Raw genomic sequence first — 72,089 nt, 5'->3', positions numbered from 1 at the left:
TATTATTAAAACTTATAAATACTCAAGTTCTTCGGTACTATTGTTACTGTAAATAATTGGTTATGGCGGGTATACAGAACTATACATGATTTATAAAGTTATAAGAAAAGTTAGACCTTGGAAATAAAATCAACATGAATCAGATATACTCATATAAGATAAAACATAGTGCTTTAGAGAAAGACTAGTTCTATATGGGTAGGTCTGGAAAGTTTACCTGAATGAGACATCCTTTGAGCAAAAATGTGTAAGTACATATGGATGTCCCTAGTAGCTATAGATTAGCCATCTTTTAGTTACCCTGTACCTATAAATGCAAACTTACGTTTAAAAAATATACAGTAAAACATCTGAAGATGGATTAGAATACAAAGGTTTTCAAAGCAGAAAACTATGTTTTTTAGTTCCAGTGTTCCTAGCCATGCCTGGTGGAATAACCAAATAGTTTTTCACACCTTTATTATTTTTTCTTTTGTGAAATAAAAAGGCAAATAATGGCATCCTGACTTACATTGCTTGTGCTATACAGACATTACTTTGTACTATGGTGTTGCTCGTAAGACACAAAGTGCAAGACATCCAAATGGTAATCTATAGACTATCACTGAAATTAAGATTATTACAATATATTGTTTAGAACAACACAAACATTTCTGCAGCTTTTAAATAAAAAATAAATAGAGCATGGTGAAACCCTGTCTCTACTAAAAATACAAAAAAAAATTAGCTGGGCGCAGTGGCAGGCACCTGTAGTCCCAGCTACTCGGGGGGCTGAGGCAGGAGAATGGCGTGAACCTGGGAGGCGGAGCTTGCAGTGAGCCGAGATTGCGCCACTGCACTCCAGCCTGGGGGACAGAGCGAGACTCCGTCTCAAAAAAAAAAGAAAAATAATAATAATAATAAAATAAATAAATAGAGCAAGACCATCAGAGTCAAAAAGATTAATATAAAATTTGGGTATCTTCAGGCTTTATGAATAACCAAGAAAAATGTTCTCATTCATATGTGAATATATTATGTTACATTACAAATGGGAATTGAAGTTGCAGATGCAATTAAAGTTTCTAATCACTAATCACACAATTCTAATTCTAATCTAATTGACCTTAAAATAGGAAAATTATTCTATACCACATGGGTGGCCCCAATGTAATCACAAACATAGTTTTCTTTTTGTTTTAGATAGAGTCTCACGGTGCCACACAGGCTGGAGCACAGTAATGCAATCATAGCTCACTGCAGCTTTGAACTCCTGGGATTACAGGAGCATGCTACCCAGCTAGGGTCCTTAAATGTAAATTGAAGAGGTCAAGGAGGAGTCAGTGTCAGAGTGATTGAATGTGAGAAAGACTCAACTAGCCATCCCAGACTTTCAAGATTAAAGAGGGGCATGAACCAAGGAACGTGGGTGGCCTCTAGAAAGCAGAAAAGGCAAAAAAAAAAAAATGTGATTGCTGCTTACAGCCTTCAGAAATGAACATAATCTTGCCCTCTGCTGACACCTTGACTTTAACCCAGTAAGACCTATTTCAGACTTCTGACCTTCAGAATTGTAAAACAATAAATCTGTGTTGTTTTTCATCACTAAGTTATGGAAATTGTTATAATGACTATGAAGATGAAACTAATCAAAATATTATGTCCATCTTTTCCACCACTGCATTCCCAGTGTATAGCAAATTATAAGTTCCATTAACACCAAGGATGCTTAGCGAACCATCCTAACATCAAATTCACATTATTTCCAAACTCATTCCTTTTCTTGCCAATTAATGCCTTAGACATTACAATTTATGGGTCTAAAAGGTAATCCCACAGCTGCCACTAATCTTTTTACCACAAATCTTTAAATGTCAAAGCAGACGCCAGTGACAGATCGCCTTCAGCTCCAAACTTTAATAATGATTTAAACAGTGAAGGTAGGCACCAGTGTCACAGTGTCCTTAGGGTGTCACTTTTCAGCCAGAAGCCTCTGTGGCCAGTGGCACCTTTGCCCAAGTTTTGCTTGGGCCCACTGGGCTCGTTCCACCCACTCAGCCTGGCAAGCTGCACGTGGCTTGTGCTACCGGCCCAGATCCCATGCCTGCTGAGGGCGAGCAAGGCATGGAGTGGTGAAGCTTGTGTGACCAAGTAAGTGTGGGATCCAGCCATTGTGCACACCCAGGCACACTGGCTCCTGTGGTGGGGCAGGAAGCTCCAGGCACCAGCACAGGTGCTGGCTCCATGCAAGCCTGTGGCTGGATCAGATGCACCACAAGTGGCTCCTGCTGTGGGCACTCATGTCTGGACGAGGGGAACGCAGTGGCACCCAGAAGCTTGGAGATGTCAGAAACCATGGAGCCCCACAGAAGATGTCACAGCCCTGGGCCAGGGAGCCCCTAGGTCTGGGATTCCAGAAAGGCCACCACAACTCTTCTCTCCTTGCCACCTGAAACATGGAGAGCAGGGAAGAGGGGGCATGTTTCAGCCCTGTTTGTGTTACAGCTCTTCCAACCTTGCCATTCTGCAAGTCCCAGGTTCTTGTTCTATGTCCAGGAAGAATGAGGTGTCACAGACAACTGGAGGGTGAGCAAGGTGAAAAGGTGCTTTATTGAGTGACAGTACAGTCCTCAGGGGACCTGAAGTAGGTAGCTCCTTTCCACAGGCAGGTTGTCCCAAGGAGTGCAGCACTCGGCAGAGAGGAGACCTGGAGTGGGTAGCTTCTATCCAGAGGCGAGTCTTCCTGACATCTGTACAGCCCTCAGCAGAGGAGACACAGAGTGGGCAGCTCTTATCTGCAGGCAGGTTGTCCCATTGAGTCCGCAGCCTTCAGCGGAGAGGAGACCTGGAGTGAGCAGTTCCTATCCACAGGAAGGTCATCCCAACATCTCTGTGAGTCTGTCTGAGTCTGGGGTTTTTCTGGGGTTTAGAAGAGAGGAAGTACCTGCTGATTCATCCATGGACAGCCATGGCAGGGCCAGGATAAAGCATAAGTTCTCATTCTAGGCCACGAGACTCTACCTGGAACTGACATCCCAGCCCTCATGCTTCAGCCCATCCCTGGCACGAAGGTGGGGCATCACCAGGAACTAACCCTTTTCCACCCAGGAGCCTGTCTGCCCCCTGCCACCATCTACATATCATCTACGGCATCCAGGCTGTTTGTGCTGAGGGGCTCCTGCAGGCCCGTAACCAGCTGCCCTCAGCAGCCTCCATCAGCCTCCCTCCCGTGCTCATAGACACCCAAAGTCCAGAGGCCGCTGAGGCAGCAGGGGGCTGGCGTGTCAGTGCTGCCCCAAGTGCATGCACACCCAGCCGGTTCACAACAGTGCCCTGGCTCGGTTTCAACTTTGCTCTGAAATTAGAGCAGGTGCCGGGGGCCAGGAGAGGCCAGGTAGCAAGAGCAGGCATTCCCAAGCCTGCAGGGGCAGGGGGACTTCCTGGGCCCCCATGAGGGCAGGGATGCCCAAGTCCACAGCTGCGCCAACTCAGAAGGAGGCAGGGTTCCTGCCTGTTCCCGGCTCCTGCTAGTTCCACGGAGCGCTCAGCCCCAGCCATGTCTCCTCTGCTGCAGCCAGCGTCTTCACAGCAGCTGCTCCAGACAGGCTGCTTTTACCATCACCAGAAACAAACTAAACAATCCATTCCTGAAGAAGCTTGAAACTATCAGATGTACCTTCCAAGATTCTCTTTTCTTCTTCCTCATTAGTCAATGCTTTGGTTTCAGATTAAAGGACAAGTTTCAAGCAATACATGTAAAAATACTGTTCATAAGCAAAGCCATTTTTGTTTCGTAGCTCTTTTATAATCTGCTAATTACATAGGTAGGAAAATGATTATGTGACACTCCCTCACCCATTTTCCAGCCAGCCATGTTCCATAAATGCATACATTCCTCTTTGAAATGCACTAAGCAATCTAGAAAGACTGCATACATCTGGCTAAAACTATTTTAAAGTTAGAGATTTCCTGGTACACTTCTAATTAACACTATTAACTTTTACAGGGAGATCTGGTCATAAGTACCTACTTACAAAGTGATGTCCTCTAGTGATTCATTCCTCTGGGTACCTGGTGTGATCAGAGTGAGTTATTGCCCAGCTGTTCATTTTTTTTAGCCCAACAGGGCACATCCTGGTTGACCATCATAGCAAAGAAAGGGAATGGACAAGACAATTCACCAATCAAATGATTAAATCATTTTTCAAGATTCACCCATACCTGTTTCTAGAGCATTATTTTTTTATATTATGATTAAATTATTTTTCAAGATTCACCCATACCTGTTTCTAGAGCATTATTTTTTTTTAAAGTATAACTGAAAAGTAATCAGTTATTCTCTATGGGGAGTATTTAATGGAGATATGACTTACAAAATGGACAGAAATCGACATTATGTAATCAAGAAAACAATAATTTACGCCTATTTCTTTTTGGAACAATACAAATCAGAATTTTAGGCAAAACTGTTTGTTTGCATATTTGAAAAAATGCTACAAAAATGTAAGACATTTAGAAATGTTCCTTAGTGATTTGTGATGTGTTAATTAGTGTAGATAGCCAACTATTCTGAATATTAAGAATAAGTGCTTAAAAAATCAGTTGTTCAAACTCGCTTGAGTATTTAAGTATTTATTTATTAAGGTCTAAGTAAATAGTGAAAATCCTTACGCTTGTTCATGGCTCTCTAATCTCTGGAGAGCCAGATGATACAAACTGATCTCATACCTTCTTATTTAAGATAATTGAATGTCCCAATCTAACATCTAAAAAATACATCGAAAAAATACATTATTTGATGATGTTTTTAGAAAATTATTGAACACTGATGACTCAATGTGTTATATTAACTATTTATTAAATAATAGTTAAAAGGACCAAGAGACATTAAAAATAATTTCTGATACTAATCTCTAAAAGGAAAATAAAGTACATTTCAAATGCTGATCATTCCGATAAGATTTTCCATTTCAATCATTTAATTAGCATATGCATCTTTTTGTTTGCTTTGCCATGAGTTAAAAAAAATCAGAACTTTTCAACAAATTACTGTTATTACACTGCAATTAGGACAGCCCTTAAAGGATAACTTAGAAAATAATGAGAACTCCCCAAATATAATGCTTTATCTTCATTAATATTACAAACATTTAACTTTCATAGTTTGTACCACATTTTGTTTATCCAGTCTACCAATGATGGGCACCTATGTTGATTCCATTTCTTTGCTATTGTAAACAGTGCTGAAATGAACATATGTGTGCACGTGTTTTTATGATAGAATGATTTCTATTCCTTTGCATATATACCGAGTAATGAGACAGCTAGGTCAAATGGTAGTTCTGTTTTTAGGTCTTTGAGGTATCGCCATGCTGTTTTCCACAAAGATTGAACTAATTTACACTACTACCAACAGTGGATGTGTTCCTTTTTCTCCACAACCTTGCCAACATCTGTTATTTTCTAATCATAGCCATTCTGACTGGTGTGACATAGTATCTCATCATGGTTTTGATTTGCATTCCCTAACAATTAGTGACATTGAGCTTTTTTTCATATGCTTGTTGGCTGCATGTGTATCTTCTTTTGGAAAGTGTCTATTTATGTCATTTGCCCACTTTTTAAAGGGGCTGTTTGTTTTTTTCTCATGAACTTAAGTTCCTTACAGATGCTGGATATTAGACCTTTATCAGATGCATAGTTTGCAAAACATTTCTCCCATTCTGTAGGTTGTCTGTTTACTTGGCTGATACTTTCTTTTTCTGTGCAGAAGCTCTTTAGTTTAATTAGATACCATTTGTCAACTTTTGCTTTTGTTGCAATTGCTTTTGGTGACTTTGTCATTGTGATAATGAATACTGAGTGTCTACTTGATTGGATTGAAGGGTACGAAATATTGATCCTGAGTGTGTCCGTGAGGGTGTTGCCAAAAGAGATTAACATTTGAGTCACTGGGCTGGGGAAGGCAGATCTACCCTTAATCTGGTGGGCACAATCTAATCAGTTGCCATCGAATATAAAGCAGGCAGAAAAACATGAAAAGGAGAGACTGGCCTCACCTCCCAGCCTACAACTTTGTCCCGTGCTAGATGCTTCCTGTCCTTGAACATCGGACTCCAAGTTCTTCAGTTTTGGGACTGTGATTGGCACCCCTTGCCCCTCACCTTGCAGACAGCCTACCGTGGGACCTTGTGATCATGTAAGTTAATACTTAATAAACTATATATATATATATATATATATATATATAAAAAATAGGGGACACACACACACACACATATATATCTCCTATTAGTTCTGTCCCTCTAGAGAACCCTGACAAATACAGTCATGAAATCTTTGCCTGTGCCTATGTTCTGAATGGTATTGCCAAGTTGTCTTTCAGAGTTTGTATACTTTGGGGTTTTAGATTTAAGCCTTTCATCCATCGTGAGTTAATTTTTGTGTGTAGTATAAAGAACGGGTACAGTTTCAATCTTATGCATATGGCTAGCCAATTCCCAGCACCATTATTAAATAGGTAGTCCTTTCCCCATTGCTCATTTTTGTCAGCTTTGTTGAAGATCAGATAGTTGTAGGTATGTGACCTTATTTCTGGCCTCTCTGTGGAGTATAGTTTGAAGTCAGGTAGCACAATGCCTCCAGCTATGTTCTTCTTTCTTAGAATTGGCTTGGCTTTTTGGGCTTTTTTTGGGGGGTTCTATATGAATTTTTCAATTTTTTTTCTAGTTTTGTGAAGAACGTCATTGGTAGTTTGATAGGAATACCACTGAATCTATAAATTGCTTTGGGTAGTATGGCCATTTTAATGATACTGATTCTTCTTACCCACGAGCATGGAATATTTTTCCAGTTTTTTATGTCATCTCTGATTTCTTTGAGCAGTGTTTTGTAGTTCTCCTTATATAGATTTTTGTACCTATATTCCTAGGTATATTCCTAGGTATTTTATATTCCTATATTCCTAGGTATTTTATTCTTTCTGTGGCAATTATGAATAGGATTAAGTTCCTGATTTGGCTTTTGGGTTGGCTGTTATTGTGGCTGGAGCAAAGCTGTTATTATCTAAATATTTTCTGCTTTGTTTAGATGTCCTTTCCCTGATCTTTTGGTTAGAAGGAGTAGGTTTTTGTTGGAGCCTTTGTTGTTTGCACCAGTTGGCTTTATATTTTTGTCGCCAGCTTCTCCAGTAGCTAATCTTGGCTATATGAGGCAAAAATGACAGCAAGTTAACTAACATTCCTTCCATTCCTCAGTTTCTGAGGTCCCTAGATCTATTCTTTATATTTCAAATACTTTTTATGCTTGTTTTTAATATGCAGGATTTTAATTGTGGTTTTAGTATGATTTTAAAGTAATTAATATTTTATATCTGTTCCACCCATATTTAATAAGGAACATTCATCTTGGGCATACAGGAACCTGAAAATTAAAATATGATCTTTGCCCTGTAAGTACATAAAGTTGATAGAAGTTAAATATGTGCATAATAAAGTGAAATAACCATATGGTCTAGTTTATTCCAAGGACAGTATATGCATGCTGCATTATTCTTCACTTTACATGTCATATCATTAATCATTTATGACTCTATCCTACCCTAAGTGGATTATGACTCATCACAAAGTCCTAAATATCCACTATCAATTTGACAGAGAAGGCCATGAGTTAAAACTCATTTTTCATTTCGTATTTGTAGCAAATAATATAGGATATTGAAGAAAGCATTCACCTTGGGCTATTAAATCAGATAAGAGCTCATACGATGTCACATTTAAACTGTGTTTTATTGCAGATCCTTCATTTACTGGCTCTGTGACCTGAAGCAAGTTTTATAAAGTATGTGCTTATGTGTTCTTATTTATAAAAGGGAAATGATAAAAGTTTTTTTTTCCAGGTTTATTTCTTCTTGTGTCAGTTTTGGGAAGATGTGTTTCAATAATTTATCTATTTTGTTTTAATTTTCAAGCGTATTTGGATTAAGCTTTTCTTGGTAATTTTTAATTATCGTTTTTTAATTCCTGAAACATAGTGATTGTTGTTCTCACTTTTTTGAAGGGTTAAAAAATGAATAGGGAAATTACACAGATCAGTTGCTAACCTTTTGCTCCGGAACTATTTTGCAAAAGACTATTTTTGATTCATCGTTATTTTTTTCAATGACAACCAGGAGTGCATGTAAGAAGGAGGGTTAAGTTTACCCTCTGGGTGAATATATAAAGTAATACTGGGGCTTGACGCAGCTGAGAGAGAAAAATTCACTGACCAGGATTCTCCATAGAAAGCTAAAGTGATGGTGGATGATGAACACTGACTTCCAGCAGAAGCAGAAGATATTCCTCAGTGGAGGAAAGCTCAATCTCACAAAGATACAGTTCTCAAGATTAGTATGGATCAAATGAAAACCCCAAACAGCTTTTTAATAGAATTCACCAAGCTTTTTCTAAAATATATGTGAAAGAAAAAAGGGCCAAATATAGTCAAGATACTTCTGAAGATGTAGAATAAGGGGTGTGTCCTATATGGGCAGGAGAGGAATTTGTACCAAAAAGTATATAGCCTCATTAAAAAACACTTAAAATACATGGACCAGTGGAGCAAAAATATTAGTCCAGAAGCATGTCAATCAATGCAGAAAGAGGGGACAATCCATAAGATAGAAGTGAAAAAAATGTATACTCCACATGGAAAAAAATGAAAATTAATCACTGTATCTCAATTACAAAATTTGATTCCAAAATTAAGTATTTAAATGTGAAAATTAAACTTTGAAGCATTTTAAATTAAATGTAAGAGTATTTTTTTTAACTCTGGTGATTGAAATGATAATTCAATTATACCAGAATTAAGCTCTCACTCTAAATACTTGTTTTTTCTCAATTCTCTTTGAATAATGCTTTTTGAGCAAGGAGCTTAACCAATAGCAATAGTTAAATTTCCTCTTTAATTGATATAACATCAATTAAATTATGAAATCAAGATGCAAGAAATTAAGAGGCTAATCAATTAAGTCAGTTGTTAGATGATAAAGGATAATTTAGAGAAATGGCAGGACATATCTTGGTATTTGCTTTATTTGGAGACTATATATGAGGGAAAGAGACGTACGACTAACATTATTGTATTATGTCTAGATTCGTAAGTGTCACATTTATTCAACATTTAACAGGTAGTTACTGATAATTTCAAAAGTAAAATTTTGTATTTGATGTATACTGTAAGGAGAAGAGAAAATTAAAGCATTTAAAAAAAAATTTTGTCTTGAGCTCAAAATAAAAATAGAAGTTGGCATGTTTGGATATGAGTAAGTCTGGCAGATGAACAGGTTCAAAGAAATTAACCACTACGAGCACAGTTTTGGATATGTCATGTTTGAAACATCTGTAATATTCATGGATATATAGATATTTGAAATCACTGCCCAAAATAGGAATGCCAGAATTGTGAAGTGATTGTTGCAACAATTTTTTTTTTGAAATGTAACATACATATAATAAAATTTACAGATTTCAACTGTCAGGCTCATTGTATCCAAGCAGCAGATACAAGGATGAAACAAATATCAAAATTTCAAAGCTTTTGGTAATAGTATATTAGTGTTCATTTAATCTAAAAATAAAAATGCAATAACTATATGAAGGCGTGGAACAACAACAGCAGGCGTAAATTAAATGGTAACCTGACAGACGTTTGGCCTTGAAATAAAAGAAAAATGTGAACACATCTTTTAGGGGCCACCATTTAACAAGTACAATTTCAGAACTATCAAAAGTAATTATAACAAATTGAAATGCTAGATTTGGAAACTACAATATTGGTAATCAAACTTTAATTGCATGGGATTAATAGCAGATTGAACACTACTCCCCTGACAACCCCACAAAATGAAAAGCATCCATAAACTTGAAGATAGATCCACTGTCTATTTAAGTATTTTCCCCTTCTGTGAAGTACACAGAGGTACCTCCTCAGAGGTACACAGAAGGGGAAAATACTTAAAAATAGAACAGTGCATCAATGGCTTTTGATAGGATGTTTAAAAGCCACATAAGCATTTCACATTCATCTAAACCTAGAAGAAAATGGAAGCTCAGAAAATGCCTAGCAGGGAAATTATAGAAAACCATGTTTAGAAATATCATAATCTAACTGCTGAACATCAAAAATAAAAGCAATCTTAAAAGAAATGGAAGGCGAATGAAACAAAACAAAACAAACAAACAAACAAACAAAAAAGACACCCACATACTGCATTCGGGGAAACAATGATAAGATCGACTGCCAATTTGTTATTAGAAAAAAATAGAGGCCAGGAAATCATGGAACAAGAAAACAAATGGAAAACCAAACAAAAACAAAAACCCACTCTCTCAACTTAGAACTGTATACCCAGTAAAGAGATTTTTTTTAATATACAGCTGTAACAAACACAATTTTAGAATTAAAAACCAAACAAAAAATGTGAAGAAAATTTGTTCACAATAGACAAAAACATAGAAAATGCTAAAGAGACATGATACTAGATTTTACTTGGAGCTAAGGAGAAAACACTTTTGAATAAAAGTCATTATTGGATATACATTTTGCAATTATTTTTCCCAGTCTGTAACTCAATTTTTGTTGCTGTTGTTTTCTTAAAATTTATCTTGCATAGTGAGGTTTTTAATGCTAATGAAGTCCAACTTTAATTTTTGTCTTATAGACTATGCTACTGTTATATCTAAAAGGTCCTCATCAATTCCAATGTCATATAAATGTTATGTATTTTATGTTTTCTTTTAGAAGTTTTACAGTTTCACATTTTATATTTAGATCTATGTTTCATTTTAAGTTAAATTTATGAAGGATATAAGATGTGTGCTCAGGTTTCCCCCTTCTTTTTGTTTACACATAGATGTCCTATCTTTTCAGCACTATTTGTGGATAAGAGTATTATTTCTCAATATAATTGCTTTCATGCCTTTGCTAAAGGTTATTTGAGCATGTGTGGGTCTATTGGTGGGTTCTCTATTTTCTTCCATCAATCTACATGTCTATTTTTTCCCCGATACCACACTTGTATACTACAGCCTTAGAGAAAGTCTTGAAAACAAGTTATATGAGTCCTTCAACTTTTTTTTTTTCTTCATAAATATTGTGTTGGCCATTCCAGGTCTTTGACTTTTTGTATAAACTTTAGAATGAGTTTTTCAATAGCCTGCTGGGTTATTGTTTGCGACTGAACTGAATATATAAATCAAGTTGGGAAGAAGTAACATCATAGCAATATAGAGTTTTCCAATACATAAACATAGAACATATCTTTTTTGAATTCCTTCGTCAGAGATCTGTTCTTTTCTACATATACATTGTGTAAATATTTTGTTACAATTTTACCTAACAATTTCCCTTATTGGTGATATAGTAAATTATATTGTTTTTAAATTTCAAATTCTAATTTTGTCCTTGATGAGGCCAATATAAATTCTACCTAAAAGACTTTAAAGTAGCCTTTTCATTTATCTGATAGATTCTTTCCCTTAACTCTTAAATCTCACAATGCTAAAACCCTCTAGTAGTTTAATCTCAGGTTAAATGTCATCTCCCCGAAGACTACTTGTCTGATCACCCAATCCAAGTAGCTCTTGACCATTTTTTATTTGCACTGCAGTCATATTTGCTTATTGTAATTCTCTGAAAGACACATTTCACTATTTGTTTTGTTGTTGTTGTTTTGGCTTATTTGCTAAAGTTATGTATATGTTTATTGCTCACGTTTCCATGAGAATATAAACCCTGAAAGTTTAGGGACTTTTTTAGTTTTGTTCTCCATTCTACCCCTAGCAGTTTGAACAATTCCTCAATAAATCTTTGTTGGCTGAATAATTAATAACTTAATTATTCAATAATATTTGTTTCAAGTTAGTTTCCTTCATAAGGAGATGCTCAGACTAGAGTTTAAGTGAAATCTTAAAAAACACATTTAGGAAATGGGAGATTCAGAAAAGGAAAGGAAAATAACAGTATAGATCATGGTTAGGTCAATAATCATCCTCCAAAGTGCCCATCCACTAATCCCTGAAACTGTGAATGTGCTACCTTACAAGAAAAGAGGGAATTTGCAGACATGATTAAGTTAAAGATATTGGAATGGAATGATCCTGGACCATCTCAGCAGATCCAGTGTATCAAAAGAGTTCTTACAAGAGAGTGGCAGGAGAATTAGAGTAAGATAGATACTTGAGGATGCTATTCTGCTGGCTTTGAAGTTTGAAGAAAACACAAGTCTAGGCAAACAGGTGGCCTCTAGAAGCAGACAAATCCAAGGAAATCGATTCTCTCCTAGAGCCTTGAGAAGCAGCCCACACCCCTGCTGATACCTTGAGTTTAAGCCATTGAGGAATATTTTGAGCTTCCAACCTCCACAACAAGAGCATAATAAATGTGTATTGTTTTAAGCCACTGTTGTTTTGTAATTGGCCACGGCAACAATAGGAAATGAAAGTAGACACATTAAAGAACATATTATCCTTGTTGGCTGATGAATACGAATCATATAGAGGACTGGAAATAGTATAGAATTTGCTTCAGAATCATACCACTTGAGGGATGAGAAAAATAGTGCACTTGTCCGACTCCAGTTAGTCTTTGGTTGTTCTCCTGGCACTGATAGTCTGAAGCCCCACTTACCTGCCCTGAACATTGACTGAACACGTTATCAAGAATAAAGAGGTCAGCAAGGTGGCTGACTAGAAGTCTCAGCACTCATCCCCCCAACAAATGCAGCCAGAACAATGAAAAAACTACTCTATTTTGATTAAAAAAAATAACTACAGGAGAGTGCCAGATTACATCATAGGAGTAACAGAGACCCTGTAGAACACAGAAACTCAATATGGCCACATAGAGCATGTAAGAAAATACCTTGCCTCTGCCAATTCACCCCTTAGTTGGGATCAGCTTGGAACCAAATGGACCTTTCCTTGCTGAAAAAGGTAAGCGGCTGGGGGCAGTGGCTCACGCCTGTAATCCCAGCACTTTGGGAGGCCAAGGTGGGCGGATCATGAGGTCAGGAGAACCATACCTTGCTGGCTAACACAGTATAACCCCATCTCTACTAAAAATACAAAAAATTAGCCAGGCGTGATGGCGGGCACCTGTAGTCATGGCTACTCGGGAGGCTGAGGCAGGAGAATGGCGTGAACCTAGGAAGCGGAGCCTGTAGTAAGCAGAGATCGTGCCACTGCACTCCAGCCTGGGTGACAGAGCGAGACTCCATCTCAAAAAAAAAAAAAAAAAAAAAGGAGGACCTCAGTAGCTTCCAGCATCATGTTTGTTCTCAGTACTGGGAACTCCTGCAATTCTCACAGGCACTAAGCTCAGCTGAGAGAGCTGCCTGAATTCCACACAGCTGCTCACCTCAGAGAAGGAGCCAACACTGTGCTCCTCCTTCTGTAGCCCTAAGGCTACTGCACTGCACCATCTTGGAATGGGATCAACTGTTGGAGTAGCCATGATAACCTTCTATCTGTGAGGCCTTGTTGTACCTGAACCACCCCTACCCAGTGGCCTGCTAAGCTAAGTGGAGCTAAGATGTTACTACACCCTGCCTGTGAGGCCAAGCCGTTGTTGAGCTATTCCAACTACTCCTTCCAATCACTGCTGTACTCTATCCCTTAGGGACTGAGTTGAAGCAGAGCTTTGCCTCCCAGGAAAAGGTTGCCATGGCCATCAGAGCAGCCACAACCCCAGGGCCTAAGTTTAAGAAGCGCGTTGCCTACTAGGCCTAGCTGAGCAGGTGTGCATCCCAGAGCTGACCTGACATGATAACCCATGTCCTAGGGAAACAGCATTCGCTGAGCTAAGACAATAATGCTCATTTCTATAGGCTGCATAACTGTAGTACCATCTTTCATTGAAACTGGACTATCCCCCCAGAGTCTGAGCTGCTGAGATACTCTCTTTCCCAGGGGATAGAGTTATTTCTCTCTTTCTCTTTGCAAGCCAGAGTCTAAGAACAGCTGTTCTCTGCCATTTTCAGTTCCTTGCTGCTACTGCACCTGACCTTACAGTCTGGGATATTGCCATGTCCCACTATCCATGGGTCCAGAGTCAACACTGTGCAGTACCTTATTTCCTAAGGTCTGAGTTGCGACTGTGCCCTACGATCAATTTAAATAGATTAAATTCTCCAGTCAAAATGTATGAAGTGTCAAAATGAATCTAAAAAAATAAGATCCAACTATATTCTGTCTACAGACACACTTTGGCCTTAAGAATACGTAGACTGAAAGTGAAGGGATGGTGGAAGATATTTCAAGCAAATGTTAACCAAAAGAAAGCAGAGATGGCTATATGTATATTAGATGAAATATGCCTCAATTCGAAAGCTGTCAGAAGAGACAAAAGAGGTAATTATTTAATGATAAAGGGCTTAATTTATCAAGAAGACATAACAAGTATTAATATATATGTACCCAACATTGGAACTCAGATGAAGCTGAGAGTCAAATCAAGAACTCAATCTCTTTTACAGCAGCTACAGAAAAAGTAAAATATCTGGGCCGGGCGCAGTGGCTCATGCCTGTAATCCTAGCACTTTGTGAGACTGAGGCAGGCTGATCACTTGATGCCAGGAGTTCAAGACCAGCCTGGCCAACATGATGAAACCCGTCTCTACTAAAAATACAAAAACTAGCCAGTCGTGGTAGTGCGTGCCTGTAATCCCAGCTACTTGGGAGTCTGAGGCAGGAGAACTGCTTGAACCTGGGAGGTAGAGGTTTCTGTGAGCCAAGATCTTGCCATTCTACTACAACCTGGGTGACAGAGAAAGACTCTGTCTAAAAAAAAAAAAAAAAATCTGGGAATACACCTAACCAAGAATGTGAAAGATCTCTACAAGGAAAATTACAGAACACTGCCGAAAGAAATTATAGTTGACACAAACAAACGGAAACACATCCCATGCTTATGGAAGGTTCGAACCAATACAGTTAGAAAATGACCACACTGACAAAGGCAATCTACAAATTCAATGCAATTCCCATCAAAATACTATCATCAATCTTCACAGAACTAGAAGAAAAAAATTCCTAAAATTAATATGGAACCAAAAAGGAGTCTGCATTGTCAAAGCAAGACTAAGCAAAAAGAACAAATCTGCAGGCATCACATTACCTGACTTCAAACTATGCTACAAGGCTATCATTACCAAAACAGCATAGTACTGGTTAAAAAAAACAGGCACGTAGACCAATGGAATAGATTAGAGAATCCAAAAATAAAGCCAAATACAGCCAACTGATCTTTGACTAAGCAAACAAAAACATAAAATGGGGAAAGGACACCCTATTCAACCAATGGTCCTGGGATAATTGGTAAGTCACATAGAAGAATGAAACTGGATCCTCATCTCTCACCTTGTAAAAAAAAAAAATAAGCCAAGATGAGTCAAATACTTAAATTGAAGACCTGATATCATAACAATTCTAGAAGATAATGCTGGAAAAACTCTTTTATCCTTCAGCATAGGAACAGATCTTAAGCCAATAACAGTAAAAGAGGATGAAGAATGGCATTAAATAATAATAAAGGGTTCAATTCAACAAGATGTCTTAACTATCCTAAATATATACGCACCCAACTGTGGTGCACTGAAAGTAATAAGACAAGTACTTCTAGACCTAAGAAAAGTCTTACACAGCCACAGCATCATAGTGGCTCATGCCTGTAATCCTAGAACATCGGGAGGCTGAAGTGGGAGAATTGCCTGAGCCCACAAGTTTGAGACCAGCCTGAGCAACACAGTGAAACCCTGTCTCTACAAAAACTAAAAAAAATTAGCCAAGTATGATGATGTGTGTCTGTACTCTGAGGTACTCTGGAGGCTGAGGCGGGAAGATTGCTTGAGCTTAAGAGCTCATTGCTGCAGTGAGCTGTGATCATTCCACTGTACTCCAGTCTGGTCAAAGAGTGAGACCCTGCCTCAAAAACAAAGCACAAATGGACGAAGGACTTAAATAGACATTTATCTGAAGATAACATAAAAATGGCCAACAGGTACATGAAAATGTGTTCAATATCACTAATCATCAGAAAAATGCAAATCAAAACTATCATCAGATACTACCTCAAACCTGTTAAGACACTTACTATCAAAAAGACAAGAGACAACTAATGTTAATGATAACTCTCTATACAAGACTATGGAGAAAACAGAACCCTTGTGTGCCATTGGTGGGAATGTAGGTTGATGCAGCCATTATGGATAACAGTATGGTGGTTCCTAAAGAAATTAAAAGTAGAACTACCATATGACACAGGATTCTCTCTTCTTGGTATATACCCAAAGGAAATGAAATCACTACCTCATAAAAATATCTGCACTCTTAAGTTCATTGCAGCATTAGTCACAATAGCCAATATATACAAACAACTTAAGTGTTCACTGATGAATGAATGGATAAAGAAAAGATTTTATGTATTTAGGACTATTATTCAGCCTTAAAAAGGAGGCAAATTTGCCATGTCCACAGATGGACCTACAAAGGACATTTTATTAAGTGAAATAAGCCAGACACAGAAAGAAAAAAAAATAATGAATGATCTCACTTTTATATGGAACCTAAATAAAAAGCCGGGGGCGGTGTGCTCAAATATATGGAAACAGAGAATAAAACAAGGTCTGGGTTGGGGAAGGAAATGGGAAAATATAGATCAAAGGATAAAAAGCAGCAGATATGTGGGCTGAACAAGCCTAGAGCTCTAATGTACAACACAAGGACCATGGTTAATAGTAGTGTATTTTATTAAGGATTTTTGCCAAATGAATAAATTACAGTCATTCTTGCCAAGGGGCAGTTGGAGATGGATAACTATGTGAGATGATAGACTTGTTAATTTGTTCCATTACAGTTACCATATATATATATATATATATATACATATATATATATACACATATATATAAGATATAATATGTATTATACCTTAAGTATGCAAAATAAAATATACAAAAAATACCCATAAAATTATCACACACAGAAAAGAACAAATGGAGAAAGCCTTGAGCACAGTTGTAGGTACAGTACATGCATCACAAGGGTTATTGCAGAGAAGATACCAACAGTATTTGCTAAAATTATCTTGACCACTTTCTATGCACATTTTTTCCTGAATTTCTCTTAACATTTATCATAATAACTTAGATTTAATTACTGACTTTTCTTTACAGGAACTATGCTAGGTGAAGACAATGTAAAGCCTTAATCTCATTCATCATGAAATTTCCTCTTAGTAAGAATCAAAAACAATTTCTGGAATCCAATATGAATGTTAAAAAAGATTTAGACATAAGGTGACTTCACAGCACAGCAGATAGTTATTGGGTCCAGATAATGTTGTAAGGAAGAGGCTATGGGTAGAGATCAAGATGCCAAAGGTGAATGTGGAAACAAAGTAGAAATGGTAGAAGATATATTCTAAGCATAGGGTATCATATTTGTGAATAGATGCCTCAGTAAAGAGCTTTGTAAGTTTGGTTTAGCTGCAGAAAGAAAATTTTGGTGAGGAGTTAGCTTAGGACTTCAATGATGTTGGTAAGTCGAATCAGGTACTATTTTGCTCCCCAATATTTCCAGTGAAATTCAAGTCTGGATATTACTAGCTAATGACCTATCTTCCATTTATAGCTGACATGCCTATTTAGCAAAGGGTTACTTTACATGAAACAAACATCTACTTCAACTACCTGAGTTTCCAAAATAACTAAAATTCATCTGTGGCCAATACTGGCTAAAGTGAGACCAATTTCTGGGAAAAATTCAGGTTTTTCTCCTGATATTTATGTATAATATTTGAAGGACTTATCTTCAACTGTTCTCATTTCTAACATTTCTACATCTAATGCATCATCAACAGTGTTGGCTCTAACTTCAAAATATTTAAGCATCTGAATACTTTCAACACCTCCAATGTTAGCATTGCACCATTAACCAGGCAGCCATTTTCTCTCTCCTTGTGTATTGTAATTGCCTTCTAAGCTGTACTCTTACTTTCCTGATTGTGTCTCCTGACTATTATCAACTAAGTAGACAGAATGATCTTTGAAAAATGTTAAGTCAGGTCATAACGTCCCTCTGTTCAAGACATTGTGAGTGATTGTCATCTCAGTCAGAGTAAAAGTCAAACTTTAAACAATTTCCTGCAAGGCCCTCATTCATCTACACTCCTTTTACTTATCTGTCCTTCTTTCCTACTAATCCCACTCATTCATTCTGCTCTGGCCTCACTTTTCCACTTTTGGGGCTTTTGCATTTGCTGTTTTCTCTACCTGGAATTCTTTCCCCCAACATATGTATGTGGCTCCTTTATTTAAATTTTAATTTTAAGTTATTTCCCAAAGCTAATAAATGACAGAGTCAAAATTTCAACATAAGTAATCTGGCTCCAGAATCTATGTTTAAACAGGGACAAGACCTTTATGTGTAACTTTGATTAAATCTCCTAGTTCCATGATGTCCTAATGTTCAAAACTTTCCCCATAATTTCCTCAAACATTATACCTTTCTTCATTTCTCTGCATCTTGAGTCATTACATATTGACTTTCCCTCTCTTTCTCATTAAATGTTTTATGACCTTATTGGTTTATTGGATATGAGATTAAGGGAAAGTTTCATGTCTCATAATGTTCCTTCTTCTATTTCTCCTCTACTCTACTACGCACTCACTAAAATGTTTCTTCTCCTTAAGACAAATTTCTCTTCTTGTGTCTGGCATGGGATAGTAGAAATGGCCATTGCATTTTGAGCACAAGCTTGAGGTCTTTTCCACTGTCTTTAGTAGTTAATGTAGCTTTAGTAGCTAATGAAAGTGTTTCTTCTTTATTAAAAAGTGTAGCCCCTAACAGAAATTCTGGTGAAGACATTTTTCTATACCTAGTTATATGTGCTCCGAACTCAAGTATGAAGATTCTCATTTGTAGTGTAGGCTTTGCCAAAACACATGTATTTATAAAAAGATTTCTGGTAACACTCTGATCACATATTTTGAGACCTATTGAGTTTGAGACCATTATCAAAAGTCTTTAGGAAAAGATAATGACATAAAAGCAAACTGCTCTGTTCTCTCATTTAGCCTTTCCAAAATTGAATAAAGTGTCAAAGATAATAAACTAAAACAGGAAAATGAAGTTATCACCATGAAGCCTAGAAATAGTGACAAATGTATGCTAAAACTATTGAAAAAATTATTGCTAAATTCATTACAAAGATGAGCAAATAGAACTTCACTAAGTGGAATTGGAGCTTCCCTCCTAATGAATAAACTCTAGTGGTACAGGAAGCAGTAAAGAAAAGCATAGGGACATCCTGCTAACATTGATTTAAGTGGAAAAAGCAATGTTCAGAGGCTAGCAAAGGGAAAAACACAGGTAATAGCTTGTTCTGAAACCCTTTTGTCATTGTGGAAAACAAGAATATAAGAATATCAAAAACAGTATTCGTGACTATGAGCTTTGTAAGGGAACTATTCTGATGAAATTTATTTTTTTCTGAAATAAAGAGGAATTCATTATCTGGAAGCATGATGGACAGAGAAAGCATATATGGAAATAACACATCGAAGCCTCTTTGGACACTGGGAACTAACTGCTGTCAGAGGCTGAACATGCTCTTGAAATAAAACTACCCCAGGTAACACAAGTAAGTTTTAAAGAACATCTGTTGAACACTGTGACAGAAATAAAACATGAGTTATGTGAAATAAAAAAATGAGCTACGATATGATAAGAGAGAATCTGAATATAACAAGGAAATGCACTGGCACATTTTTAAAAATAATAGAAGAAAACAGCACAACAATTCTGTTTAATAAATTTAAAAATTAGATGAGAGGATATACGCTGGAAAGGGTGTCTTTTGAACAAAGAGAAACAAATGAAATTTTTAAAAGCATTAAGTGGAGAGATATAGACACAAGGCTAAAGAGAAAATATATATAATATGGTTAATTGGTACACTGAAGGGAAAAACCATTTAAAGGTATAGTATTTAAAAGTGCTGAATTTTAAAAAGTAAAACAGATTCTGTAGTTTCAAATGATACCCAATAACATTGGAAAGTAATGAGTCATTCAAGTAGAATATAAGACAAAAATATTAATCATTAACATTTATTGAGCACTGTCTTAGCTCGAGCTATAATAAAAATCACCATAGACAAAGTGGCTCAAATGACAAACAATTACTTCTAGTATTTCTGGAGGACAGGGAGTTCAAGATCAAGGTGTTGGTAGATTCAGTATCTGGTGAAGGCTCTCTTCTTGGTTTGCAGATGGCTGCGTTCTTATCGTATTTTAACCTTGTGGAGACAGAGTCTAGTGTCTTCCTTGTCTTACAAGGAAATGAATCTCATCATCGGGGCTCCAATCTCATGACCTCATCTAAATCTAATTACCTCCCAAAGGTTCTACCTACCAATAGCACAACAATGAAAGTCAGAGTTTTAAAATTTGAAATTTGGGAGAACTCAAACATTCAATCCATAACAGGCATTCATGCCATGATTGAACTAAGTTCTTTATGAGGATCACTCATTGAATACACTTAGTAGCCATTTAAAGTAAGCACTATTATAATCGTTCTCTTTTTATTTAGAAGAAAGGGCATAAAGAATAACTTGACAAAGTAAAATATCTAGTATGTGGGGGCTAGGGTTTACATCCAGGCATTCTAGCTGGAATAGAGATAAAATAGAGATTAAAATTTGAAACATTAATAAAAGAGAACAGAAATAGTTGACTTTGAAGATTTGGTTTATTTTTTAAATGCAATGGACTTATAAATCACTAGCTATTTTAGGTGATTTTATTTGTAAGGAGAAAATACAAATACAGATAATTAAGAAAGAAGGCTAGTATAGCTACTAATATAGAAGAAATTCACAGTTTAGAAAAGTATAGCTTATTGAAAGGTTCTTGTTTTTTTTCTTGCTCCTTCCATCCCTCTCTCTCTCTCTCTCCCTCTCCCTGTCTTATTTTTACCTACCTAAGGAAGGAACTATAGTTGCCTAAGTTGGATAATAGTTCCTAATATGAAAATGAGGGTCCAATGTCAAATTTTATAATGTCACACAAAAAAGGCATTTATGTAAACTTTCCCAATTTTTGAATGTTAGCTTAAAAAATTAAAACAATGTGTAACTTAAAACAAACAAAATATCTGTTGGTCAAACTCAACCCACAATCTGAGCTTTTGTCCTTTGATAAAAGGCAAGATCACAACCTATATTTAGATGGCATTTTATAAACATTGAGGTTTATACCTGAATTTCTGTAATCATTGGGCATTAGGGAAATCCTACCTTTTGGCAAGATGTAGGGTACAAATGTTCAATGTTTTATTTAAATGAAAAAAATGTTCTTTAATAATAAGCTGAGTTAGAAGTAGGCTTTATAAAAAAAAACTTCTGCAATTTGAAAGACCCAATAATTACATACCCTTAAATAAAAATGTATTTTTTTCCCACATGGGGTGAGCTGAAACCATACTGATAAGCAGTCTAAAGCTTTTGCTTGTTTTTAAAAATACTAGCAGAAAAGTAGGGAGTAGTTTCTTCACTCACTCAGCAAATAATGTATTCATTACCTATTTTGTGTGCCAAGAGTTGAATGCAAACTGTTATGTAAAACAGACATTGTTCAATACCTTCATGGAGAATTTGGTCATTTCTAATCTCTAATAGTGAATTAAAGAAATAGAGAGAGATGGAGAGAGAGAGGAAAGGTGGGAGGGTGGAAGGGTGGAAGGGTGATGGGGATGGAGAGTAAGAGTGTAAAGGAGGAACGTCCACAAAATTTGAACTATGTGGTAACTTGTCAAGACTTTCAAGATGAAACAGTTATAAAATATATTCTTAGATTCATTAATTAGTAGGTTTGTTTTGTTGTTAAATTAGGTAAAAACTGAATGAAATCTACCCAAAATGATAATTTTTTGGTGGTACTGGTGGAAAGAATTATTAGTCTTAAGCCATTCTGTCTGGCCATGGTTATAGATCTGTGCCAGTTGTTCATCAAAATCTCTTTAGTTTATTGCAATAAAAGTAAGTACATTGTATCATCTATATAATATCTATAGTTTTTATCTTTTTTCTAATTTCTATACAATTTTATATAATTCATGGTTCATGATAAATAAGGGACTTATCTAGTTATACTTTTATCTTACTATACTTTGAATAAGTGGAGGTTGGACTGAATTCTCACCCCCCAAACATTAACAATAAAAAGCCATAGACTTAAAGAATATTAATGCTAGAAGGAATTTAAGGGATTATCATGTGTCCACATTTCATAGGTGTAAGGCTGAGATCTAATGAAATATTTTGTCAAGAGTTTATAGGAACATATAGAGGTGGCCTACATAGAAAGTGGTCGAGCACTTTGAATGAAAATACCAAAATGTCTGTTTATGAGATATGTTTAAAATTCATCTGTATTTTTAAGATGAAGCACATGCTGTGCAATCAGTTTAGTTCATAGGTAAAGAGCATTATTTCTAATCTTGATTGCAGCAATTTCCTGCAAGTTTTGGCTGGTACTATTTTTGACTTTTGAGGCTATGAGCTCTGCTGTGCTTGGCTCACTGTTGGAATTTCATCAGTAGTGTTTATGAGTCATGTGAGCTGATAGCCATAAAGCTTAGCCTGAGTAAGCTATATATAATGTTCCGCCAATGGTGGTAGGGGTCAGAATGTGAGAGAGGCGTAGGGATTTGAAATCAGCTGCTAGAATTGGTGTTATTGCTGGGGAACATGATGATACTAGCAGAAGGAAGTAGCTCAACATAAAGCAAAGAACAGGGATTAAAATTGTTCATTAGCCAGCACACGTAATCATTCTTCTGGTCTTTTCCTAAAGGACTTAGGAGTTTTTTGCCTCTAATATTTTCAAGTGATGATACAGAACAAATGTCTTTAAGTGATTTATTTGGAATTTGTTCCTTGTGAATTGTATGCTTTCTATAATCTCTAAACTGGGTGATTTTGATCTTTAATAAAAAAGGCATAATTGACCAATATGACAGGTATCATTAATATTAGTTGGTTATTTCATGTTGTTGGATGATTCTTATTTTAGTAGTAATACACCATGGTGACAGCAGATAAACAACAGCAAAGCAAAACATTGTCTGGGACTCTTATTCAAGCAACTGATTTTCTATAGGATCTTATTTAAAGCTTTATTTTGGAAACAGGAGAGCAAAATTTTATAAAGCAAATACTGTCATACTCTAAGAAATAAATCTTGCAGAGAATGAAAAAGACACAAGTGAAACATTACTTGATGCAGAGCTATGTTTTGCTATTGTGTTTCTGGTGAGTGGTTTTATATAGTACTTGAGAAAACTCATCACCCCTTGTTGTCCAGTGCAATTCCATGGTGTTGATATATACAAAGAAAGACTTTTGTAAATTTTCTGTAATGCTAGTTTGTTTAAAGCCTACAGGGAAATCACTTTTAAAATGTTTTATTTGTATGTGAGATTTAACAAGAAAATTAAATTCTATAAAAAAGTTCTTATAAATTTTTGTGATCTCTTTCAATTGTTACTTCTAAAGGACAAGCAATTCTATGATATGTGTGTTTCTCCAACATCGCTTTGTGATCTCTCAATTGCATTTACTACGAAATTATTTATAAAACCCCAAGACATTAGAATAGGAAAGAGGAAAAGAGATTGACTTTTTTTTTAGATTATAGATATTATATACTATTATTCTGAAGCCAAAAATAACTAATTGGTAAATATGAATGAAAAATGAATATGCATTATCAAAAAGATAATTTTTATTATATCCAATTGAAAAGATATTTCTTTAAGGCATCAGGGAAGCTTTAGGCAGGCTTAGGAGTTGAAATCTTCAGAAGTATTTTTTTAAATAATCTATTTTTTCTACTTATAAAGAAAAAATGTATCTATTATTATGAATTTATATAAATAAAATTACTTATAACTTTTCAAGCACCACTCATTTAAAGATTTTATCATTATAATTATGTGATAATATAAAATATTGATTGACCTCCATAACTGAATAATATTTAATTTTTTCTAATTATTTTCACTTTTATTATATCAGTAGTTCTGTGTTATAGCTAATAATGTAGGAATACTCATTTTTAGTTAATAAAAGAGGAGATTTTATGGCTAGGTTGAGATTGTTCCTATCCCAGACCAATGATTATTTTAATGTCATTGTGGGCCATGACCAAACATTTCCCTCTCATCCCAAAGTACCAATTCTGCTTACAAATAGTATTAATGTGTATTTGCATTCTGGCAAATGGCCAGATATATCTGCATTACCATTTCCAAATAGAGGCAAAATAAAGGAAATACATTTTGGGGAATAACAGAGTGCAATAGAATATCTGCCTTTAGCCCTTCCACTAAGGATTTTATAAACTATTTAGCAAGCATAGTTGTGATTAATGCTGTTAATAATCCAGCTTTTCTTGCAGTGACAAAGTTGTATTATACTTCCCAACACGTCAGAGCTAGATATGGCTATGTGAGATTTTTCTTAAGAACATATAAGCAGAAATGGCATGTATACCATTCCGGCTGAAGCATTAAATAATGGTTCATCTTTTTTTTCCTGTTTTTTTTGAATCTCTTCCTTCACATGAGAACTGGAAATGTTTAGAGATGGTGACTACTCTTTCTAAATGTACTGACTGAGGAATGTAACAAGCAGAGCATCTTAATGTCCTCATGTATGTAGAACATACATTTTGTATTAGCATACAGTAAAATTATCTTATTTTTGGTGTGTGTTTTTGTGGCTTTCTTTAGATTTATTGATTGGGTTTAATAATACCAACATGGTCAGTATAGGGAATAGTTCCCTCATCTCCAAAAATTCTTTCTTGCTGTAATTTTATAGTCAGTCACTCTCCTCTGAGTTAGTCTTTGGTAACTATCAATATTTTCTCTGTTCTTATAGTTTAATCTTCTTTATAATGTTATTTGAGATGGAACTACATAGAACACAATGTTTTGATACTGGCTTTAGTCACTCAGCATAATGCCTTTCAGATTCATTCATGTGTTTTGTGTTATCCAAAACTTTCATTTTTGAGCATCCATTGCTTTTCATTTTTGAGTAGTCTTCCATTATATGAATGGACCAGTTTGTTTATCCATTCACCTATTAAAGGGCATTTTGATGGTTTCCAGTTTTAAGATGATTAAGAATAAAGATGGTAGATACCTTGTTTACAGGCTATTTTTGGAACATGTATTCAGATTCTCTGGAGGGATGGAACTAATAGGATATATGTATATATGAAAGGGAGTTTACTAAGGAGATTTGACCCATAGGATCACAAGGTAAATTCACACAATAGGCCGTCTACAAGTTGAGGAGCAAGGAAGCAAGTAGTGACTCAGTCTGAGTCGCAACACCTCAAAAACAGGGAAGCCAACAGTGCAGCCTTCAGTCTTTTGCAGAAGACCTCAGAGCCACTGATGCAAGTCCAAGAGTCCAAAAGCCAAAGAACTTGGAGTCTGATGTTTGAGGGCAGGAAGCATCCAGCACAGGAGAAAGACGAAGTCCAGAAGACTCAGCAAATCAGCTTCTCCCCTCTTCTTCTGCCTGCTTTATTCTAGTGGTGCTGGCAGTTGATTGTATGATGCCCACCCACACTCAGGGTGAGTCTGCCTCTCCCAGTCCACTGACTCAAATGTTAATCTCTTTTGACAACACCCTCACAGACACACCCATGAACGATACTTTGCATCTTTCAATGCAATCAAGTTGACACTTAATATTAACCAACACAACTTCTATATTTAGAAGTAGAATTGCTGGGCCATATGGTAAATGTATGTGTAATTTTGCAAGAAATCCTCAAACTTCCAGTGCAGCTATACAATTTTGCTTTCTCACCAGCAATGTATGAGAGTTGCGGTTGCTCTGCATCCTCGAAAGCACTTGATATTGTAAGCTTTTATAAATTTATTTTAACAATTGTGTAGTAGTATCTCATTATAGTTTTAATTTGCATTTTTCAAATGGATGATGTTAAACATATTTTCATGTACTTATTTTCCATCTGCATTTTTCATGTGCTTAACATTTACATATTTTTGGTAAAGTGTCGGCTAAAGACTTGTCCATTTTTTAACTGACTTGTTTATGTTCTTCATAGTGAGTTTTGAGAATGTTTTTGTATATTCTGGATATAAGATATGCAATGGCAAATATTTTCTCCCAGTCTGTAGCTTGTCTGTTTATTCTCTTGCTAGTGTCTTTCACTGAGCAAAAGTTTTAATTGTGATAATGTCCAGTATTTTCCTTTTAGATATCTATTTTTTGTTGCCATGTCTAAGACTTTTTTTTGCCTAATCTAAGATTGTAAAGATTTTCTCTGAGATCTTCTTCTCTAAAATTTTATAGTTTTTCTTTCATATCTATGACTCATTTATGCAAGTTTTATTTAACAGTTTTTATTAGTCTTTTGATTTTTTACATTATGTAATTGAGATATGATTGACATAATTAAAACTGGATGTATTTAATGTATACCACTTGATAAGTTTGGTGCATTTGGTGGTTTGTTGAGAGAATCAGGGTTTTTTTTTTAAATTTGGATTGCCATTTGTTCTGATATTATTTGATTAAAAAAATGCTTTCTCTATTGAATTGCCTTTGCACCACTTACAAAACTCAGTTGACTAAAGCTGGGTGAAGTGACACATGCCTATAGTCCCAGCTCTTCAGGAGACTAAGGCAGGAGGATTGTTGAGCCCAGGAGTTTGAAGCCAGTCTGGAAACATTCCAAGACTCCATGTCTATAATATAAAGTCATGGATTTATGCATTTAAGATTTTTTATGAGAAAATTATTTTGATTACTGTATCTTTATAGTTATTCCTAAAGTTGGTTAGTGTATATCCTCCAACTTTTATCTTTTTTTTCCAGAATTCTTTTTGTTACTCTAGTTTATTTGACTTCCAATATAAATTTTAGAATCAGCTTGTTGATACCTCCAGTAAGGCTTTCTGAAACTTGGTTAGAACTGCAGTGAAGATATAGATAAGTTTTATAAATTAGGAAAATTGATATTATAGCTATGCTTTTGCAATATGTGAACATGACACATTTCCACTTATTTAGGTTTTGCTTGGTATTTTTTCATTAACATTTTATAGTTTTAAAGATATTGTGAATGAGGAAATTGTATTTCTTCTTTTTCAGTTGGCTAGACTTTTATTTACTTTTCTTAATGGAATCATTGACAGTAGACATCCATGCCTTGTTCCCAGTCTTAGAACGCATTCAATCTTTCATCATCAAATACAATGTTTGCTTTAGGGTTTGTTCATCTTTATAGAGACCATTTATTCGTTTTGCCAAATTTTTTGACAAAATTTACATTTTATTTAGATTAAAATAAACTGTACTAAATTTATTTTTAAATACAGAAGTATTTTCTGTATTTATTTCCAGATAAAACATAAAACACCTATTTTTATAGGTTTTCCAGGTTTGGCTTATGAATCAAGATGAGGCATTAGATACAGTTATGACAAAAAATGGAAGAAAACAGACATGTCAGATATCCGTATCCATGGCCTCTGATTCCGCCTTGACCACAAAACCTATAGTTTCAACATATACTGACTAAAAAGTTTATGATATGGGCTCAACAAAAGAATGTAAATAGCAACAACAAGTTTACAATTGGAGTTTGAATGAAAGAGTCTCCTATTTTTGTCCCACATCTTGTTGTTGCTGTTTACATTCCTTCGTTGAGCTTACATCTCCAACAACTGTTTAGCCAGCATATGTTGAAAACTTAGCAATGGTGGACTCTTCCATTCAAACTTTAATTGCAAACTTGTTCCCTTAAGTTCATTTGATAAAGACAAAATCCACACTGAAATCCTGGTTTGGTGAGCTTTGTAAGTGTTTTTCTCCGGTAATTTATTTAACTGTTTATTATAGATTATGAACAACATATTTAAAACTTCTACTAGTCAAAAGCCAATTGTGGGTTTCACTGTAATATTTTATGAAATGTATTTTGTCTTGCCACAACTCCTCAAAATTTATTTCTTAAAAGAATTGATAAGTCAATACCCAATAACTGGATGTGCAGTGGAAATAAATGTTATGTCTAAAATGGATTAACCTAAACAATTCCAGAGTGACGCTAGCAGGGATCACACAAAAGTGAAACACAGCACTTTCCATACTATATTCTGGAAGAACAGATCGTTCTTCAAAGCAGGAGAGTTAAAACAAGGGCCTTTAAAATACATAGATCATTAATGACTGATGTACTCAATGGAAAGCCTATAGGCAAAGATATGCCTTACAGCTTTTCTTCCAAACATCAAATATAAAAGAAGACATATTTTAAAAGTCTCTTAGGCATCTTCACTGCTTTCTGAATTATCCACAGGAAGCTGTTAGCTGTATAGAGTTTGATATATGTACTCCCCATTAAATCTGGTGTGTTTTATATCAAAAGTTTTGTTAAGCAAAGCTGAGTTACTCAACCTTTGTTCCATCAAAGTGTTTAAGTATGCTTTGAGACACTTTCATAGATTTTCATAGCACTTATTCTCAGTCTTCGTCACAGGAAGAATACACAGGTCCTTAAACGATGCATACATATTAGGAAAAAAAGATGTCAGGCAGGTGGAATGCTTCATACATGGGGGACAGAAGTCCTGTATCTTTACCTCTGTGTTTCCGTTTGACTCTTCAACAAGGAAGCTCAGCTGAGAGCATGTCTGGACTGGGTAAGTGACTTCTGTAGTTGTCAGCATGGTGTTCCTCAGATGTATTGAATTTAAGCTGTCCTATGACTGAAGGTACCAGAAATAAGCATATCATAGTTTTGAGGTACTGTTCTGAGAACATATCTTTGAGGTACTGTTCTGAGAATGTATCTTTCAGTTTCTGAAAAATGTGCTCCACAGTTGGAACACTTAGGGTTTCTTTATAAAAACTCTCAGAGGTCAGTTGAGGTGCCATGTTACCTTGCTAAGCTCTATGGAATTTCCCAGGGAGTTTTATTTGACTATCAAGTTTGGTTACCAAATCTGTGGCTTCCTCAAACTAAAAATAATGATTGACTTCAATATCTTCCATCACTTCACTGAACGAATGTAGTACTGCAGTCAAACTACTGCCTACAAAGATGATATCAGAGGTGTGACCCTGGAGATTTCCTCAAAGTGTTCTTGTGAAGGACATTTTTAATAACAACAATGGTAACAACGAAATCAGAATCTGTTGCTGCACTACGGAGGACAAATTCTTGGCTGGGTACTCAGTCATCCCATCTAACATTGCATCATCATTTATGTCATTTAAACATAAAGAAGTGCTAGCATGAGGTCCATTAAAATTTCAGAAACATCATGCCTGCCTATTCAGTGGGAATACCAAATTTCCTTTAGTCATTTACCCTTTTCTCCACTGTTTTGAAAAAGAGCAGAAATGACACTGTCAACTCCTAAAAGCAGTTGTGATTGATGGAAAAAATGAAGAAACTTCTGCAGTTGTTCCTAATGCAACAGATACACCTATAATAGGCACTGATTTTGCCAATCACATACATATTTAAGGCACAGGAAAGGCAGGGCAGGTAGATACCTTGAGGATATTTTTCTAAAAGTCTAGGAGAAACAACTTTCATTTTGGAAGAGAATCCATTGCACACAACGTAAACTTGGCCATGACAATAATATTCCATATTTAGTTCCCATTTCTCAGTTATGGTGGTGTGAAATTTCACAGCCAAAATTTCTGCTTCAGCTTCATAAGGCAGGAAGCCCACAGATTCCTCTCTCAGGTTATGAGATTCATAAACAAACCTCACCAACACAAGTAGGCGCTCTTCCCGTGATATGTCCACTACATTGTCAGTGATGGCTGTGGTTTGGATATTTGACCCTCCAAATGTCATGTTAAAATTTGATGCCCCATGTTAAAGGTGGGGACTAACAAGGGGTGTTTGGGTCATGGGGTAAATCTCTCATGAATCATGTAGTGCCGTCCTTGTGTAATGTGTGAGTTCTTGCTGTCTTAGTTTCTACAACAGCTTCTTGTTGAAGGGAACCTGGCACCTCCCTCCCCTCTCTTTTTCCAGTCATGTTATCTCTGCATGCACCAGCTCCCCTTTGCCTTCCATCCTGAGTGGAAGCAGGCTGAGTCCCTCGCCAGACACAGATGGTGGTGCCATGCTTCTGGTACAGCCTGCAGAACCGTAGGCCAAATAACCCTCTTTTCTTTATACCCAGCCTCAGGTATTCCTTTATAGCACCACAGACTGACAAAGAGTGATAATGACAAGGAAGTGTGAAATTCTCACTTCCCTTAGAGTTTCTTTCCTAATACAGTTCTCACAGATCTCTAGCATATGATTCTACCGTGTTTCCAAACAGAACAGTGTGCTGTGTTAGCCACTGTTGTCTCAGAGTGCTTTCTTAGGACCTCTTCACCAGAATTTATCTGGCACTCCAGCAGTGCTTGACAGTCATCGGGTGTAAAATTACCTTCTGAGGTTTCATCACCCCAGAAGGAATGTTTAGCTTTCCCTTAAGAATCAAAATTTCAAACAAAGACTTTATGTTTAGCTTTCCCATGAGAATCAGAACTTCAACTAGAGACTTTATGTATTTTTTTGTTTTCCTTCTTGTCAAAGATTAGAGGTAAAATGTTCTAATCCTGTTCTTCATCCCATTCTCTGCACTGGGGTTCTGAGCATTACTGTTACTGGTTTCTGTGTGTGTGTGTGTCCATGTGTGTGTATGTGTATGTGTGTGTGTGCATTTTCCTCTTCAGTGTTGTGAACATTTCCTGCTTTATGTGTTCTGATTTCATCTTCACTCAATTCTTTTATTCATTTTCCCTATCATTTAGATTGTTTAAATAACTAAGATCAATTATTGTTGGTATTACATTATCTTAAATAACTATCCTATAAGCACTAGTTCTACAGATCATAAGAGGTCTCAAAGTAGTTGGCACATACTTGACAATGTTTTTTTAGTTGATCAGATGTTTTCTCTTCTGTCCACTTTCTTACAATTCACCTGTTTCTGGCATCTGGCTGGATCCGGTGGGAAACTGGAAAAAGCCAGGTCAAACTGTATGCTCTTTTGCAGTACAATTGGTGGCAGTGCAGACCTCACCTACCCTCTGTTGTGCTCAGCCTTCTTTTCCTTGCCTTCTCAGGGTGGCCTGCTGGACATGAGGGCCCAGGAGAGGAAAATGTGTTGTTGTGTTTTAACAGACCTTTTTTTTTTTTTTTTTTTTTTTTTTGAGATGGAGTCTCACTCTGTCACCCAGGCTGGAGTGCAGTGCCATGATCTCAGCTCACTGCAGCCTCCGCCTCCCAGGTTCAAGTGATTTTCCCACCTCAACCCCTCGAGTATCTAGGACTATATCTGGGACCACCACCCCTTGGTAATTTTTGTACATTTAGTAGAGACTGGGTTTCGCCACATTGGGCAGGCTGGTCTCCAACTCCTGACCTCAAGTCATCCGCCCGTGTTGGCCTCCCAAAGTCCTGGGATTACAGGAGCGAGCCACCATGCCCAGCTGTATATCTTCTTTATTTTGTTAATATGATGAGCTATAGATTGAATTTTGAATGTTGACCCAACTTTGTATTTCTGGAATAAATACCACTAGGTATGTTTGGTGTAGTATTCTTTTTATATGTTGATATATTTAATTTGAAAATAATTCATTGTAGATTTTTGCATCTATGTTCAAAATAAATGTTGGTCTTTTCTTTTACTGGCTGTCTCACATTTTAGTAGCAAGTAAATATTCCCTTCTTTCTCTCGTCTGGATTCTCCAAAGAAACAGAACCGAGAGGATATATGTGATATATGTATGTGTGTATATTTTATAGAAATTGGATCACATGATTATGGAGACTGAGAAGTCCCACAGTCTGCCATCTGCAAGCTGGAGAACCATGAAAAATGGTGGCATAATTCAGTCCAAGTCCTAAAGCCTGTGGGGTGGGTGTTGGGAGGTGATGGTGCAATTCCTGGTCTGAGTCTGAAGGCCGGAGAACTAGGAGCATTGATGTCTAAGGGCAGAAGAAGAAGAAGATGGATGTCTCAGCTTAAGAAGAGAGAGCAAATTTGCTCATTCTTTTCCTTTTGGTTCTATTTGGGCCCACAATGGGTTGGATAATGTCCACCCACATTGGTGAGAATGATTTTCTTTACACAGTTACTGATTTAAATGCTAATCTCTGCTGGATGTACCCTCACAGACACACCAGAAATAATGTTCTAGCTGCTATCTTGGGCATTCCTGAGCCCAGTCAAGTGGCACATAAAATTAACCATAACACTCCTTTTCTATTTTCTGGAAGGGATGTATAGAATTGGTGTTATTTCTTCTTTTAATGTTCAGTAGAATTTGCCAGTGAAAATATCTGGGTTTTAAGTTTTCTCTTTTGAAGGTTTTAAAATATGGATTCCATTTAAAAAATATTTGTAGGAATATTTAGGTTTTCTATTTCTTCTCTGCTGAGTTTTGTTACACAAGAGTACCCTGCCTTCAAGAAAATTACATTTTATATGGGGAATAGATGATGTAGTTCCTTACATAACTGTGTTATAGGCTCAGGGAGGCATAGCCTGGTGAGCAGTAACACTGTGATCCATTATGTATTCCATAATATTGCAAGAACCAGAGAAAATTAATTTAGAATATTAACAAGATTTTATTCTGTAGGAAGAAGAATCCAGAAGAAACTGAAGTAAGTGTCAAGGTCTTCAACATATGATTTATGGTTCAGAAAACACTTTTGGTCTTTGTAAGAACTGAGTGTTCAGTGAGGAGTTTGATAGAGAAAGCACACTTAAAGATTGAATCAACATGGGAGGGAGAGAAAATGGGAGCTGGGCACAGATTTTCTGTCCACAAGTTGCTACAGGAACGTTGAAGAATGAACCATTAGAAAAAAAAAATCCAGATTGTACAACAAGCTTGACTTATTAGATTCAAAATTTGCTTCCTCTTCCAGTACAGTTTTTTTAAAAACCAGGGTGGCATTGAGATTGCTGGTAAAATACTTCAGAATTATAACTTGGGAGGATAAGGGAGAAATTTATGACATCACACTATCAGGGACAAAAAAACCCACTGTTTTTATAATTAACTTTAAAATTGATAAACATGTTATATTGAACAGTCAATTAAACAGAAGATTTCTACAAAGTAAATAAAACAAAAAATAATTGATATTCAAAGAATTAAAAATATTACTATAATTAATAACACTTAAATTAAATCAAATAAAATATCATATGACTTTAACAGTTTGGTCGAGATACTCTTCTGAGACACGTGAGAGGCCTTGGGACTAAAATAAGATAGACTTTATGAGGTATCTTCCTACTGAGAACACATGACATAAACACATTTCCATGTGATATTGGGGTACAAAATCTAGCATCTTAGAAAAGTACGAGGTAGAAACTAAAGTATGGAGTCATCAAAGAGATAACAAAGAGTAACACCGCTAAGTGAATTTCAGGGATATAACTAGAGATAGCAAAACAAATAGATGAAGGAATGAGTTTGGAAACTCCGATGGATGTTTTACCTGGAGAGATATGTTCAGGTTGGAAGATAGAAGTAGTGCATCATACAGTGGTTTGGGTATAGAACTGCTATTGGCACCACACTCTTTGGATAATTTTGGTCAATCGTAATGTTATGAACAATAAAAGCAGTAGGACATCAAGAAGCCCTAAAATCTTTGATAAATGGTGGTGCTGACAAAGACTTTCTCCTTGACCAAATTTAGATGGCTGGTCTGATCCCTGTTTTCAACTAGGCCTTGTCATTATACATTGTCTGTGGGCCGACTTAGCCCAGTTTTAGCAAGAATCTCCCGTAAGCCAGTTTGGAAAGAATCCCCCATCCTTTATATCTCATTATACTCAATATCTCATTAAATTCCTCATCCCCACTCTTGGTATTTGATCATCTTTGGTCTGTGTTCAGTGAGGGGTTTGATAGAGAAACCACACTTAAAAATTGAATCAACATGGGAGGGGAGAGAAAATGGGAACTGGGCACAGATTTTCTGTCTACAAGTTGCTGTAGGAACATTGAAGAATCCTGTTAATATCAAGAATCCTGTTAAGTCTGTTTAGCAAGAATTCCCCTACCTTGATATCTTCTCTTAGTAATTTCCCATTCACTGACTCCCCACTTTGCTCATTTGCTATGAATCCTTAGCTATCTTTGCTTTATTTATTCAAGTTGAACTAACCTTTCTTCCTTACTGCAATAGTCTTGACACTATGGCAGTAATCCTGAATAAAGTCTCCCTGATAATTTTAGTGTCAGAATAATTATTTCTTTGACAGTGGTCAAAGTAATATCCATGGTGGTTTCCTTCCAATAAAATGATAAAGAGCATAAGAAAAAGTTTTAACATCGTATTAGGGGTACTCTAAAAATGTCCTAGCAGAAGAAAAAGGTACATATAATTCTTTTCATGCTGTGATCCCTAAACGTTGTGCAAGATGCTAGGGTAAGGCCTACTATAGAATGAAAATTAGGTTAAATTGAATTACACGTTTTTAAAATCTGACTTAATAAAAACAAGCACAATATCTAGGAACTTTTGATTACTCACAAAAATTGTTCTAAAATATTTAATGATAATTTGTGAATATGACAGATATATTTGAGAAAAAGATCTCTTTTACTGATCATTAAGTCTTAGGCTTGACTTTACTCCCTCATCCTAGAGTAAGTATTTCCCTTTTTTTTTTCATTGCTTTTGGGTTCTGTATCCAGAACACTCATTTCAGGTACTATTTGCACAGTGGTGAACCAAATAGTCATGTTTTCTGCCCTCTTGCCACAATTTAAAAAAGCCTTTTGAATTTGACTTATCTAACATCAGCTTACAGAAAATTGTGATCCATGCATGTTTTTTAACAAATCCAGCATAATTGATTATTTGTTTGGGTATGAAGAATGAAGGGTGATCCCAAATTCTTTTTCCTGAGAAACCAGAAGATTGGAGTGGCATTTCTAAGATTGTTAAGTGATAGGGATTCCAAGTTTTAAGGAAGACATCATGAATTCACTTTTATTGATGTTAGCTTTCAAATTTTTATTAACCATCAAGAGACACTTTTGAGTAGGATAAGCAAGAGACTAGATTCAGAAAAGATATCTAGCTGAGATATTAATTTTGGAATTATCACCAGGTATTTGTATTAAAAAGCATATAACTAAACGATATATTCAACAAATTATATGCAAAGCAAGAGGATCAAGGTTATACAACATAAAAAGGTTGAAGAGAAAAGAATAAAAATCAAAGGGACTGGGAAAGACCCATGGGTAGGGTAGGAAGAAAGCCATGGTATTCTGAAAGCCAAGTTAAGAAAGTATATTAAAGAGAAAGGAGTGGTGGGAACACTTAAAATCTACTCTCTCAGCAATTTTCAAGTATATAATACACCATTAATTACAGTCATCATACTGTATTTCTACAGTAGATCTCTTGGACCAATCTGCCCTGCCTAACTGAAATTTTGCATTCTTTGATCAACATCTTCCCAATTAACACAACCCCCCTTATGCCCTCTTAACCGCCATTCTACCCTCTGCTTCCAATGATATGGTATGTGAGTTAATAAATATGTTAGTTAGCCTGATTTAGTCATCCCGTAACATATACATATATCAAAACAGGATGTTGACACCATAAATGTATATAATTTTTATTATAATTTTTATTTGTCAAATACACATAAATATAAAAAAGAGGAGAGAGTGATCAATAGTTTCAAACACGGCTGGTAGATTTTTTAGCATGAGGACTAAGAGCTATCCTTTTGATTTAGCAATGTGAGATCATCAGAGCCATTGATAAGACCAATTTTAGTAGAGTACACTCATGAGAAACAAAAGAGAAGCACTGGAAATGTGAATATAGACTATTCATTTGAGGAAATTTGCTGCAGAGGTGAATGCAGAAATGGGGGAGTAGTTGGTTGGCAAAAGTGAAGAAAGGAGCGACAAGAACATTTATTAATCAGGAGCATGTTTATTTCAAGAGGGTACAAATACCTGCAAATGATGGAACTGATACAGTCAAGTATGAAAGCTTGTCATATAGGGTAAGTCAGGGAGAATTGCTGTAGTAATGATACTAAGACAATATAGAATTTCCTGCATAAATGGGAGGATATATAACAGCATGCATATGTCACCTAAAGTAAGTGGAGGAAAAGCAGAGAAACTGGGTGAACATTTACTTATTTATTTATTTTGAGAGGGAGTCTTGCTCTTTCGCCCAGGAAGGAGTACAGTGGCACGATTTCAGCTCACTGAAGCCTCCACCTCTGCAGTTCAAGTGATTCTCCTGCCTCAGCCTCCTGAGTAGCTGGGATTATAGGCATACACCACCACATCTGGCTAATTTTTGTATTTTTACTAGAGATGGGGTTTCACCATGTTGGCCAGGCTGGTCTTGACCTCCTGACCTCAAGTGATCCACCTGCATCCACCTCCCAAAGTGCTGGGATTACAGGCTTGAACCACCGAGCCCAGCCTGGCTGAACATTTAGAGAGATAGGTGGTTAATGGAAAATCTGAGGGTATTCTCAGCCAGTAGCCAAAAGCAAGAGCTAAATTAGGAGAAATGATGGTGATTTTGTGATTACATATAAAAGCTAGGTGATTTTGTCAGGGTTCTCTAGCGGAACAGAACTAATAGGATATATGTATATATGAAAGAGATTTTATTAAAGAGAGTTGACTCACGTGGTCACAAGGTAAAGTCCCACAATAGGCCGTCTGCAAGTTGAGGAGCAAGGAAGCCAGTAGTGGATCAGTCCCAGCCCCAAAATCTCAAAAGTAGAGAAACTGACAGTGCAGCCTTCAGTCTGTGGCTGAAGGACAAACAGCCCTAGGCAAACCACTTAAGTCCATGAGTCCAAAGGCCAAAGCACCTGGGGTCTGATGCTCAAGGGCAGGAAGCATTCAGCAAAGGAGAAAGATGAAGGCCGGAAGACGCCGCAAGTCAGCTCACTCCACTTTCTTCTGCCTGTGCTGCAGCTGAGGCGATGGTGCCTACCCAGATTAAGGGTATGTTTGCCTCTCACAGTCCCCTGATTCAAATGTTAATCTCCTTTGACAACACCCTCACAGGCACACGCAGAAACAATACTTTGCATCCTTCAATCCAATCAAGTTGACACTTATTGTTAACCATCACACTAGGTTGAAAGTCACAAGTACTCCAAGGGCTAAAATGGGCTTACTTTCTCTCTTTCCCCCCATTCCTTCCAACCCCCTCAAACTGGAAAATGAAAAATCCAACCAAATAGAAAGGTTGGATTTCTCTTTCTCCCTCCCTCTGCCTCTGCTTTCCTTTCTTTCTCATCTGCTCCTAGTCACAGTGAAGAGGATTCAGGATTTTTAATCCATTATCCCCATCTGAAAACAGAGCAGTATTTTTTCCTCCTGGGTGGAGTGGAGAAAGAAGAAGTGCCAAAGAGTTCAGGACGATAATTCTTGTAAATAGAAAAGAGAGAGAAGCCTGAAGAAAAAACAGTAGGCAAAGCTAGACAAACAGATCTATGGTAAACAATTAGTTGAAACATCATTGGTTTCAGAAGAGTTGTCTAAGCCATTTATTTTTACTGTAACTCTTTAGATACCAGCATATTTGTTTTCTGATACCACTCCCAGATTATGAAGTCACATCATCATCTACTTTTGAATTTGGACAAAGTCTAAAAAGGAGTCTTCTCTTTTTCTGTGAAAAAAATTGTTGTAGTATAAGTAATATCACTCCAAATATTTTTTGTTAATTTGCCTAATATTATGGCAACTAAATACACTAATTTATAAAGTCTGTATAAATGGAATCCCTGGGGAGGGGGGTAATATGTAATTTGCACATCCAAACATGGCAGACCAGATTTGCAGCACGCACTCCTTACGAAACAGATAAGAGGGGCTGCTGGAATACATGGCACGCACACAGCACTTCCAAAATGATCTGTAGAGGGAAATAATTGTTAGTGCCTTTCCAATTCATATAGAGAATTCAGTACATTTTAAAATTAAGGAATATTTATTACTTTTTAAAATTAAAGCTTTCAATATAAATAAATAACTTCTCTTTTACTGGATTTTGAGAGAAAGATTTTTCCTCAGGCAGACATTAATTTAACAAAATGTTAACTTTTACAGATAAAGTTGATTTATATTCATAACCACACTCATGAGATAGAGGATCATTTTGAAAATAAACAAGTAGGAATTGATGGCTACTATATCTGAAGGCTTATGGAAAAACAGATGTTTGTTAAAATACAGTAGACTCTATTAGCCAGTCTCATGAGTGAAAAGAAGTCTTCTATTCTTCCTTGAGCCTCTTCTCTGGTGCTCAAGAACATTTTCAGATCAAGATGAATGTTACTATTTTTGCAAATACCAAGCCATCATTCCAATTCTTCAGTATTGTCCCTGTGGGAGGCAGAATATGCCCTTCCTCAAAGAGGTCTACACCCTAATCCTTGCAAGCTGTAAATATATTACATTAGGTAGGAAGCAAGGACTTGAAGATCTGATTAAGTTTACTGACCTTGAGAAAAGGAGCACAGCCTGGATTATCTATGTGGGCCACCTTTAATCACATGGCTTATTAAAAGCAGAGAACCTTTCCAAGCTGTGGCCAGAGGGAAGTATGAAATAGGAAAAAGGTCAGAGGGAGGCAACATTGCTAGCTTTCAAGATAGAGGAAAGGGACCCTGGCCAAAGAATGTAGGAGGCCTCTAGAATCTAAAAGTCAAGGAAATGGAGTCTCACTTGATAGCTTCAGAAAGGAATGCCAACCTCTGACTCTGACTTTAGCCCAGTGAGAACCCTGTGAGACTTCTGACCTACAGAACTGTAAGAAACAAATTGGAGTTAAACCTCTAAGCTAGTGATCATATGCTGCCTACAGGTAAAATATTTCTAAAGTATGTTGCCCCTTTTCCTGGCACTTTTTACAGTAAAAAACAAGTATGCCTTTTATTTTTTTAAAAAATGACATATGAATATTATGTTGATAAATTAAGAAATTTTTATTTACATTTCTAGATATGCTTTTCCTCAGGACACACTTAAATAAAGAGTTCCCCTGATACTTTCAAATATGTTATTTAGAATGAAATGTAATTATGTGGTAGTTTTTTGGTTTTTTTTTTTTTTTTGTACCTCACTGGTTTTATAGATTAAATAAATGCCAGTAATCTTTGTTTGATAATCTGTTTACCCTTGGATGTAATTCTCATGCACAAATATCTGTTGAATGAATGAATGATTGAATAATAAATGGATGAATGGACAGAGGAACAAAAGGAAGGAATGAAGGAATGAATAAACGAATCTTTAGTTATGCCTTATAGCCACAAAAGTATCTCTCCATCTCCTGATTCATTTTAGAAAGACCCAAGAGATTGTGCTTAACCAACAAATCTCCCTTTTAGAATATTGTATCAAACACAGGAATGGTCAATGAATAAGTTTTGTATCAGTCATATTACCTTTATGTTTCTTTTGATCAAAATTGAATTATGATTTTACTCAATTATACTATTTTCTGTACTTGTATAAATATATTTAAGTGTAAATATATTTTGAAGTTATGTAACATAAAAGTTTGTGGATATAAGGACACATATAAGTTCATTAATATCTGGGTAAATGTTTCCTATTGTTGAAATTTAATATGTAAGACATTATTATGAATATAAAAAAATCACAAAGGGGGTAAACATTTAATGAAAAGCTCATATGTTGACTATAATTGTGTGGTTTAGCTTTTATTATTATTATTTTTTGAGACAGAGTCTCGCTCTGTTGCCCAGGCTGGAGTGCAACAGCAGAATCTCAGCTCACTGCAACCTCCGCCTCCCGGGTTTAAGCAATTCTCCTGCTTCAGCATCCCGAGTAGCTGGGATTACAGGCTCCTGCCACTACTCTGGCTAATTGGTTTAGCTGTATTTTATTTATTGAGTTCCTTTTCATGCCTGTTCATGTATCCCACAGAGATCTTTATATGGTTGCAGCTATATTTGAATATTACATTTTATTATTGAGTTTATGCTTTAGTAATACATATTTCTTATTATTCCACACATGATTTATTTCATACATACAATTTTTAATGGGTTCATACTAGCCTGTGTTATTGATGTAGCTTAATTTATTAAGTTACAGGTTGAGTATCTATTATGTGAAAAGCTTAGGACTAGAGTGATTGGGACTTTAGATTGTTTTCACATTTTGGAATATTTTCATATATATAAAATTATATTTCTTATATATTTTTAAATTCAAAAATATAACCTGAAGGAAATTTTATACAATATTTTAATAATTGTATGCATGAAACCAAGTTTTGACTGGACTTTGACTACGGCCCATCATAAGAGGTCAAGTGTGAAATTTTCCACTTGAGGTGTCATGTCTGTGCTCAAAAAGTTTCAGATTTCAGAGCAATTCAGAATGGACTTTCACATTAAGGATGTTCAATCTGTACTTTCTGCTCTGAGTTCAGGCTGGTCAGGTACAGAAGCCAATATAGGATTTGACTTTTAAAAATGTATAATTTAAAAAATATTGTTGATGTGGTTAATATTTTTGCACCTGGCATATAAATGGAGTATGTGGTGATATGAGTGGTAAAAGGGAATGCTCTCTATTCTGCCCTAAAAATCAATATAGAAAGTACCCTAAACATATTAACAACTGACTTCACCTGCCTCTCAGGAGACTTCATGTCTACTCTTGGTGTTTTATGTATTTTCAGTGAGTATCAAATAATTTGAATGTTGCCTAAAATATATACAATTAAGAAATGTTTAGCTAGGGCTGAAACAAAATCATACACACTAAAGCTAAATATAAGAAAATTTGCATTTCTTGAATTTCCTGCATCTATGTCAATTCTACCATCCACTGATCTGGATAATAAAAAATTCAGTATGTTTAGAAATTCAGAATGGAAATAAAATAATAATAAATCTACAGTGATGCAGCATTGCATTTAGATTTAAGGTCTACCCAAATCAAATCTATTACATGTCTATCTAGCCCCCTCACTCTCTTACTGAGAATCATAAAATCAACATACAACTTAAAGCTATCTTGTACTAATACGCATCAAAACCTCCTCCAATTTGTCTAGCCTGTCACGAGGACAGCAATTCCCACTCTCATTGTGCAATATTTATTCTATTAGTGTCAGTCCCTCTCAGGTCACCTACTTATCTGTTGATGTTCTTCTGCCATTGAAGCTTTTGCTGATTTCAGCACATGCCAGAAGACTGCAGAAAGAAGAAAGGCAGCACTGAAGGATACCTCCTCTCTACATTATTGAGCTTCTTTGAAAATAGGCATAAAAGTGAGGCTTCTAGGTTATTCTATTCAAAAATAGAGATGGTATGGTTTTCATCTTATAACTTACATGTGTATGTACATATTTCCCAGTTAGAGTTTTGTGGAAAATACATGGATTTAACTCTATTTTTGCTCTTTGACAAAAATAATCAGATTTTATTCCTCTTTGAGTTTTGCATTGTTTACAAGAGGGCTTGGTACACCACACATTTAGTATAATATTATTGTTCCAGTATTCTTAGTCACATTTATACAGTGGTTCTTTTTTCCATATCTCTGTTTTTTTACTTTCTAAATAAATTTGATTGTATTATTTCCAGTATTTTTTTCTCTTTCTTTAGTGAAAATCTTTGAATCTCTGCATTTACTTTAGTAAGTGGTAATGGTTCAGTTTCTGGACTGTTCTTTAATGTGTTTCAGATGAAAACTTTTCACTTACAAAACAAAACATTATTATGTACTTTCACTAAATCTGTAAAAATATCCCAAGAAGCAAAGCACATTTTGATTTTCTATCAAAGTTGGGTTTCACTTTATTAATAAAAGCATGCAGAGACTGATTACACTTTCATAGTTTTCTCCACTAATTGTCTTGTCTTCAAATATTTGTGATAATATTTTATATGGTAGACCAATAGAATATGGTTGAGAGAAGTCTTATCCTGCACTTGAAATGACCATAAGCTAGTAATGTCTAAGTAAAAGAAAACTCCAGGAGGTTTTAACAAGGAATCCAGTCAAGTCCATATGACTTAGATTTTGAATTTCTCAAGATTCTGTGTGCCAGAAAATCATGCATGGAGATATGTGAGTAAAATTATTTCTCCTTATTTGACTATATCACAGAAGATATATTGTCACATCTGGGAAGATAGCTACTCTTCAGAATGCTGACTCTGATTTTTACTTTGAATATTCATGAATCATTTATTTGAACGTAACAGTTCATAATATTCTAAAGATGATTTAATAGTAAACCCACAATGTAAAAAGGTCACAATATTTGGTATGATTCATTTTATCTCTGTAAAGGTACAAGCAGAATATGTAGCTAAAAGTGATCAGAATATCCCAAACCATTAGTGACAAATAAATATTTTGTACTGATTTTTCCCACTTGTTTTGTTTTATGTCGATATTTTATCTCTCCTTTGATAGGTTTTGAACGTAGTTCTCCAGCTGATTACTCTTATTGCTTGAGTACTTATTTTATTACATAATTTCCCATATAAATGACACATAGCTCCACTTGGGAATAATTTTATTTGGCAGGTAATGGACCATTACATTCGCTACATTTTACTAGCAAAGCAGAGTATTGGGCAGTGGTATACCTTTGTTTTCATTCTATTTCTTAACATCGCATAGCTCTTGATGCATGGATACTGTCTCTACCCTCCATGTTCTCTCATTTCATCCAGCAACAGCCAGAGGAAGGAGAGTAGGATTTGGCAGAAGATTAACAGCACCTGCTTTGACTTTTTCAAGGTTAGAGATAGGGCAGGAAGCAGCCAATGTTTTACAAGGCATGGATTCTTCGTGAAGCATTCATTTTGTGCACCCATTGTTCAAAATCTATTTCTCTCTTTGCTGTGCTCATGAATCTCTGTAAGCACTACTGATTATAGTAATCACACACCTTATGGGTTAAGTGTTCAGAAAGCAACTCAATTAAGCTATATTTTGCACCAGAATAAAAAAAAATAGCAAGACCTTTGTTTTGTCGTCATAGTTCTATTATTGTTTTATTTTCCAGTACTTTGTTCCATCACATTACTTTGTAAGAATTTGAAATTCTTGCATCATGATTTATTAAGAAGCCATAAAAATACTAATAAATGCATCAACCAGAAGTTTATTATTATCTAAGAGCATTTTCAGCAAAGTGCAATTTAGCTTTTTATGAAATATGTAGCCATTCATGTTTTATTTTATTTTTTATTTTTTTATTATTTTATTTTTTTATTATTATACTTTAGGTTTTAGGGTACATGTGCACAATGTGCAGGTTTGTTACATATGTATCCATGTGCCATGTTGGTTTGCTGCACCCATTAACTCGTCATTTAGCATTAGGTATATCTCCTAATGCTGTCCCTCCCCCCTCCCCCCAACCCACAACAGTCCCCAGAGTGTGATGTTCCCCTTCCTGTGTCCATGAGTTCTCATTGTTCAATTCCCACCTATGAGTGAGAACATGCAGTGTTTGTTTTTTTGTCCTTGCGAAAGTTTACTGAGAATGATGTTTTCCAGTTTATCCATGTCCCTACAAAGACATGAACTCATCCCCTTTTATGGCTGCATAGTATTCCATGGTGTATATGTGCCACATTTTCCTAATCCAGTCTATCGTGTTGGACATTTGGGTTGGTTCCAAGTCTTTACTATTATGAATAGTGCTGCAACAAACATACGTGTGCATGTGTCTTTATAGCAGCATGATTTATAGTCCTTTGGGTATATACCCAGTAATGGGATGGCTGGGTCAAATGGTATTTCTAGTTCTATATCCCTGAGGAATTGCCACACTGACTTCCACAATGGTTGAACTAGTTTACAGTCCCACCAACAGTGTAAAAGTGTTCCTATTTCTCCACATCCTCTCCAGCACCTGTTGTTTCCTGACTCTTTAATGATTGCCATTCTAACTGGTGTGAGATGGTATCTCACTGTGGTTTTGATTTGCATTTCTCTGGTGGCCAGTGATGACGAGCATTTTTTCATGTGTTTTTTGGCTGCATAAATGTCTTCTTTTGAGAAGTGTCTGTTCATGTCCTTCGCCATTCATGTTTTAATCCATAGATTACTTCATCTGATTTTTCTTTTGTTTTACGGTAAAGATGAATATTGTCCATGATAACTGGTATTTGTAATGGTAGATATATAAATGGACACTACTGTATGTGTGCTATGGCATCATGCCATGAAGGTCATTTATAAGACACGTGATGTGGATGAAAGTGGAGATTTTTTTTCGAAGTAAAAATCACTACACCTGTTTTAGTTTACATTACTATTCTCTTCATGATCGAAAACATGTTCATTATTCATGGCCGCTCACTATACACCCTTCTATGTCTTATTATAGCAGCCCACCTTTTAAGAACCCCACACTATTATGTAATCATCTAATTGATTTGGCCGTTAATCCTTTACATGTATGCTCATCGCTCTCCTTTTTTTTTTTTTTTTTTTGAGATGGAATCTCGCTCTGTCGCCCGGGGCCGGAGGGCAGTGGCGCAATCTTGGCTCACTGCAAGCTCCGCCTCCCGGGTTCACGCCATTCTCCTGCCTCAGCCTCCCAAGTAGCTGGGACTACAGGCGCCCGCCACCACACCCAGGTAATTTTTTGTAATTTTTAGTAGAGACGAGGTTTCACCATGTTAGCCAGGATGGTCTCGATCTCCTGACCTCATGATCTGCCCGCCTCGGCCTCCCAAAGTGGTGGGCTTACAGGCATGAGCCACCACGTCCAATCTCTTAGTATTAAAATAAAATTTAGTTAAGCTTATTTTAGCTATATATTTAAACAGTATTTCTAACAAGACCCATTTCTAGAAAAGCAATCTTTAGATGAAATTGTATATGTATATATGTAAAGTCTATTGAGAATTATTACTAAATTTATATTTTCACAAATAATTGCAAGGAATTCAATTTCACCACTTAACGTACCTGCTTGCTTTTGTTCCCATTAAATCTTTGCTAACGAGGAAAATGCTCTGTTATTGTTTTAACAGTACATTTATTTGATTTATACTGAGAATTATTTTTATTGAACATTTTATATTTTTCATTTTGTGATGTTCTTGCTTTTATATTGGTATTTAATTATGTATCCTAAGTATTAATTATTTAGGTTATATTTTGAGTTTTTCAAATTATTGTCATTCAAATTTTAATTATTTAAATGTGTTTATTAACTTGTAGTAGTTAAATTTTTTCTCTTTAAAATATAACAGTTTCTTATTTATGTTTTCTACTTCTTGAGTCATTCACTTCTCTAAGACTGTATATATTTCAATTACATGTTTATTCTATTCATAGTTATATAGTTTATTTTTTAAATCCATATTTTCAGTGAATCAGGCATAATTGTACTACCTAAAATGATGCAGGGATATACTTTTGATATTTGTTAATAATATAAGTGTTATATATTATAAAAATGTCTAATTTATTATATTTCTACTTGTACTTGGTCTTGCTTCTAGACTTCTTCATTTTTAAAACTACAGAATTTTATATATTATATATAGAATTTATATAATATATATTTTATATATTATATATACTTACATGTCTTGAATATAATACAATATTATTAACTGTAAATTAAATCTCTAGACTTGTTTATTATGTATATTATATATTATATTTATATTATATTATATATGTGTGTGTGTATATATATATAACAATATATCACATGATACCTATCTACTGTGGCTTTTTTCAAGGCATTGTCAAAGAGATGATGATGGAAGACAATTGTGGAGTTATGATATTAAACATACTGGATTTGACTACGATAAGGAAATTTCTAATTCTATAGTAGTTGATCGTTCTGCTGAGGCATTAATTTGACTTATAAATGCCAGTAGTTGGAGCAGCAGTTGCTACTTAGTGGGTTAGTATGTAGTAACGACATTTTTGAAACGCACGATTTATCGTGTATAAAGGGTTGGTCCTTGGTGGCATTAGATGTTAGTATAGTCAGATCACTACTTTCACTTCTGTCTCCTATGAAAACCAATATAAACATACAGACACATACACACAAACCAAAAATCGCAGTTTGTGATTGAGGCTCTCGGTGAAACTACATTTGTCTTGAGTTACAAAATAACTTTTTCTTACTTATTCTCAGTACCATCTTCAATGATGGTTGTCAATAAGAAGGTAGATATACTTATTCATGCTATGATAATTAGTATATGCCTAATTTTAATTACTAATTTTACTTGTGTATTTGGCATTATTTCCTGTAGCATAGCATGCTGTGAAGTATATTCACACCAAGTTAATTCCCTTCATTTATATTAACATTGAAGCAAAGCACATGAGCACATAATTTCGTATGAGTTATTAAAGCCAGATGCTAAAGAGACATACTTTCACTTGTATAGCTCACTTAAGTATTGAATGATTTCCTATGACTGAATCAAATATATCAAACATTACCTCAAAGAAACAGAATCCGATCATTCTTTATTTGATATAATTGTTTTCCTCTCGTTAGCTTTGCCCTTGGAATCCTTCCAGCTATAAATGTAAAATATTTGAAAACATATATTCAAGGATTAAAAATGCTACAAATATACCAATGTACATAGGAATTACTCAGTAAACCCAAGCAATATATGGCATGAAGTAACATTGAAATTAAATCACATAATATTCAGAGTTGTAAAAACTAACAGGCATATTATGCATGGTCTTTTAGTAATTATATATTTCTAACCACGAATATAAACCTTCAAATCCAAGATATAAATATTTATTTATAGTAAAATTTTTTCCTTTTTTTTTTCTCTCGCCATCACCCCAGCAGGACAGACAAGCCCATCACGTAATTTATTACATATTAAACTCTCATTACTTTATTTCTATTGCCACACTTATGGGAAGCCTGGTCAAATATGCAACAGAATAGGGCAGTAGCCTTTTAAAATGAAGAACACACTAGAAAATGTTAGGTTTAATTACAGGTAATAATTTTAAAGCAATATTTCCCTTATAAACATCTGCGGCGTTACAATATAAAACTGACTTGATATTTAGATTTTTGTTGATTTCGAAAAGTTCATCCTAGATAAAAATGTAACTTTTATACAACTAAATGAGGTTTCTCTTTAAGCAAAATGCATCAGATAGAAATAATTTCCAATTACATATTTAGGGTACTCATGAAGGAAAATTTATTTTCTTTTTGTTTACTCTGATTTCATTTTAATAGGAGGTTATCAGAAGAAAAGCTGCAATATGTTGTTTCGAAAAACTTGATGCTGACCAGAATGAAAAATTGTCTTTAAAATGTATTTTCATGGATTCATAAATCCTCTTAAATTTTAGCTGCAAACTCCAAAATAATATGAAGTGAATATGTCAAATTTGTTAAGGAATCTTGGTAACAAATAGGACTATGATAGAGTAATATGAGTTGGCACTGAAGAAGGAAAGAAGTTAGGGTGTATAAAAGCTCAATATTCAGGATAAATATTTTAACTCAATAATACTAAAAATCAATTTTAATGCAAAATAATTCCATGATGATCAAAATATCGAATTTTAAATGAAGGATCTGATCCTGCACTTGCATAAATCCGTTGCACTCGAATTCTTGTCTTGCTAATTAAAATACACATTTGCTGAATTTTTTAAGTAAACATTCAAATGAAATTGGGAATTTTTATTTATTTTTTATTTATTGTTTTTATAGACAGGATCTTGCACTGTTGCCCAGACAGGAGTGCAGTGGTGTGATCATGGCTCACTGCAGCTGCAAACTCAGGGGCTCAGGGGCTCATTCTGCTTCAGCCTACCTAGTAGTAGAACTACAGGTTTGTACCACAATACCAGGCTAATTAAAAAAAAAAAAAAAAAAGAAGTACAGATGGAGTCTTGCTATGTTGTCCAGGCTGGTCTTGAACACTGCTGGTCTCAAGCCCTCCTCCCACCTTGGCCCCCCAAGCACTGTGATTACAAGTATGAGCCACCAAGCCAGGTCTACAATTGGACATTTTGATTTCTAAACATTGAGTTAAAAAGTCATGATATTAAAAATTATGATCATTTATGGCAACAAAAATAAAATAGAGTGAGATTGCTGATAAGCTGATAATTTCAAATCTGTTAATTCTGAGATTAGTGAAACAAAGATTCCAAGAAGGAATTAATGTTTTATATTTTATTGCATATATTAAGGGAATACAACATGTTTTGATATAGGTAGTGAAATGGTTACAATAGTCAAGCAAAATAATATATCATCATCTCATATAGTTACACTTGCGTGTGTGTGTGTGTGTGTGTGTGGCAAAAGCACGTGAAATAGACTCTTTTAGCAAAAATCGTGAATACGATATTATTAACTGCAGATTAAATCTCTAGACTTGTTTATTCTACATATCTGCTACTTTGTATCTTTTGACTGACATCCTCCCGTTTTTCTTCTCCCTTCACCCCCCACTCCTGGTAACCATTGTTTAATTTTCTTTTGAGCAGTTGACTTTTTTTTTTTTAGATTCCATATATAATGAGATCATGTGGTATTTTTATTTCTTTGGTTATTTCACTTAGTATAATGATATTAGGTTCATCCATGTTGTAGCAAATGGCAGGATCTCTTTTTTAAAGGCGGAATAATATTTCATTATATATTAGATTACATATATACATATATAATATATCACAATTTCTTTATCTATTTGTCTGTCAGTAGACACTTCAGTTGTTTCCATATCTTGGCTATTGTGCCTAGTGTCTCAATGAACATGAACATTCAAGTATCTTTAATAGGTAATTTCATTTTCGCAGGATGTGGAGAAAAGGGAACTTTTGTACACTCTTGGTGGAACTATAAGTTGGCATGGCCATTGTGCAAAACAGTATGGAGGTTCCTATAGAAATTTAAAATAGAATTACCATATGATCCAGCAATTCCTCTTCTGGGGATATACCCAAGAGAAATTAAAGACCCGTAAAGACTAAATTTAATAAATCTCATTGATTACTATCTTTCGCTTTCTCTCCATCAATCATTTGAATAAAAAGCAGTTCATACCCATGATTTGTCTATATTTTAAAATACATAGCTTATTTATATTATTAAATATTTATATTATATACAATTTAATATTCACAAATTTTTAGTTGGCTAACACTTGTGTTTCCCAAAAAGAATAAAAAATTTTCAAACTGATATCTGAAAACTTCATTCACTAACCAACAAGTAAGTAACCAAGAAATCTAGTTACATCACTAAAGGGCAGTTGATATTTTACCCTAATATAGGATAGGAGCTAATGGAATTGCTTAATGAAAGCAAATAAAAAGCACGTTTTGAACATCTTTATTTCCAATAAAACATTGACTTTATATTAATTTTTCAATCAATTTATCAACTATATTTGTACCATTGCACAGTATATTGGCCTTTTAATAGAATTTTGTTTTTAATTATTTTTATTATTTTATTTTTCTGAAGATAAAAGGAGATCCAGAAAAATTTTCTACTGTCGGTTTAAAATTTTCTCGAGTTATTAGGTAAAATTGTATTTAAAATTGCTTAAAAACAGAAAGTAACAAATTTAGAAAATAAGAGGACTCAGACTGGGAAGATAATAATACAGAGGTTTAATTTAGTAAGTAATTACTAACACGGAGTTTCTAATGAAAATTAGAAATCGTAGAAATAACTTAACCGAAAGCAGCTGGTTGCCACAGAAACAAGATACGTTCACTCTGGTGCTGATTGAAAGGAACGTATCTCAGAAATAACACAGGCCACAGAAGATGGATATCTTTTGGAATCTTTCTTTTTCTCTAGCTTTTCTGTCCTAGTAAAAGATGGCAAGATTGAAGGCCAGGTGGGCATGCAGATATTACAAATGAGAAAATTCTTCTTGACCTTAGCTATTACAAGTAGAAGGTGACTCAGAATCCATATAGTTCAAGTGACAGGACAAGTATTTACTCAAAAATTTTAAAGTTGAAATAAGATGGCAAATAGATTTCAAATTGAGGGCTGTCCTTAATTGATTTGATTGTGACTGTCTGAAGTGGCAGTGCAGCTGGCTTCCTTGGACTCAACATAAAAGAATACAATAGTTAAAAAGGTAAAAAGCTACCAGTTTGGGGGACAAAATTGCAAGTATTAGTGCTGTCTGCTTTCTAACATGAGCATGGAGAGCACGCAAGAATCAAAAGGCTTGCAAAAATCAAAAGTATGCAAAAATCTAAAATTCCAGCCAATTAGTATTATCTATAACTAGTGTTTCTAGCCTGGAGCTTTTCTGACCCCAAATTTCAATATACAAACCAACAAACATACACATTTCTGATTCTATAATCAGAAAGGAGGCATTAAAATTAGCTCACTTGTACTTCCTGTAGAGTTTTAGCCACAAAATCAATTCCTTCTGTAGCTTTTGGGAACATTTTTGAAAATTATATGTTCGTGTCATCTATTAAGAATACATGTAGTAAATTAATAACACTTATATTACTTTTAATTGTGCAATTCGATGGGGAAGTTGACTTGCATTTGGATCTTCTCAACCTGCTCATCAGAGAAAAGACAACAGGCCTAGCACTAGAAAATGAGTAAACCAAAATAATTTCCAGAATAATGTTAGATTATGGGGGCAAGGCTCATGTTTTACGCTTTTGTCTATTAGGATATTATGTAGTAAGCATGATTATATTGAATTTGCAATAAAGAGAATCTTTGTTAGGAAAAATAATACAGTGATGGTTTCCCAACATTTTCACATCTTTTCTTCAATACAAATCATGTATAAAGCAGATAAAAATGAAGCTGTCCTAGTTGAATCAGAAATGTAAGACCGAGTGCCTCAAATACTCAAATTCTTTTCCCACCACACCATCCCACTAGAAACAGCCTCTGAATACATTTTGCGGTATTTCTCATGAGATGAGAATCAAATCACCAGAAGCCAGTTTAAGAACGAGTTTTGATCATTTTTTCTGCAAATATCAGAGTTATTTTTAATAAATGAAGATATTAAAATCCAATAAAAGCTCCTTTTATCTTCAAAACAAATGCAAAAGAAAAAACAAAAATAGGTCACTATATGGGGAACACGTGGGTCAGACACAAACTTAGAGTACGGAGAGGAATCAAAAGGCTGAATCATTAATCTAGAGAAGAAAGGATTTTGATAAAAATCATGATTGTGGCAAGCCTGGGTGAAATGGGAGAGAGAGGAGAGTAGACAGAATCTGGGTGGGTGGTAGGATTCAGAGGGTTGTAGGATTGCAGTAGTTTACTAGCATCGAGAAAGTTCAGGAGTAGATACAAGTTGAGGGTGAATACTTTCTCTTATTTTGTAGGTAAGTGCTCAAAATATTGCGGCTGCACAGAAGATGAGGGATGAGGTCAAGGGGAAAAAACAAAAACAAAAAAGCCCTACCACCCCATAGCACGGTGGGAGAGGAGCATGTTCTCTCCTCACTGTCTCCCCATCATCTGATATTCTCCAGACCCAATAGGAAATGGGCAAGGGAAATCTAATTATTCAGTCAAGGGAGGTTTGTCCTCCCAGGCACAGAGCAGAGAAATAGATTTGGAAGAATAAATAAGAAATACTCAACACAGCTGCTAATTTCAAGGATGTGATAACTCTGAATATTTTATGCATTTATCATGTCATTTCATATAATCCTCCAGTAACCACCTCTTATGTTCTTTGAAAGTAAACTAGTTTTAGAAGCTTTTTAAATGCTTTATGCTTTAATTTACATAATATAATGAGTTCACTGATTGTACTCTTCTTGGCACTTTGAATTGCCATAACAATCTTTCATTTTTAAACATATCTTGTGTGTTTTGTTTAAATTTTGGCTGCATAATTTCCACTTAACCTCTGCACCCATGTGTCATCCTGCTCTTTCAATTTCCATAACTAACTTTGTGATCTCTCTCTTTAATAATGTACTGTTTATAATCCTGACTAGTTGTATTGACTTTTATTTATAAATTGTATTCTGTCCTGTATTTTTCCCTTTTGTCACATAAAAATTGTGAATCCAAGACAAAACACATATTTCAAGAGATTATATTTCCAAAAGTCACTTATTTTAGATAATTGGATTGAGATATATTGATAGGAAATGTGCTTTAAAAAATAAACCATCTAAATGAGGTTTTCATCACCTAGTAGTTAGTTGTATTTCTTTAATGTCCCCAAGGATATAGCTAATTTCAGCAGATCAATACACATATTTTCTTTCTGTAGAAACTTTAATGTGTATCTGTGCATTATACCTTCTCAAAATATGTGTTATCTTATCTCAATATTTTACAGAGGAAGAAAGTGAGACTTGGAAATGATAGAATATTGCTCAAGACATCAGCTAAAAAATGACAAAACAGCAATCCCAGCCAGGTTTACAGGCTCCATAATTTGTATACAGTTGACTTGTACAAATATTTAAGGTGCATGTAAACAGACTGTTACAATCTCACTTTTAGAGGTAAGCATACTGGCAATTATTTCATATTGGTAGGATAAGAAAGTCCCAAGTTTTTAAGTATTTGTAAAAAGGAACAAACACTCACAGAAAGAAAAATAGCAGGTACGTACTTACCTTATCAGTCCCTTACACGAAAATAACTGGGCAGCAAAGAGAGATATAATAGGTCACCTCAAAAAAACAGAACAACATTTACAAGAAACCATGGCATGATAAGAACAGTGATATTATAAGCTTGCAACTGTTGTCATCCATCATACTGGGAATACAAATAAGAATGAGATTTGAAAAAGGGTATACACAGGCAAAGCTGGATTTGAATTATAATAGCTCGCTAAACCTTTTCAAAGCTTTTTCTCAAGAAGCATTTATTTTTTCTCATCAAAAGCAATTAAACAAATAACTCAGCATCACAGGTAAGGCAAATGCAGATGATTCCAGGCCTGCAACAGAGAGCAGACACTGCTTCTATAATCAAATGGAAATCTCATGAGCATTACGAAAGTAACCAGAGCAGCTGCCTTTGAATTCTGCCAAAGAGGCAGGTGCTCTTGAAACATCCCCTTCCACTGCTGCTGCCTGAGTCCCAGTAGGGCACTATTGTCATGCCATTCCACTTGTATTTTGTTATTTTACTCATAGCCACATTTTACTCAGACTATTAAAACTTTGATAGAAATTAAATGCCATGTGTTCACATTAGACTTTCACTAGCAGCTCTATTGTCTGTGAAATATTTTAGTCTGAGAAGAATCCAGATTTCACTGAAAACATTCCTTCCTTAGCCATTCAAGTACGTTTTTTTTTGGTTTAGCACTAACATCTTAAAGGACAAAGGTCTCAGTTTTACACAGTTAAAAGAAAATTACTTAAACCTATGATTACTACCATAACAAATGTTTGCATCAAATAACATTAAAAATATGTCTCATATACCAAGTAGAACATTGTATTTATCTAGGATAAATGTTGACTCATTTTTTCCCATGTACATTCATAGTGACTGCTTTACATTAGGGTTAATTTTTCACTAATACTTGGGGAAAAAAATCCCAAATCGTATTGTTTTAATCAGGGGCCCAGAAAGACTAAGTTACAAGAAAATTTATCCTAGTTTTTTAAAATGTGTTTGTAAAGTGCATTTTTCTTTTTTATTGTTGATATTTTAAGGTTTTATGAATTTTAACAAAAGGCATATAAACATAAAAAGTAAGATATTTTAAGCCTATATTCAGAAAATGGAAATTCTGAGTTGCTGGATTATAACCAGAGCACATAATACAATATAGTAAAAAAATAAAACAAATGAATACCATTCAGGACATAGGCATGGACAAAGACTTCATATGAAAATGCCAAAAGCAATCGCAACAAAAGCCAAAATTAACAAAAGGGATCTAATTAAACTAAAGGACTTCTGCACAGCAAAAGAAACTATCTTCAGAGTGAAAAGGCAAACTACAGAATGGGAGAAAATTTTTGCAATCTACCCATCTGACAAAGGTCTAATATCCATAATTTACAAGGAACTTAAACCCATTTACAAGAAAAAACCCTATCAAAAAGTGGACAAAGGATATGAACAAACCACTTCTCAAAAGAAGATATTTACTCTGCAACAAACATGAGAAAAAGCTCAACATCACTGATCATCAGAGAAATGCAAATCAAAACCACAATGAGATACCATCTCATGCTAGTTGGGATGGTGATTATTAAAAAGTCAACAAACAATAGATGCTGGCGAGGCTGTGGAGAAACAGAAACACTTTTACCCTCTTGGTGATAATGTCAATTAGTTCAACCATTGTGATAATTCCTCAAGGATCTAGAACCAGAAATACTGTTTGATCCAGCAATCCCATTACCGGACATATATCCCAAAGAATATAAATCATTTTACTATAAAGACACATGCACATGTATGTTTATTGCAGCACTATTTACAATAGCAAAGTAATGGAACCAACCCAAATGCCTGTCAATGATGGAATGGATAAATGAAATGTGGTACATATCCACCATGGAATAATATGCAGCCATAAAAAGGAATGAGATCATGTCCTTTGCAGGGACATGGATGAAGCTGGAAGCCATCATCCTCAGCAAACTAACACATGAACAGAAAACCAAATATGGTATGTTCTTACTTATAAGTGGGAGTTGAACAATGAGGACACATGAACACAGGGAGGGGAACAACACACACCAGGGCCTGTTGCAGGGTTGGGGGCACAGGGAAGGAACTTAGAAGATGGGTCAGTAGGTGCAGCAAACCACCATGGCACATGTATGCCTATGTAACAAACCTGCATGTTCTGCACATGTATCCTGGAACTTAAAGTAAAATTTAAAAAAATAATAATAATAAAGAAATTGTTAGCTTATTTGATCCTTAAGTTTATTCAAAATATCATATGAGTTGCATTGAAATTAGTGGCCTTAAGAATGAGGAATATAGTATAGTGGTCAAGGTTATGGTTATTGAGCCAGATTGCCAGGCTCAAAGTTTGTGTCTGCCATATAATAACTGGGCAAACTTTCACAAATTATTTAAATTCTCTGTATCTGTCTTAATCCACAAACTGTGCATCATATTTGTATATATCTCACAGGGGTATTGTGAGAAGTAAATGAGTTAATTTTGTAAAGTACTTACAACAGTGTCTGGCATATAGTAAATATACCATTTTTTCCAGTAAATTTTCCAATAAATATTTGTCCAATATTTTTTTAAAAGTTAATTTCAAGCTACATGAGTATATATCTTTTTATGTATGTATGGTAAGTAATGCTTGACAAATATTATTTTCTCAATCCCTTTTGCTTTTCTACCAAAAATATGATAGGGTTCTCAATAAAAGATAAATTAAAAGCCATGCACTGAATTGGAAGCACATAAGCCATGACCCTGTAGACTTAAATCCTTATTTGTAAAACTAAAGAGGGAGGTGCTAGTAAGTAGATGATACATCTCTTCTAAATCTAAAAATGTGAATTTTACTGTTACTGGTTAAATTCATAAGAAAAAGTGTCCCTTCTAAAATATAAAGACATTAAAAATGTAAGAGAGCTGTGTACATAATTATTATCTTATATTGGTATTCTGTTGAAATGTTTACAATTTACTACTGTTATTTTCACATAATAATACGTACTGTCTTAATTAATTATTTAAACACGTCAAATTAGGGAACAAGACCACCATTAAATATCTGAACATAGATGACAGTCATTTGAACTATCTAATTAAGTTTAGTATCAGTTGTTAAACATGCTGACTTGGTCCTTTAAATGTTATGCATAAACATTATATTTCAGAAGAAAATCATCACCTAACAGGGGAAATAACTTTGCCCTTCTTCATTTCAAGTTTAAGTAATATGTTTTTTAGTAACGCTAATATTTTTAGTCAGTATCAGTGCTATTGATCATGAACTATGTGCCACGGTAAGAATGCAAATAAATTAGTGTAAGATAACGCTATGAAACATCACAGTCATTCATCTTGAATTGATGCATTAACTGCAGATATGGAAATATTATTTCTGTTGGGGTTTATACCTGTTATCTAGTGCTGTGTAGCAAACTACACAAAAACTTATTGGCCTAAAACAGCAAATATTTGTTATAATTTTCCTGGGAGAAGGAATCTGATCACAGCTTAGCTCTGTCTCAAAGTCTCTCACAAGGCTGCAAAAACTGGGGCTGGGGCTGAGATTTTGTCTGGAGTCTCACTTCTAAGCAAAATTGTTAGCAGAACTTAAGTCTTCACTAGGTACCAGCAGAGAATATTAGTTCCTTGCCACATTTGCCTCTCCGCAGAAAAGTTCACAAGGCAACTGGCTTCCATACAAGTGAGAAAGTGAAAGTAAAAGGAAGAGCAAGATTGCCAGAGTTCTTTGTAACCTAATCGCAGATGTAACATCCCATCGCTTTCTGTATTCATTAGAAGTGAATGAAATGAATCTGTAATAGAGTAATTCAGAAATATGCAAGACCATGCAAACCAAGAAGTTAGAAAATATTTGGGACAAATTTTTAATTTTTCTACCACAGAATTGCAGAAAAATGTTGTGTACTGGGTATTTAGTTTTGTTCATGAACATTTTTATATTAAAATACGGTAAAATTTTTATTAAATTACTTGATTGATGTTAAAGATTTTAGAGTTAGGACTCTAGCCAGTTTTATATTTTGCCACAATTTCAAGAATATGAAGTGATGCCATCTTAATGCTTTCCATCTCAGTTAGAAGCATAGTCATTGTGCTCAGATGGTTTCCAATAACTGCCTGTTTTAAACAGTTGCTTCATAATTATACAGAAATAGTGAAATCCAACAGAAACAGAGTCAAAAATACAAGTTGTGAATACTACAGCAATTAACATTTATAGCTACTTTATAGATTCCCATCTGTTAGGTCTTGTCAACATTGTTAATTTATTGACTGTGCTTATGACTTTAAAGTAAAAGTTATGCTATAATAATTAGATTCTTCTAACTTGTTAAGCTACAGTGGTTTCCTGGGTTCATATTGTATAAAGTTTTCAGATAGATTTTCTTGGTTTTAGGATATCTAATATCTCATTTACACATGGAAGACAAAATTCCATTTATAGATATCTGACAGTAGGCTAAATATTGCCGTATGTAGAGCAAATGTAATTCTCATGGCATTGCCAAAAGAAAAACCCCTTGTGTCATCTTGGCCCAAATTATTATTCTTTAAATAAGACTATATGTGGGCAGAAGAATTTTCAAATACATAAACACGTGAATATTTCCATTATATAATTTTGTTTAGGTCAAATTTTCTGCTTTGTATTATAAGAGAAAATAGTGGCTTTAAAAAAAAATCAAGCAATCTGCATTTTAAAGGGTTAATACTTTTGTGAAGCTTTTTGAAATGTAGTAAACCTAACTTGTTAAACTATATTTTTATATATTCAAATCCTTAGGTCATAATTATTTTGTCATTCAAGATCTATGACAGTTTGGATGACCAAATTATTTTTTTTTCTTGTCCTCAGCACCTGGATGAAGCGTGGAGAAATTTCTTGAGATGACAAAGCCTACAGACAGAAAAAGTTGCACAGAAGGATTGGAAAAGGAGCTTGACTTAGGTGGTGTTGAATACAAGAAGTTTATTACTTAATCAGGTGGAGATATTGAATAGGCAATTGAATATGAGTCTGAATTTAAAGGGAATGATACTGGCAATTATCATCACACAAATGGTATGGCTAGCATGAGACCTGATAAGTTCATTTAAGTATTAATGTATGTAGAGATAGGAAGAAACAAGCAAACTGTCTAAGACAGAATGAGTAGTATTGTCAGAAGACTGAGAATGGCATCAAAGAAACCAAGTTAAAGATGTGCTTCAAAAATCTGCAACTGCATCACTTACACACACACACACACACACACACACACACACACACATATATATATACAGATAGATATATAAGATGAAGACTAAAACTTAATCTTGAGTACAGTGATATGGATGTCAATTGTTGACATTGACAAATTATATTTCACTTTACTAAGTGGAGCCAACTTCTTACTGGAGTGGGCTCAACACAAAATGGAAGACAAAATGGAGACAAAAGTATAGACAATGGGCATTTGTTAACTTGACAAGATTTTTTGTAGTTATGTATTAGTGATGAATGGCTAAATGTTATTGATTCTTTTGAAATAATAAGAGTGAAAGAGAGATAATAAGGTTAGAAAATTCTTGAGGATTCTTGTGTGAGTAAATAAATGAACTATAAAATAAAACAGAAAATAGCAAAATATAAAAGCTAAGTCTGGTTCTTTGAAATGCTTGATATGATTTATAAATCTTGGGAAAAATTAATAAAGGAAAAAGAAAGAAAATATGAATGTACAATGGGAGGGGGTGAGAAGTGAGAAATTATGTAATGTGTATAGCGTACACTATTTGGGTGTTGGTTACACTAAAAATTCAAATTTCACCACTATACAATATATCAATGTAATGAAACTGCACTCATACCTCCTAAATCTATTTTTAAAATTCAGGATAAAAATGCAAATTAGCTTCTAACACATTGATTTATAAATATAATGTAATAATATTAAAATAAATTTTATCCTTATAAATTTGCAAATGTATCTGAAAATAATAAATTTACATAAAACTATAAATATAAAAAATGACAGGAAAATAAACAGAAGTCTTGAATAAGTTACTTTTTAATAAGTAGAAATTAATTAAAGCCTCATAATCTGCTTACTCCAAAATTCCTAGACCTGTGTGCTAATATTTTTCTTGGTGAATTTCACCTAATACTTAAGGGCTTTATCATCTTTTTCTAAGACTTATAGGTTCCTTTCACTTATGAACAAATATCCACATACCTTTAAAAAATGTTTGGTTAACTGAATCCCGAAGTATATTAAAGGCATTATAAATGTAGGTTGAGCACATGGACAAAAAGAGCAAGCCAGCATGTGAAGAAAGATGGGAAGAGTTGCATCCAGCAAGAAGAACACATGAAAGTACCGAATTAGGAAAGACCTTGGAACATTAAAGAAAACTAGAAAGGAAACACAGTGACTTCCATCTGTCAGACACTGCTTGAACTAACAAGCTGGAAGCAATAGGCAGTTTCAACATCAGATCATGCACATTACATACTTTTGATACCTCAATATTTTTGTGAAGCTGCTTCTTGGGTGATCGCTGTGATAAAAAGGAAGTAGCTTGTAAAAATCAATATGGAACAGAAAATAAGAGTGTTAGTGTCCAATTTGAATCCAATATTTAAGAAGATGTGCAATATCCAACAAGCACATACATCCACTGGAGAAAATGCAGAACAAGGCATTTAGTTTTGTGTGTTGCAGACATGGCGAAGAAGTAGAGATGAATAAAGCATCAGAAGGATGGCAAGATTATTCCTCCTTCCAACATCTTCGAATGAGCACTTTTAAGTCCTTGCCATGGGCTGAAAAATAAAAGTCGATAGATGCACAAAGATTCAAACACAGATAGTGAAAGCTAATTGACTATTTCTACTCTTTCATGTCATTGAGTATCTACTAAAAAACTTTGGATAAGGCAATTTATGGTAGTTAACCCAGCAGACGAAACCAATAGAAGCTAATAACAGAATTTATTAGCTCTTATTTAAGAGCTCAAACATAAATTATTGTGACTTTAAAAATCAAAGTATTTCATGATCATACATATAAAACTAAATATTGAGTGTGAAATGGAGACAACACTGATTTAAAAGTTTTTCATTTAAAAATGTAATAGGGTCTAATATATACATTTACAATATTCAGATTAAAATTAAAAAGAATATATTAGAACAGATTTAAAATAATGTCCCATTTCCTTTTGCTTTCTATTGTGCTATAAGCTTATAAATATGCCTACACATATCTAATGGAAAGGAAAACATAGGTTGTATCATATTTGGAAGATACTGATTTTGAAAATAGAAGATCCAGATTATACCAGAGATAGTAAAATCAGAATGCTTGAAAGCCATATTCAAGAGCACTCTCAAATTTCTCTACTCCCCTTAGCATTTGGTTCCATTCTTCTACATGAGATTTTATATGTCTTCTAGCAGAAAGAAGGATGTGGGAAACGGGACAGTGCAGTAAAACAGGAAAGTTTCTAGTACAAATAAATTTACTAGTTCAAAATGATGACCATACAGTCAAATATAGAACTTTAAAATATTTCTACTTCTCACTGGTACAAATCTTCAATTGTGCTGTCCATTATATTATTAACAACATATGGATGTACCACTGTTGCAGAAAGTTCTATTGGACAGTGCTGCTATAGGATGAATACAATATGAAAGGGCATCGATTGATTTCCTTACTGAATATATACTGTATGATGGTAGCAACCTTTTTTTCTGGATAACATTATTTTCTACAGTATGCTTTGAAAACATGTCACAGACAAATGGAATGTAATATGTTTTTTGAAAATGCATGTATGTGGTTAAATAGATATTAATAAATGAGTCTTCACAATGCAATGGTAAAATGATAAACAGACAGATAGTATTAAGAAAATGTACACAATATATGAAAAAAAACTAGACCCCTAAAGGTAGACTTCAGATGAATTAGAGATTTAAGTATAAAATATAAACCTAAAAATCTATGCAAAGAAAATAAGTAACATCTGGAAAAGGAGATGGAAGTCTTACTCTTTAAAGCACAAAATTACAAGATAAAAATATTTCATTATATCAAAATAAGATAGTGTTTCATTGAAAGGTATCTTAGATATAATTAATGTTTTATATGACCTGTTAAGAGAAAATAGGTCACAATTTAACAATTGTCAAACACCAAGTGTGCATATAAAATGCCTCCAAACAAGTAAATGCCTGAAAAATCAATTAGAAAATTATATGAAAAGATAAATTCTAAAAATAACAACATGAAAAGAGAGTAATTATATGAAGAAATAGTTAAACTCTATTAATCAGGTTAATGCATATGAAAACATGCCATGGTATTTTATACCAAGTAAATAGACAAACATTTGGAATTTGAAAAACATCAAGCATTGAACAGAATAGGAATAATATGAACCCTTATACAAAACAGAAATGTAAAAAGTAAAATAAAACTCTCAGTGAAAGAAAGTGTGAACCTAAGATTTATATGCGGCCAAACTGACCTTTAATGACTAAATCATTTTTGATGAGTTGTCTAAATGGTAATATCAATTTTTCCAAGAGGTGATTAGGAAAACTTCAGTAAAAGTTCTGATTGCAATCATATTTATATAAATAAATATAGATCTAAGAAGAAAAAGTAAACCTGAGGGAAGAAAACTAAGGTACAAATGTTACATGTTGTGACAAAGTAGAAATAATTCAATGATTAAATAGGAAGATAAGAGAGACATGAAAAAGAAAAGTAGTATAAGCTTATAGTAAATATAGGCAATAAATGGGAGTTAAAATACTGATAAAAACAGACATGTCAAGTAGTAAAAAGGTTAAATAAGAAAACAATTACTTATATGTATTTTAATAGTACAATGATATGCATTAAAATAAAAAATTCTTCTAAACACTTTTAAAATTAGAAATAAAGTAGTAATTATTAAGCAAAGGTGTCAAAAAGTATAATTAAAGAATATACAAAATAAGATACATCATTGTACAATAATATGATGTAGTTGGGACAAAACACGTCAGTCACATCAGTAAATATGAGTGGGTTCTTCTAATCTGTTAAAACTATTTTAAATTTGGTATTCAAATCAAGACCCAACTATACGCTATGTATAAGACACACCAAAAACAATGTTATTTTATTTATTTATTTATTTTTTGAGACGGAGTCTCGCTCTGTCTCTCAGGCTGGAGTGCAGTGGTGCGATCTCGGCTCACTGCAAGCTCCGCCTCCCGGGTTCACGCCATTCTCCTGCCTCAGCCTCCCGAGTAGCTGGGACTACAGGTGCCCGCCACCACGCCCAGCTAATTTTTTGTATTTTTAGTAGAGACGGGATTTCACCGTGGTCTCGATCTCCTGACCTCGTGATCCGCCTGCCTCGGCCTCCCAAAGTGCTGGGATTACAAGCGTGAGCCACCGCGCCCAGCCAAAAACAATGTGATTCTTAAAAGCTATACATAAAGACATGACAAATAGAAATAACAAAGCAAGACTAGGAATTCAGATATCAAACCAATTAAGATTCAAATCAGAAAAACATGAAAATTAGGGGCTATTTTTAATGCAAAATGCCAAAATCCATGAGGAAATCATAACACTTATAAATATCTGTGCAACAAATAACCGAGCACCCATTTTTGAAACAAAAACTGGGGAAGATACAAGGAGACATTAGTAGGCAAAATACTAAGAAGAGGCTTTCACATAAATCATTAACTATGAGACAGATGAAGTGACAAAATATTAGTAAGGGGATAAATACCTAAAGAATATAATAAGATGTTATAGGTATATAGCAAATTTTTACCCTGATAATCAAGAACGTACCTTTTTTCCAAGTGTTCATAAAATATTCAACAAATTGATATGTTAGTTCACACAAAAATATCAATATTAAATAAGTTAGAAATATATGAACAATATTTCTGGTCATAATGTAATAAGAAATTAACAACAACAAAAAATCATATTTCTTATGGAAATTACAAAATTCTCCATTAATTAACTCTTGGATTACAATGAAATTATAAAATGAAACTAAAGAGTTTCTAATAAACAATGATGAAACACTGCAAATCACAATCTGGAATTTTAAAGCAGTGATGAGAGGGGAATTAATGATACTTAAGACTTAACCAGTATAGATGATATTTTAGTATAGAATTGAATGCCCAGCTCAATGACTGAAATAAAAAAGCAAACCAAAGAAAGAATAACTAAGAAGATAGTGATGATAAAAGTAGAAATTAATAGAGTATGGAATTGAAAAGGCAATTAAGCAGTTATCTTCACTGCTATTCATTCTTGTATTCAAGGTATTTGCCAATACACAAGATAAATAATTTAGTGTAATAAGAATTGGTAAAGAAGAAATATAATTATCTTGATTTGCAGCTGTTATGACATTTTGTTTCTGTAAAACCCTAAAGAATCTATGATAAAAGAAATACAATAAAAATAATTCATTAATTTAGCAGTGTATAAAATTAACATACAGACATCAATAGCTGTAATATATACAAACAAGTATCAGAAACATTGTTGTAAAGAAAAATTCATTTACATAGCAACAAGCAATATTAATTTGTAAAACTTAGAAATTAGCTTTCTATTGTTGCTATAAAAAATGCTACATATTTAGTGGCTTAACACAACATGAATTTTTAGACTTTGATGAATCAGAAATCTGATAATCTCACTGGACTAAAACCAAGGCGTTCACAGCCTATCTTCTTTTCTGAGGCTCTATTAGGGAAGTTGTTTACTGATCATTTAAGTTGACATAATTTTGTTTCTTGTGGTTGTAGAACCAAAGTGCCCATTTTCTTGCTGGATCTAATTTGAAAGTCATTTTTAGCCTGTAGAAGCCACTAAATTCCTTGGCCTTTGGATCCCTTCCTCCATCTTCAAATTAAACAGCATGATCAAATACTTTTCATGTCATAGCTCTCTGATCCACTGTTTGATTTCCACTTTTATGGACTCATGTGATTAGGTTTGGTCCACCCAATAATCCAGGATAATCTACCCTGTCTCAAAGTCTTTAATCTTAATCTCAATTGTAAAGTCCTGACATATTCATAGGTCATCAGGGTTAAGACATGATCTGTGTGTAGGGGTAGGTGGGTGTAATGGAAGGAGATAGGCATTATTTCTCTTTACTATAGAAATAAGTATCTACAAAAACTATTGGAGGAAATTTTTTAAGAATTCTTGAACAACACAAAAGTAGACCTAGCAAACAGAAAGATTTTACTTGCTTTTAATAGGAGAAGTCAACTTCATAAAGATGTAGTTCCCTTTAAATGTGACACAATTTCAATGAATATATCAATAAATACTTTATTGACATTAGTTTAACTAACATTAAAGATCCTATAGAAAAATAAATATTCAATAATATGTAGAAAAATATGAAAAAAGAAAAATAGAACCAGATATGGTCTGGATTTGTGTCCCTGCTCAAATGTCATGTTGAATTGTAATCTCCAACATTGGAGGAGGGGCCTAGTGGAATGTGATTGGATCATGGGTGCGAACTTCACCCTTGCTGTCTTGTGATAGTGAGTTCTCACGAGATCTGGTTGTTTAAAAGTGTGTAGCACCTCTACCCTTTTGCTCTCTTTCTCATGCTCCAGCTATGTAAGACTTGCTTTCTTCCCCTTCACGTTCTGCCATGACTGTAAGTTTCCTGATTTCTCCCCAGCCATGCTTCCTGTACAGCCTGTGGAATTGAGCCAATTAAACCTCTTTTCTTTATAAATTACCCAGCCTCAGGTAGTTCTTCACAGCAATGTGATAATGGACTATTACATAAAATTGGTGAGGGGAAGCGGGGGATTGCTATAAAAAATACCTGAAAATGTGGAAGCAGCTTTGGAAATGCGTAACAGGCAGAAGTTTGAAAAGTTTGGAGGGCTCAAAAGAGGACAGGAAGATGAGGGAAGGTTTGGAACTTCCTAGAGACTTGTTAAATCACTGTAACCAAAATGCTGACAATGATATGGACAGTGAAGTCTAGGCTGAGGTGGTGTCAGATGAAAATGAGGAACTTATTGGGAACTGGAGCAAAGGTCACTTCTGTTATACATTTGTGAAGAGGTTGGAGGCATTGTGCCCCTGCCCTAGAGATCTGTGGAACATTGAACTTGAGAGAGATGATTTAGGGTATCTGGTAGAAGAAATTTCTAAGCAGCAAAGCATTCAATATGTGACCTGGTTTCTTCTAAACTCACACGTTTATGTTCATGAGCAAAGAGACGATCTGAAACTGCAACTTATATTTAAAAGGGAAGCAGAGTGTAACAGTTTAGAAAATTTTCAGCCTGACCATGTGGTGGAAAAGAAAAACTCATTTTCTGGGAAGGAATTCCAGTCAGCTGCAGAAATTTGCATAGTAAAGAGAAAACCAATGTTAACAGCCAAGACAATGGGGAAAATGCCCCAAAGGCATTTCAGAGACCAACACGGCAGCCCCTCTCAACACAGGTCCTGAGGTCCAGGAGGGAAAAATGGTTTTGTGGGCTGGGTCCAGGAATCCACTATCCTGCACAACCTCGGGTTATTTTTCCCTGAATCTCAGCTGCTCCAGCTCCAGCCATGACTAGAAGAGCCCCAGATACGTGCCAGGCTGCTGCTCCAGAGGCTGCAAGCCATAAGCCTTGGTGGCTTCCATGTGATGTTAAGCTTGCAGGTGCACAGAGGGCAAGAATTGAGGCATGGGGGCTGATATGGTTTGGCTCTGTGTCCCCAGCCAAATCTCATCTCAAATTGTAATCTCCATAATCCCTATGTGTCAAGACCAGGGCTTGGTAAGCAGTGATTAGATCATGGGTACAGTTTCCCCCATGCTGTTCTGATGGTAGTAGGTGAGTTCTCATGAGATCTGATAATTTCATAAGGGGCTCTTTCTGCTGCGTTCCTTGGTTCTGCCTTGCCTGCCATCATGTAAGATGTGCCTCTTCCCCTTCCACCATGATTGTTAAGTTTCTTGAGGCCTCCCCAGCCTTGTGGAACTGTAAGTCAATTAAACATTTTTTTAAATAAATTACCCAGTCTCAGGTATGTATTTATAGTAGTGTGAAAACTTGTGAATACAGTAAATTGGTATCTGTAGAGTGGGCTACCACTATAAAGATACTTGAAAATGTGGAAGCAACTTTGGTACTGGGTACCAGGAAGAGGTTGGAAGAGTTTGGAGAGTTCAGAAGAAGACAGGAAGACATAGGAAAGTTTGGAATTTCCTAGACACTTGTTTAATGTTTTTGACCAAAATGCTGATGGTAATATGAAGAATGAAGTTCAAGCTGAGGTTGCCTCAGATGGAGATGAAGAGCTTCTTGGGAACTAGAGCAAGGGTAACTCCTGCTATGCTTTAGCAAAGAGACTGGCAACATTTTGCCCCTGCCTTAGAGATAGTTGTAATTTTGGACTTGAGGGATATGATTGAGGGTATCTGGTGGAAAAAATTTCTAAGCAGCAAAGTGTTCAAGAATTAATCTGGGTGCTTTTAAAAGCATTCAGCTCTATATATTCACAATGAGATGGGTTGAAATTGCAACTTATTTTTAAAAGAGAAGCAGAGCATAAAAGTTTGGAAAATTTGCAACCAGATGATGCAATAGAAAAAAATCCATTTTCTTCAGAGAAACTCAAGCCAGCTGCAGAAATTTGCATAAGTAACAAGGGGTTGAAGGTTATTCTCTAAGACAATGGGGAAAATGCCTCCATGGCATTTCAGAGAGCTTCATGGCAGCCCTTCCTATCACAGGCCCAGAGGCCTAGGAGGACAAATGTTTTCTGGGCCAAACCCAGGTCCCCTGCTATTCTGTGCAGCCTTGGGACATGGCACTCTGCATCCTAGCCACTTCAGCTCCAGTCATGGCTAAAAGGGGCCAAGGTATAGCTCAGTTCATTGCTTCAGAGGGTGCAAGTCCCAAGCCTTGGCAGCTTCCATGTGATATTGGGCCTTTGGGTGCACAGACATCAAGAATTGGGGTTTGGGAAACTCTGATTTCAGAGGATGTATGAAAATGCCTGGATGTCCCCACTGACGTCTGCTGCAGGGGTGGAGCCAGCATGAAGAACCTTTCCCTAGGGCAGTGTATAATGGAAATGTGGGGTAAAAAGTCCCACACAGAGTTTACACTGGGGCACTGCCAAGTAGAGCTATGAGAAGAGGGCCGTTCTCCTCCAGACCCCAGAATGGTAGATCTACCAACAGCTTGCACTGTGTGACCAGAAAAGCCACAGACACTCAACACCATCCTATGAGAGCAGCTAGAAAGGAAGCTGTATCCTGCAAATCAACAGGCTAGAGCTGCCCAAGGCTGTGGGAGGCCACTTTGTGCATCAGCATGACCTGGTTGTGAGACATGGAGTCAAAAGAAATCATTTAGGAGCTTTAAGATTTAATGAATGCCCTACCTGGTTTTGGACTTGCATGTGGCCCCTTTGTTTTGGCAAATTTCTCTAATTTGGAATAGGAACATTTGCCCAATGCCTGTACCCACATTGTGCCTTGGAAGTAACTAACTTGTTTTTGATTTTACAGGCTCATAGCCAGATGAGAATTTACTTATCTCAGATGAGACTGTGAACTGTGGACTTTTGAGTTCATGGTGAAATGAGTTAAAACTTTGGGGGACTGTTTGGAAGGCATGATTGGTTTTGAAATGTGAAAAGACATGAGATTTGGGAGCGGCCACTGGATGAATGATATGGTTTGGCTCTGGGTCCCCACCCAAATCTCATCTCAAATTGTAATTGCCATAATCCCCACCTGTCATGTGTGGGACTGTTCTCATGATAGTGAGTGAGTTCTCATGTGATCTGATGATTTTACAAGGGGCTCTTTCTCCTTTGCTCATTTGCTCTCTTTCACCTGTCATCATGTAAGATGTGCCTCTTCCCCTTCCTTCATGGCTGTAAGTTTCCTGAGACCTCCCCAGCCCTGTGGAATTGTAAGTCAATTAACCCATTTTTTCTTTATAAATTACCCAGTCTTCGAAATGTCTTTATAGCAGCATGAAAATGGACTAATACAGAGGCCTCAAACTAGATTTTAAAGGATATATGGAAATGCCTGGATGTCCACTCAGAAGTCTGCTGCAGAAAAGCCCTCATGGAGAACCTCTACTAGGGCAGTGCAGAGGGGAAATGTAGGGTTGAAGCCCACACACAGAGTCTGCAGTGGCGCACTGCCTCGTGGACATGTGAGAAAAGGGCCATTGTCCTTCAGACCCCAGAATGGTAGATCCACTGACAGCTTGCACTGTGTACCTGAAAAAACCACAGGCACTCAATGCCAGCCTATGAAAGCAGCTGTGGGAGATGTACCCTGCAGAACCACAGAAGAAGGGGTGCCCAAGGACTTGGGAGACCACCCCTTGTATCAGTGTGGCCTGGATGTCAGAAATTGAGTTTAAGGGGTTTTTTTGGAGCTTTAAGATTTAATGACTGCCCTGCTGGGTTCAAACTTGCATGGGGCCTGTAGCCTCTTTGTTTTGGTTGATTTCTTCCTTTTGGAATGGTTGTATTTACCTAATGCCTGTCCCCCACTGTATCTTGGAGGTAACTAACTTGTTTTCGATTTTACAGACTCATAGATGGAAAAGACTTGCCTTGTTTCAGATGAGAGTTTGGACTGTGGACTTTTGAGTTAATGCTGAAATGAGTTAAGACTTGGGAACTGTTGAGAAGGGATGAGTGTATTTTGCAATGTGAGAATAACATGACACTTGGGAGAGGCTGAGTCAGAATATTACGTTTTGGATTTTTGTCCTCACCCAAATCTCATGACAAATTTTAATCTTCAATTTTAGAGGAGTAGCCTGGTGGGATGTGATTGCATCATCAGGGTGGACTTCCCCCTTGCTGTTGTCGGTGAGTTCTCACTAGATCTGGTTGATTAGAAGTGTGTAGCACCTCTCCCTCTTTGCTCTCTTTCTCATGCTCCATTCACATAGAACATGACTTCTTCCCCATCACCATCTGCCATAATTGTAAGTTTTTAGAGGCCTACAAAGCCATGCTTCCTGCACAGCAGGAACTGTGAGCCAATTAAACCTATTTTCTTTACGTATTACCCAGTCTCAGGTATTTATTTATTGCAATGTGAGAATGAACTAATAACCCTACAAAACAAAATATACTCTAAAATCTTTATAAATAAAACAGAGTGGTACCTAGTATGTGTTAAAGGTAGCATCTGGAAACATTGAGACAAAGGTAGACTTTTGATTGAATGGGGCTGGGACAAATGAGTAGTTATTTGCAAAAAGATAATATTGAATAAGTAACACATAGTATATAGAATAAACTACCAAAAACAAAAATGTCAAGGATAAAATGATTTCATGCTTAATAAGATATCAGTGTAGTCCTTTTTATTCTTCATGCAAAAAAACCTATGGCTTAAAATCCACTTGCAATAAAATGTAACATTAAAAAATCCAACAGGATAAAATAAAATTTTGCCATGGCAAAAATACTATGAACAAAGTTCAAAGTTAAGACACTTTAGGAAACTGCAAGAAAAATATTTGTAACATATTCTATGGAAATAAAGAATATCATGACTAATACACATATAATGGCCAAAATCTGATATCAAAATAGAAAAGAAGATATGAACAGAGAATTAGCTAGATAGATAGTAGACAGATAGCAGACAGTAAATTGTCCTCAAACATACGGGAGAATGCTGAAACTCACTCAAATATGAACCTTGCACATCTGGATGAGACATACAAATCTAAGCACCTCCAAATTGGGAGAAAAGCTTGTAATTAAAAGCACAATGTCCTAAGTTGAGGAAGAGGTAAATAGAATGACAAAAAGAAAAACGGAATTAGCACAGTGCTCCCTTCCGTCAACGTATTGCCTCTATGGCTTATAATGGAATGTGTAAAATATAAAGTGTTATAAAATGGTCATTGGAACTGGAAGAGATTTTTTTGAAATGCTGCAATCAGAGATGGGCTATCGTGTGTGTGTGTGTGTGTTACATGTGTTTTTTATTTCCCCATAAAAACATACTCCTGGCATCTAGTTTAACTAATTTCCAGGTATCTGCCTCTGCTTGTGCAGAATAACATTCATAGCTAGATAAAAGTAAAAAGTGTAATAACACATTTTTTTTGTGAGATTGGGGAAACAGGTATGCTTACATACATCATACGCATTAACATTGGTTCCTATTGCAATACGTTGGCTTCTCTGGAAACAGATGCTGTGGTGGAGTTTGCTATGCAGGGATCAAGATCTATGGAGAGTGGGAAGGGAAAGCAAATATGGACCAAGGGATACAAATAACTGTGATGTGATACCAACAAAATTTCAGCGAGCTCACCAGGACCTAACATAGACAGGTCTTTGGACTCCTGGTGTGATTGGTTGCTCAATATGGGTTCCTCTTGGCAAGAATCATTGCAACTGAATCATATTCTAAAGATGTTAATAGCTGGAGTCTATCTGCTGACAGCTGGGGTCCCAAGTTTTTATTTCACATGGAATCTGAGACATTCTGTGTTTATTAGAGCACTTTAAAAGTGATAGGAATGAGAAACGGATCAAGGAAGGAAAATAATACAAGAGGGGCCCCATGATGGTAATATACCATGGACTGAGGATTATTCTGAAGTCCTTTTTACACACCTGAGGATAATTATATGATATCGGTGTAAGTCTTAAGGTAAGTCTTTTGCCCTTTGGGAATTCACATAATTTCCCTGACCCTCTGTGAACTTAACTGATCTGTAAAATAGCAGTATGAATGTCTTTCTCACACAGTCATCTGAAGTGCATGGTAATTTCGTTCGCTTTGAGGCTTGAAACATTGTTTTAACTATGTCTGTGCAATAAAATACCATATATTATACATGAGCAGTCACTGGATATATTTGTTGGCAGTTAAATTTAGCAAACATATTAGAGGTATGATTATTCTAGTAAAAGCAAGACAATACCAAACTTCAGTCAAAAAAGAGCTCAGAGAGCAATGCTCAGTCAAAAAAGAATTTAAGTGGTAAAAGAGGAGGGCTGAAAATCTCAGGAGAAAATATTATCAGGATGATTAAATGCTGAGTTTAAAGAAGTCAAGTGAAGTAGAAACATTCATGAAGTAAGAAAACAAAGTTCATACAAACAAAGGAAAAAAGTATTATTTATTATGCATCATCTACATTCTAAGCACAGAAACGGGCATTAAAAAATATTTCTCTCATTTGCATGCACCTTAACTTTGTGAAATATGAATTACTATCCCAAATATATAGAAAGGTAACAGACATGGAGAGCAGTAGCAAATTAGGTGGTTCAAGTCCAGGCAGATAGTATGCAACAAATTTGGTATTTAAATTCCAGTCACTGTGAGCACAAATTTCTTATTTTTTGTTAACAATTTCACTGTTGAACACTAATTCTAGGCCCCAAATGGTATTTTGTTCAGTTTACCACACAAACAGTGAACAAACACATCCTTGATTCTCGGCTGTGCAGCCACATTATTTTCTTCAAAATGTGGCATGGTACTTAACTGATAACCATATTGGTTCCATCAGTGATCAGTTGGGCAGCGGTTATTTATTCTTTCCTCCTAGATGGGTATTGCTTGGGCTATTGAGTAGGTGATAAGGATTGTAGGAGGCTGAACTGGGTGTGAAGGTAGTTGTGAACTGACTTTGGAACAGCCTGGTGTGGATTCACAAAATAAATGGGAATGATTACTGTCTTAGTCTTTTATCTGACGCTGTAACAAAATACCTGTGACTTGGCAATTTATAAAGAACAGAAATTGTATTTCTCATGGTTCTGGAAACCAGGAGGTCCAAGATCAAGGTGCTGGCAGTTTGGTTGTCTGGAAGCTGCTCTCTGCTTCCAAAATTGCAGCTTGCTGCTGCATCCTCTTGGGGGAGGATGCTGTGTCCTCCCATTGTGAAAGACGGAAAGGCAAGCCAGCTGAATGCTGCATGAAACCTCTTTTATAAGAATCTTAATACCATTTATGAGGTAGGGGCCCTTATGACATGATCACCTTTTAAAGACCCCACTTCTTAATACCATCGCGTTGGCCACAGAATTCCAGTACCTGAATTTTGGTGGGGACACATTTAAACCATAACAACTACATTTGAGAGCAAAACAGAAAAGGAGCCAAGCAGAAAGTAAAGACAAAACATCAAACCAAGCCGGGCGTGGTGGCTCATGCCTATAATCCCAGCACTTTG

General features: G+C 35.4%; 1 pseudogene; it reads right to left on the bottom strand.

The window, feature by feature from the left end:
- Nucleotides 1-28,397: 28,397 nt before the first annotated feature.
- On the bottom strand, nt 28,398-44,493 carry LOC100592842 (annotated as a pseudogene).
- Nucleotides 44,494-72,089: the final 27,596 nt, after the last annotated feature.

Source organism: Nomascus leucogenys, chromosome 20 (genome assembly GCF_006542625.1).
Source record: "Nomascus leucogenys isolate Asia chromosome 20, Asia_NLE_v1, whole genome shotgun sequence".
NCBI classification, from domain to species: domain Eukaryota; kingdom Metazoa; phylum Chordata; class Mammalia; order Primates; family Hylobatidae; genus Nomascus; species Nomascus leucogenys.
Note: the sequence above shows the minus strand (reverse complement) of the source record. Positions and strands in the feature narration are given on the sequence as shown.